The sequence below is a fragment of the Python bivittatus genome, unplaced genomic scaffold (assembly GCF_059951505.1).
Source record: "Python bivittatus isolate LINGU-HERP-01145 unplaced genomic scaffold, Pbiv_v1 ctg000590_np1212, whole genome shotgun sequence".
NCBI lineage: Eukaryota > Metazoa > Chordata > Lepidosauria > Squamata > Pythonidae > Python > Python bivittatus.
The window spans coordinates 1640994-1710407 of record NW_028277086.1 but is presented as its reverse complement, the minus strand read 5'-3'; the positions used below and the strand labels follow the sequence as shown (position 1 = coordinate 1710407).

Sequence of the window (69414 nt, the reverse complement as noted above, 5' to 3'; positions counted from 1 at the left end):
CGGCCAAAGTCCTCGGTATCTAGGGCCATTTACCCGATCAATGGGACCCTCTTAGACACCCCATTCTCCAAAAAGAACATTTGCCCAAATGAAACATTTATATATGCATTTGATCTCGAAAATGTAATTACCAGGGCCCCAGCCATTGATCGTGTCAGGGATTTATTGACAGGTGTCTGTGATTGATAGGCTAGTGCACCAAGAGTCCTTATCTGACTTCCTCAGCAGCAGCTCACGGCGGACAGGGACGGCGGAGAGAGGAGGCCCGGCTCTTTCCAGCCTGTTCCGGTAATATGCCCTCCAGCGCCATCAGGCTGGAGGCAGCGTTCCGTGGAACCCCTTCTGATGAGAAACGCATTTTCAGGTGTGTTTGTGGGTGTGGTGTGTGGGGGTAAAATTGCCCTTTTGGGGGAAAAAATGTAATCCACCCATATTAAAAGTCTCCAAGACGTCCAACGTCTATCTTCCAATTTAAGAGCTCACCTCAGAGGAAATTCAACCATAGGGGCTTGAAGGTGGCATGGGGAGATGGGCCTCCACGGTAGGGGGGCTGGACAGAAGTTGAGCCAGGCTTCCCGTCTTTCTATTAACCCTCCAGTATTTCCAGGGACTATTTGTTAAGGGCTAAATTGCCAGGAAAGGGGCAATTTATGCCTTTCCTGAAAGGGAAAGAAAACGTTGTAGAAAAGATGATCTGAAAAGTTCAAACATATTCTCTCTGAGAAGACGTAGAAGAATTGGGGGCTTTTTGGTCTAGAGTGGGGAAAAGAAAGCAACCAGCAGTCACATGAGGCAGTGGCCAGCAACATCATGCTCGCTGTGGAGAAAGAAAGCACGGATGCTAGAAGTTAGGCTCAGCTGGTGGAAATGGATGGTGGTGGCCCTGGGAAAGAAGCATGTTCTAATGCTGCCTTCCCCAACTGGGTGCTTACCTATGGTGTTGGACTACATTCCCTATCCTTCCCAGCCAGTATCACTTTCCGGGAAGACACTCCAGCCCCCCATTGCTGGAATGCAAAAGGCCCCTTGCAGTTGGAATGCTATTTTCCTGGCAGAGATCCTGGGGTAGGTCAGATCAACTCATGAAAGACAGGTGTATCAAAGGCCATCAGTCTTGAAGATTCGGTACTACCTCCAAATAGCCCTTTCCCCTATTGTCCTCCTGCAATTTGTGCATCTCCATCTTCTGACTTTAAGCACCCCAGAGACATCTGGTTGGCCTCTGTGAGAAATAATATGTTGGACTATGACTATCGAGAGATGAAGATGGTCTTTGCCCTGATCCAGCAGGACTGATCTTATCTAATTATGTTCTTGTGTTCTTCTGCTCTTCTGCATGAAGCAAAAAATCCTACTGGATCATGCTTCTTGTATCAGGCCTAACTTCCCTTGAGGGCACCTTCAGACCTGCCATCTAACTGGAAAATGGGCCTCAGGTGAGAGAAATCAGTTGGGGTGGCCTGCTCCTGATGCTATTTTGACTCCAGAAAAGCTTGAGTGGCCTTTAGAGGGCCCTTATTTTTGAAAAAGAAGATGAATTAGCAATAATTGGACCTTTCCCTGTAATATTTCTGGAGGAAACCTGCTCAGCCCAGATACCGTTAAGCTGTCCAAAAGGCAGAAGTAACGGCCACCTGGTGTATTCTAACGGTCATCGGGCCTCCAATAACAGCCCACTAAATGTCTCCCTCGGGTGGAGTGAAAATACCGCTATAATATCACAAGCACATCCAAATGGAGAAAGGATGAGCTTGGAAAGGAAGGGCAGGGCTGCTGAATAAACACTCCAGAAGTTCAGAGAGAGAGAACAAGGAAGGAAATGCAGATCTATCTCCCCCCGGTGTTACGGCCAGAGGAGCTAAAGATCCATCTGTTCAACCCTGGTCTTGTGGAGAGGAACAAAGCGGAAGAGAGTCTGGATGGCCTATGGCATGAGAAGTGCTGCATCTCCTCAGTCCAAAGGTCAAGGAGATGTCTGGATGCCTCTGCCCAGAAAACATCTGCTTGCTCTCTCACTCTTCCCCTGCTCCGGAATCAAGAGGGGCTACTGGCCCAGTTCAGGCTGACTAGTGACCATGCGATGGGATCTTTCTGTAGCCTCATCCACATCTTGAGGCACTTGCTCCAGGAGCACATTTCCACGTCTCCTCTCTTTTCTGATATGGTGGTCACCATTGACAGGGTGAGGGAGAAGGACACTTTAAGCCGGCAGCCAAAATTTGGACAGCTGGGGTGGTCGGGCAGGGAGTGACAGGCAGGCTTTCAGGAGGCACACTGAGAGTTCTCTATTTCCCTCCTTCTGATTTCAAACAATCCTGGCTTATTCCTGCCCCTCAGCATACAGACCCCCCAGCACAAGCTTTATTCACACTCTGCCCTAATGTAGTTTCTGAGTATAATAGGAAGTTAACCATTATGGCTCGTAAGCCCTGGCTGATGATCTTGCAGGCTGTGCAAACCCAACTAATTGTGTCTTATTCAACAAACCATGTTTAAAGGAACCACGTTATCTGATTGATCTCCTGTCTTTCCCTTCCAGTGACCCACAAACTTTTAAAGACAAACCAGAGAAATGTAAGCGCTTCAACTCATTGAAGAAGGAAGAGCTTGGTGAACACGGGGCCTCCAGACAGATCTTGGAAAGGCTGAGAGAGTAGAAGCTGGACTCGGCTCCTGAAGAAGGTGGTTCTCCTGCTCAGAAATGAAGGAAGTCCATTTTGTTTGCCCGGGGGACAATGGACAAGAGAGGCACCTCCAGAAGATCTCTCTAGCACAGTGTTTCTCCACCTTGGGAACTTTAAGATGTGTGGACTTCAACTCCCAGAATTCCCCAGCCAGCCATGCTGGCTGGGGAATTCTGGGAGTTGAAGTCCACACATCTTAAAGTTCCCAAGGTGGAGAAACACTGCTCCAGCAGGTCCTGAGGGCTGGACACGGATGGAAAGGGAGAGGTGACCCGCAGATAGACAGACCGGCCCTCGGAGCAAAACCTCTTTGGGGAGTCTTGGGGTCACAGGGCCTCAAGGAGTTTCAAACAGCTTTGCAACTGCAGGCATCTGAAAACTGACTTCCTTGTAGGAAGGTGGGGGCTAAAATTCTGGTTGAAGGGAGACCCTGCCAACTACTTCCTGTCCTGCACAGGGGAAAGAGCCTGGGTGTTCGACAGCCCCACCTGCCCACCCGCTCCTGGAACAGCCGGCTTGCTTGCACTCCATTTCTATTTCAACTTTGTATTTACACTGTCCAATATCAAAGAGCAATTCCCCCAGGAGCCGGTACATCACACGCCACGGCCAAAGTGCCGAGTCAGCAAAAAGGGCCCTTGCTTTGCTCTTGAAGGGGCACGCACGTTGCATCCATCAGCAGCATCTCCACACACACACACACACACACACAGTGCAGACCTCAGAGGAGCCCCAGATGCAACTCAGCCACACTGGTTGGTTGCACACCGATGCCCGCAGGTGCCTGCAAGCATTGCCTGCAGTGGCAAGCCACGTGGCTGATAACAGGGAGGCACCATGCCAGTTTGTCCACTGAAGCCCAGGGCGTGGCAGCCAGCTCCCCACTGCCCACTCCCCAGCCACCTGCCCCCTTTTAGCTGCCATCTTTATGGCCCCTTAAATTCCCCATCAACTCTCCTCGCCATCCCATGAAGAGACCCATCTCTTCCGCAGCTCTGAACTTAGAACTAAGAGTCATGGAGGCGGAGTCTGCCGGGCTAGGGGTGGGGCCTGATCAGGACAAGGCGGAGCTTAGCGGTAGCGGGCTCAGATTAATAACATCGTAATTAAGGAACATCTCTTTCTCCCTAATGCCATTTTAGCCTGGTTTACTGGGTTGGACCAAACCAGCTTTTGGGGCGCCAAAGACCTCTTACTGGAGTCTTTCAAAACTAAAGCAAAACGTCTGTGTGGAACTGTATCGTCCTTCTCCAGCCTGGTGCTCTGCAGATACATTGGGATAAGCAGGTTTCCCAGTCACAATAATAATATCCAAAGGAATCTGGTGGCACCTTTTCCGACAAACAAATTTTATTAAAAGGCAGAAGCTTTTAAGGTGCCAGCAGCCTCCTGACGTTTTGCCACCAGAGACTAACAAGCTCTCCTCTTCCAGACAGTAGCAACAGCAGCATCCTGGCATGACCGCCGGCTGAAAGAGGAAGAGCTCCTGGCTTCCAGGCAGGACAGCCACAGCCACAGCCACAGCCACAGCCACAGCCACAGCCACAGCACCATCTGTTTGCCACCAGAGAAATGCCCTTTCAATGCTGTTCAGGACACTCCAGCAGGCTTTAATGAGCCCCAGTGCATTTTCAAAGCAGAGCGTGAAGGACGGTGACCAGCCCACAGCCCAGTCCTGCTAGCTGGGGACATTTTTCTTTTCTGTAAAAACAACAGCAAGAAAGAAAGGATTGAAAGAAATGGAACAGAAAGAAAAGAAATAAGGAAATCGCTAGCCTGAGTGAGCAATCAGATGTATTATTATTATGGTTGGTCACACCGTCAGCCAGATGTTTAGACTGGATTTGGCATTTTTGTCCACCTGTCGAGTCCTTCCCAACAACCTGGGACGGGCACATGTTGTTGTGTGATGGGGTTAAAGGTATTGCCGCAGGATGTGAGCTGTTCCAAGCAAAGCTGCCTTTTGCAATGGACCGGTGGTGATTTGGTCAATGCCGAGGGTCTTCCAGTGGTGCTCCAGATGTTTTGGGATTGCACCAAGGCGTCTATTACTGTTGGGACTATCTTTGCTTTCTTTTGCCACAGTCGTGCTACTTCTATTTGCAGGTCTTTGTATCTTGTGATTTTCTCCAGTTCTTCCTCTTCTCTTCTGCTGTCTCCAGGTATTGCAGTGTCCACTATCCAGATTTTTTTTTCTTTCTTATCAACAATTGTTAAGTCTGGGGTGTTGTGTGGCAGGTGCTGGTCTGTTTGAATTCTGAAGTCCCAGAGCACTTTCGCTTCTTCATTTTCTATTAGTTTGTCTGTTTTGTGGTCCCACCAGTTCCTGCTTGCAGGCAGATGGTATTTCTTGCAGATATTCCAAGGCACCATTGTTGTTGTTGTTGTTGTTATATGGGTCATCTACAATTAGATTCACAGTCAAAGACTGGTCAGAACTTAATAATTCAAGTCCTAACCAAGGACCTAAGAATTATTAAGGTAGTGTCTGAGGATATAGGCCGTTCCAAGCAGGGTATTTTTTTGTAAAATTAGAGTGTCCAGGTCCAATAAATTCAAAATTTCCAAATATTGAGGGAGTCCTTTAGGCATTGCTCCAAGAGCTCCAAGCACGATTGGCATAACAGCAGATTTCTTTTTCCGTAAGTGTTCAACTTTGATCTGAAAGTCCCGGTATTCTGTAATTTTTTCAGAATGCTTTTCCTCAATCCTAGCATCACCCGGTATAGCAACATCAATGAACCAGATTTTCTTCTTTTCAATGAGTGTTATATCAGACATGTTATGAAGAAGGTGCCTGTCTGTTTGGATGTTAAAGTCCCATCAGATCTTAATCCGCTCGTTTTCCAAAACCTTCTCCACCTGATGGCCCCAGAGGTTCTTGCTACATTCAGATCCAAACCTCTGGCAAAGATCCCAATGAATGTGGCTGGCTGGGGAATGCTGAGAGTTGAAGTTCACCCATCTTAAAGTTCCCAGGGTTGAGAAACACTGCTGAAATGCACAGGGCGCTCTTTACAAGCCAAGCATGAAGCTCCAGTCTTGGAGGCATCTCTATATGGAGTCCTTGGGGTTCTCTGAGCTTGGTTCTTCTCTTGCAAACGTTTCATTACCCGGCATTAGCCGGGTAATGAAACGTTTGCAAGAGAAGAACCAAGCTCAGAGAACCCCAAGGACTCCACAGTTCAACCCTGAGCTACACATATTCGCCTCTCTTGGCATCTCTATATGACGTCCACACAGTCTGAGGATACTCCTCCGCCACCTCTGTGGCCTTGTGTTGAGTCCAGCTAGTAAATCGCAGCCCCAGGGCCCACATGCGGGCAAGCAAATTCTCTCCCTGCACTGAATTATTGTGGATTGATCCCACATGGAAGACCTGGACCTCCTTCATGGCAGAAATGCAGTAACCTTCCTGATGAAGGTAATCAAACGACTCGATCTGATAAAAACAGAGCAATTTACTCACTAAATCAGAGGCACTAAAAATGTATACATCTAATAAAGCAAGTATCTGAGCAGGAAGATTCCCCCCCCCCCCAATCTGGCCTAAACCCAGTAAACAAAATATACCCACACTTTGGTGTAACTGAGGGACAATACCTGATCCGTGCAAACAATAGACCCAGGAGCAAAGCCGCTGACCTTTGAAACTCCCTGTCAAAAACCTCTGGGAAGAACCCCAAGGAATCCTTCAGTCCTGTCCCCAGTCCCATAACCATATTGCGGTCTCTGGCCTGCAATAAATTTCAGGCTGATTTCTCAAACACAGCAGACCACCTCCACTAGACAGATCCTGCTGTGACACACACACATTGATTGATTGATTGATTGATTGATTGATTGATTGATTACCTGCCATCAAGTCAGCATCGACTCCTAGCAACCACATAGATTTTCTCCATCCCTAACCTGCTCCTTCTGGTCTTCCAGTGGTGCCCCAGCACCACTGTAGTCAAGTCCACCATCTCCCCACTGGTCATCCTCATCTTCTCTTTCCTTACACACACACACACACTTTTGGGTGCAATATAATCCCCAATCTGTAGCTGTCTTTCTCCTGCTTCACTTCATTAAGTGTTGCTGCCCCTGAATTGCTGAACCTGGTAGGAGATCTGGAGATTTCAGCAAAGGCTTGTCACAGGCTGTGGCTGCTGCCTTTTCAAGCCTGCAAGGAAAAATTAATCAGTCTGCAGGGCCCCTCGCTGCCGGCCACAATATGCCTTTGATTCCTTCCAAAAGGCACGCTGGCTTCTCAGAATTTTATTTACTCCCTCATCCATCCAGTTATGTTATTTTTTATCTTATACCCAGAGTTTCTTCCGAGGTGGCAGAAAGCACACCAAGATCCACGTCATCTTCACAACAGCCCTACAGGTGGTCCAGACAAGGAGGCTGCAGGGACCCAGATTCACGGCCGGGTGGGGACGGGGGTCTGCATCTCCTCTGGCTGTTACACCACGCTGCCTCTGGGTGAGGCGACTGATCCAAGTTAAGGAGCAGCTACCAGCAACCTCTTTCCATGAACATGGAGGGCGAGACCAGCATACTTCTGAGAGTACTATGGGATATAAAGAAGGAAGAGAAGCTTGAGGCTGAATTTCTACTGGTCTCTCTTGCTTCTGCGATGATTCGTGTGTTTCTAACGGTCCTGGGTCCAAAGGATTCTAGCCCACCTGTAGGATGCACCAGAAACAAGACTTCAGGGGTGTCCAAGGGGGCGAGGGGGCCAGGATAGCCCCTAAAAGAGGCAGGACCCCAATCATGCCATCACAGCCACCATCTTGACTTTTTTGACCTCCCCCATGGATACCCCTGATAATTCTTGGATCCTTTTAAGTTCAGTCTTTTGGCTGATTTTTGTGAATCTCTCTCTCTCTCCCCCCCACCCCTCTCACACACACACAAGAATAAGGAAATTAATAGCTTAAGGTCCCCATGGTAACATTAACCCCAGCCACCTTAGATGTGTCTTGCATTCTTAATTACTGTTGATGCAATTAAATGTGTCCTGTAATTTGGGAGGGGACAGCAGGGAGAGGCCTGCATTTTTATTCTGCAACAGCCTGGAGACGGGGACCAAATATTATGAACGCCCCCGCTCTCCATCCATCACACCAAGAGGGCCTCTCTTGTCGTTTTCTACTTTAAAGCCCTAAATCTCTCGGCTGAATTTCTAGCATCAGAGATATTGGAAAGGAGACATTTAACTGAGTCAGGTAAAGGCCAGACAGCTTCATTCATGGCCCACTGAGTTGGCTTAATGTACTGGGCAATAAACCGGATCAGTCAGTAACCAAGTTAAGCATGTCATCCAAATGTACAGACTGGATTCACACAACACACTTCACGGGGTCAGTCAAGAGTGAGCAGTCACATCTGCGCAACATACGATACTTGTTTAGTTTTAACCTAGGTTGTTTAAATGTGGCTTAGTTTATGATTCACAATATTGTGTGAACTCAGAAAGAGAATTAACTCCGTGACCGAGTGAAGTGAACTATTTGCACTCCATCTGGATGGACACCTGTAGAACCTCTCTGCAGACCCTGAAAATTCTCATGCCTCACCCCCTCCCATGCACTTTTAAGGGTCCTGGCACTAGGGCAACAGAGGTGCAACAGGAAGAGATGACACGCGGGATAAACCAGTGGAAGATTAACACGGGAGTCAGCCCAGCACTGAAGCCAAGGACACGGTGGTTTTGCTTCCAATTTGTTGAGACAAAGAGCTTCATTAATCTGCAGGTTTGGTGCAAAACAGAGATGGGGTGTAAAATAATAGGAGGAAACTGATTCCAATATCTTTTTCAAAGGAGGTGCTCCAAAGAGAGGCAAGTCCCAGAAGCATCATACAAATGAACCAGTTAAAGATGTGAGCTTGATATCAACAGGATTAGCTGACGTTTTTGTGACTTGGGACTTGGGTGGCATGGAAGGGAACTATCAGCTAGTTGGAGAAGGAGGAAAAGGAAAGGCTGTAATGAATCAAAACTCCTGTCTCTTCCATCAAAGGAAGATGGTGGTCATCCTCTACCAGGAGAATCAGTTGATCGTTGGATAGTCCTTGACCAAAGGTCCTCAACCTGGCACCATCTAGGTGTCTTGGGGTAACAGTTCCCTTGGGTTGCCAGTTGGCAAAAAAATGGCTAAGATGGTTCCCCTGAAACCATTTTCACCAGTACTACCACATTTTTGCTGGCTTCTGATTTATTTTCAGGAATAATTCAAGATTTTGGTGCCCATTTATGAAACTGTATAGGTCTTAGCTCCCAGACCCTGAAGAAGTACCTTCTCTTGAGGGATTTGTACTGAAGCAAACCAGCTGGATATGGCTCAAACAACAGGCCAAGCCATCTGCTGCAGGTTAATAATGCATAACCTGGTTATTGAATTAACTTTTCTTCTGAGTTCATGCAATACATTGACCAATGAAATACCTTAACCAAAAGGAGCTGGTCCTCACAGCTTGCTAAGTGATCAAAATTCTTAACCCAAACTAAGAGACATCAGGCTTAGCATGGGTAAAAGTGCATCTGTTGGGACCAATTAAATGTGTTGTGCAAACCGTATCATAACGTAATTAAGCAAGCATTGGGTAAATTGTGATTAAGGAGGAATAGCTTACACTATAGTCCAGTGTTTCCCAACCTTGGCAACTTTAAGAGATGTGGACTTCAACTCCCAGCATGGCTGGCTGGGGAATTCTGGGAGTTGAAGTCCACATCTCTTAAAGTTGCCAAGGTTGAGGAACACTGCTATGGTCTTTCCAACTTGTGAACATAGAGACAGGAGGAAAGAGTGGCTGAAAAACAGGGCTGCTCTGGCCAGAGTCTCCACTGTTCCCATTTAGTTTCATGACTTGCCAGAAAGATTGACCAGCCAGCCACCAAAGGGGATGACCACCGAACCTTAACCAGACCACAGTTTCCTTGCCAGGTCACCTGGTGAGCCACAAGTAGCTTCCACTTCCTTAGCAACAATCTATTCTTTTGTCCACAAACCACTGGAACAAACCAGGGTTTAGGACAGTGTATGCACCAAGCCACTGCCTGCGGGGGTCCTTCAAACAACACCCCTCTTCCCTTCCTTTTCATTCCTGTTATTTGGGCCCCTGATAGGAAAGACCATGCTCCCGTCCCAAGGCTTTTCCTGAAGGACAGCCTTTAAAACTGGCTTTGTGTTGGATGCCTAAGGCTCCCCCCACCCCCCCACCCCCATGCTGTGACTTCAGGGCTTCTTCCCCTGTTGGCGCTCTGCTTTGTAGGTGCCTTGGAGAATGGGCTGCTGAGCCCCTTAGTGGGGAATCTCCCACCAGAAAAGGAGGGATGTCGTCATTGAAGGCCCCTTCCCTCCATTTACTAGAAAATACCCCCCCACTCAGCATCAGCTGACTTCCTTCTTTAAACTAGAAAGCAGCCCCCATTTAACATCTGGCTTTACGAATATCAGACACTGCTGAGTTTTTCTTTATTTTGGGTCTAATCAGGAAGCTGAATGGAGCAAGAGATCCAGTTTTGAGGCTGAATCCTCATGCAGAGCTGCGGATATGGGACTGGGTTTGGTGAAATGTTCCCCCCAGTTTTCTTTCTTGTACCAATGACCCCTGGGCCAAGCCGATTGGACAACATTCGGTGCTTTTGAAAATGTCCACATTCTTTTGTGATACAGGCCATCCTCATTTAGTGACACAATTGGCCGTTGTGTGACGTGGCCCCGGGGAGACCCCGCCAGCCCCCTCCACCTGCCCAGAGCAGCTCAGCTTGCATGGGAGGCTTCTTGTCCTGCTGCTTATCAAAGTCATCGAAAGAAGAGAACGTTTCCTTGAAGGAAGCAGATAAAGGCTGAGATGGTCTGGCTGAGGTCCACCAGGGAGAAGATGAAGAGAGGAGTGGAAGCTGCTTTGCCCAACGGGGAAGGCAAAGGCCAAAGTCTTCTCCTTTGTCCAGAGACTCACACAGAAGAATGGCCACCATTTTGGAGGTGGGACCCATTTCAGCATCCGGGTTGCTCAGGGGCAAAGACAGTGGGCGTTTGCCCCAATACTCACCATGTGGGGGCATGGCCTTGGTTTCCTTCTCTAGGTACTGTAGTAAATTAAACCATATCTGGTCTACTCCAGGGACACCAGGCCATCACAGACAAACCATGGTTCTTTGACTGCTGGTGGTGTTGGACTGGCAACCACAATGACTTTGCTATGAAGCAAGCTGGCCCAGACTGCGTCCAACACTGATTCTGTCCAAAAACCAGAAATCTCTGAGCCTTGCTTCCACCAAGTGCAACTCCTCATGACAAACTCCTAATGAAGGACTGCCTTCTTTGCTCCCAGCCATGGCCACCAAAGCTTCAACCACAGCTGGCCAGAGGTGATAGAGAGTCGGGAAAGTGCCGAAGACATCCACCGTCCAGGGAAAGAGAAGGGGGTGGGAGATGCAATCATGCTCAGAAGACTTCCCTTCTTTGGGACCCCCATGGCTGGATTACAAGGCCAAGGGCTCCCAGCCAGCATGGCCATTGGCTGGGCGTTTTGGTTGTATGGTCCAACCCACCAAGCTGGGGAAGGACTTAATGGCTGGGCCTGATTCCTTGGGTACTGCATGAATCCATTTTTTCTAAACTCAAACAGTCCAATGAAACATAAAGTAACCATGGGGTTGCACAAGATGCTATGCCATAAACATTAACCAAGCTTACAGGTAACCAGGTTTAGCATGTTGTGTTGATGCAGCTGCTTGATCTTTAACTGACCTGGTTAAGTTTGTCATTTCTAAGCTGAGATAGACTCCAGCATGCAAATCTTTTCGTTGGGAACTGTCCAGGGTCCTGATGAAGTTGCTTCTGACCACCCACCTCGTTTCAGATCCAGGTGAGCTTTTGAGTTGCTATCTAGACTTTGCCTCTGCAGGTACTTCCTGTCCCGGTTTAATGTGAGACAGACAGGATTCCTCCTGGCTCCACAGTGGGAAAGGTAGTCTAGTGTTTAGTGACTGCCTCACTTAGCAACCGTTCGCAGTTACAGCAATGATGAAAAAGTGACTTTGCAACCAATCCTCACTTTTATGACCTTTGCAGGTCTGTAAAGCAAAGGAAAGCTGAAGTCAGATCGTAAGCACAGTTGCGACTTCACTTAGCAACTGCTTTGCTTAACGACTGAGTTGTGTCCCAATTTGGTCGCTAAACAAGGACTACCTGTCAAAAACTGGGTTGGGCTCTGACTTATAAGCCACCGAAATAGTGGCTACTTAGAAAAATAACATCATTCTTCAGAAAGGACTTCTAAGTCCACCACCAACACCACCACTCTGCCCTCTACTAACGCTGATCCTACAACATGCTATGTGTAGGGAAAGTATATCTGCATATGCTAAGGATCTGGGATGTTGGCCACCATACATCTACCTGAGGGATGTGTGTGTAAGAGAGAGAAAGAAATCATCTGGATACATTTTAGAAGACCAGGATTTACCTGTCAACAATTCCTAGGGAACCACTTGGTCCCTCTCAATTCCTGGAAGATATTTCTGTTCTGCTTCAGAGGCCTTCTGGCTGAAAAGGATAGAACAGAACTGAGAGCTCTTGAGAATCCAGTCCACTTCACCGGAGTTTAACAAATCCAATGGCAGCAATTCCTAGACAGAGATTAGGTTCTGATGCCCCCAAGGCTCAAAGCGATCCTTCATGCCTTATTCGTTCTTCTCCTTAAGATCGAGCTTGTAGTCCCTATCCTAGCAAAAGGAGCCCACGTAGGTTCCACCTTTTCAGCAGTCAGCCAAGAGAGTGGGGGAGAGGAACTTCAGCGAGCCTTTGTAAAAAGGAGCCCCAGGAGCCCCAGGATCCAGGACTGGATCTTGGATTAATCAAGTGAGCCAACCCATGTGGGAGGAGATGGGGAGATCACTTTCTCAGGCAACTCTGCCTGCAACATAGACACGATCCAGGGGAGGAACTAGAGGTACAACGACACGGATAAATCCTCAGTGCCATCAGCCTGCGAGACAGCAGCACGTGTGGCTCAGGAGGGGGCCCTGAGGCAGGACTGGGATTTAGCTGGAACACTGTGGTCCTCCCCTTCCTGCACATCTGGCTCCCTGCCTGAGTTGATGGGGGATCCTAAAGTGATCTCGGTGTTGGCATATGCAAAAGACAGATCACAAGTTTGATTTGCTGAGATTATGGTTTTCTGTTGTCTCCATTGCACTTTTAAATGGTTGTTTGGGAGATGATTTTTTGCTTTTTAATTGCATGCTGTCTTGAGGGTCTGAGTGGGCAGGAATCACCATCTGTATGCTTTGAATAAATAAATGCATTTTTGCTCAGATTAGCTTTCCACACATTGTTGAGCACATACCTCCCCTCAGAGGGAAACGAACCTTTTCCTTGGCACATTTCTCAGGGGCTGTATTAGTGCAAATCATGTGCATTCCTACATGTGGTATAACACACACTCACACACACACACACACACAACTTCTTCAGCACTGTGCAATAGTCTGATTCCTTTCCTTCTTCATGGCAGGTATTCATGGCAAGAAGTGGCCCTTTCTGAACAGACAAGTAACTCTGATCCTCTCCTGGCAGTGGATGCTGCCACACTAAATCCTTTTTCTCTGGCATTGACCCAGGGCTGCTGCACATGTGTGCATCTCCTGCTGCTAGAAGTGCGACAACAAGGCAGAAACATCTCCAGATGTGATCTGGGCCCAGAAGAGTGAGAGGCACAGGTGTCTTGGCACACCCTCTGAAATACTGCAAGGACCCGTGTGCCACTTCCTTGCCTCTGCCCCAGGTATTGTGTGAGATGCTTATGACGCTGGACCCCTTCGCAGCTGCCCTGAACTTTTGTCCTGCTCCGTCTCTTTCCCACTTTTGGGTGGAGGCTGTTTCGCTCGCGAGCCCAGGACTGCACCACATGAAGCTGCAGAAGGAAGGACTGAGTGCCTGGCAGTTTAGAGACGCACCAGGGAGGCCTTGTTAAACTGTGGCTTGCTCGATACTGAACCAACCAGGAGATGCTCTACATTACGAGGAAATCATTGTTCTGGGTCGCACAAAGAGACACAATTAGTTTTACAACCTCATGTTGCAGCACTGCACTGAGAGGGCTGAGCCGGACTCTGCATGTAAGGAGAGAGGGTCCCTTGCAGGCAAAAGGAATGCTCTTGTTTCCCTCTGCTCCGCCCGATGCCTTTGCTCTGCACCTAAAGGAGGTCTGCGCACTGAGCATGCCCAGCGTGCGCCCCAGCGAGAAACGAAGACAAAAGTCAGGGGACTTGGAGACTCAAGGTGTGGCATCTGAGATGACGTGGCCTCTCGTTGGGGGTTCCTCTGGAGAGGGGAAATCATCCAGCTTCCTGGCACAGTCATGTTCAAAAGGTCTCAGCGGGGCCCAGTTATTTTCTCTGATTTTTAATTAATGCAATTGAAGGCCAAGAGTGTTGGGAACGGAGAAAGGCGGGGATGGGAAATTGCCCCTCAGAGGGACACACTCTGACAACCTTGTCATCGCCGATTAGCGGGTAATGACCTCCGTGACATACGCTGTTATTAATCAAATTAATAAAACCGGTGGTGTGATCCCTGCAGATTGGCTGACTCAGAGAAAATTGTGGCCCTGGGGAGGGACGGGCGCAGGGCGGGAGCCGAAGAAGGGCACCAGATTTCCATTCCCCTCCCCCCTCCCTCTTTTTGGGTTGCTAATTAAAACAAATGTTTACAAACAGCTGCAATCGCTGCAGGGAAACACAACCCTGCATTTCTGCAGGGGGGGAGGCATCAGAAATTATCCCGGGGGGAATTAAACTATTTGCATGGGATCATGGAAGGCACAAGCTGGAATGCAGGGATCCCCAAACCACCCCTGGCAGGCGACTGTCCATCTCCCCACCTCACCCCACCCCAACCCCTTGCAAGGAGGAGCCCCCTCCTCCCCAAGGCGGGCCCTCCCACTGCTAAACTGCTCCTGCTGTTAGAAAGCTCCTCCTAAAATTCAGACAGAATCTCTTCTTTTTGTGTCCGTCTATTCAATGGATGAAGGCATTTGTCTATTTATTTCTAAGTAATATTTAAAATGCGGGGGGGGGGCTATTTCCAGAAAATGGAATTATTTTAGCAGGAAGGGAAGTCTCTGTGGAGAAAGAATCCAAGCACTGTTGCAGGTGAGCATGCAGAGAAGAGGGTAGAAAGGGCGGATCAGAGGAAGATGGGGGGTCCCCGTGTGCCCCTTTCTCTCCAGTGGTAAATCACAGCAGATGACTCCTCCCTGAGAACGGGAGCTGGTGTGGGGTTCTCGTCGGGCAAACAAATATTTGCACGCCAACCTTTAAAGGCTTCTGGAAAGGCCTTGATTGCAGGCGAATAGATCAATAATTCAGCCCATTAAAATATGTCTTACTGCATCTTAAGGCTAATAATATTTCATTGACAGAACAGGTTCTCTCAGGCATCACCTTGTCTTAAATACATGCCCTGAATCAAAAAGGAGAAGAGAAGAGAAGAGAAGAGAAGAGAAGAGAAGAGAAGAGAAGAGAAGAGAAGAGAAGAGAAGAGAAGAGAAATTAACCCATTTTCTGGGTTTGTGCAATATATCGAAATGGATACTAACCCAACGGGCCAAGTTTGTACAAAACACTGTGCTGAAAGGGATTAACCAAGATTGAGACTAACCAAGTTTAGCATCTTATGCAAGCCACAGAGATTAAAGCTGTATCCAATTTGTTCAATTTTGTGTGATCACAACCACGTTCCAGACTGCAGACGCTTGTTCTAACCAAAATGAATTGGAGCACCGCGGGGCTTGGTACCTGCTCATTTCCCCATGGATTTCAATAGGATAAGGGCCTCAAAGTGATCCAGTGCAAACAGGCTGGAAATTATCCTTGCCCATCTGGGGCTCTCTACTAGGACTACAAGTCTCAGAATTCCCAGCCAGCATTCTGGGAACTGTAGCTCCGGCGCAACTGGAAAGCACCAGGTTGGGGAAAATGTTGTAAAATGACCTAGAAAAATGGGTCACAATGCATTTCTTTCTTTCTTTGTTTATTTATTGGATCCTTCAAGGACCACAATCTTACGACTCTCAGCGGCTTACAGAAATAGAACAGCCTCGGTATAGCAATATAACTAATACAGCAGAAGCCGAGAAAAACATTATCATTAATTCCAAATTAAAACAATATCCAAAGAACAATTTGCCTTTCCGATGGCGCTGCGTTAATTAATTTATTTTAAAATTCCTGTGGAACTGCTCCGCTTTGACCCGTGGCCAGAAAGCCAGCAGGGTCAGGGCACGCCACCCCTCCTGTGCCAGGCGTGCAAAATGCCCCCGGGTGAACGCTGGCGTCACCTGGGGCCGCCAAGAGCAACCCAGGATCCAGCGTTTCCTGTGCGCGTGATTCGGCCTTGTAGGGAGAGCCGTGGTGCAGAGACAAGCATGCGTGTGTGTGCGTGTGCATGAGCGTGTCCTTTCCCAGCACCCCTCGCTGGCCCACCGCTGGCTTCGGTGCCCCTTCCCCTTTTTGCCAGAGAGAGGCAGGCAGAGAGGCGAAAGTCGGCCTGGCCTCCCATGGGGGGTGACCTCTCCACTTCTCCATCTCTCCCCACAGATGGAGCCTCAATTAAATTCGGAAATACATTTTTTAATACGACTTTCACCTCAGCTCCCTCTTGGGCTATTAAACCCATTATGGCAGAGTTAAGTAAAGAACATGCGTGGGGGGGAGGGGAGGCCGGGGAGGGAGAGACGGGCACGCAGTTGTCAGCCGGTGTTTATGGCCCTGCCGACGTTGTCTTTATTAAAGATTCAGGAGCCATTTCCGACCGGCCGGCTCAGAGCTTTCCATTAGAGACCGGGCACCGGCGAGGGCAGCCTGCCTCGGGACGGCGGGTGGCGGGCGGTGGGGATGGAGGGGAGCTGGGGAGGGGCTCGCAAGGAGCTGCCTGACTTTGCACGGGGGCAGCCTGGCAGGGCCCACCGCCCGGGGCCAGGACGCTCTGGGAAGGGAGAGGGTGGGTGGGTCGGTGGGAGGGACGGAGGGACCTGGAGGGACCCTCTGAAGCCCAGCAGGCAAGGGGGAAGGGGCCTCCCCTGGATGTTGTGGTGTGGGGCCCCTGCCTGGGTTGGGGTGACTCGTGACCACCCTGGCCCTCCCCACCCTAGGCCACCACTTGAGGGCTTCCTCCAGATGCCAGAACGTCCCAGGCCAGGCCTGGATGCTGGAGCAGAAGCCAGCCTGAGAATGAGGCTCACGATTTCCTACAAGGAGGAGCCATGCTTAACCTGAGCACTGTGATTTGAGCCGATCCAAAGCAGGGCTCTTACAGGAGCATTTGACTGCCAAAAGCTCTCCACCCTGGCCTGTATTTTACCCAGGGGCTATTTATTGCAATCCCACCTGGCTGCTGTGGTTCCCCAGAGCAATGGCACTGCAGCCAGCAGACAGCACCTCCAGCAGAAATCCAGCTGCTGCATAAAGTGGATCCCGGAAAAGCAGACTCGTTGGAGCCACTCCACCCGTCGCCAGAGAGCAAGGCCTCTGTGTCTTCACCCACCTGCCTTTCCATATGCTCAGAAACATCTCTGCCTCTGTGCCTTCACCCACTTGCTATTAGCAGTTCCAAAACACCTGACCTGGTGTGTGTGGAAGTGGCCAGACAGCCCATCATGGATGTAGCAGAAGATCTCTTTTGTCTTCGTCTTCTTCCTCTTAAATCCACCCATCTCCCTTCTGTCTCCATTTCTAAAGTAGGACACCCCTGCAGAAGAAGGTTTTGGTCAGCCACAAAACTCTTCTTCTCACACATGTTCGGCCACAGGTCTGCCCCCCCCTCCCCGTCTCAGGAGCTGTCACAATTAATTTGTGGCAAGGAGGGAAGGAAGGGAAAAAGGGAGAAGGGAGAAGGGAAGAATATAACAGGGAGAAAAGGTTGAGCATGGGCTTGTGGAAGACTGGAGAGGAAGAGAAGGAAGGGCAAAGTTCCTCTGGGCCCAGTCTCAGAAGAAGGCCACCTGAGTCCTTGCAGAGCCCCGCCACAATTCCTGGGCTTGATGGTTGTTGCTTCCTTCCACATGGATATGGAGACGTTTGACTGGGTTTGCACCATGAGAGAGGAGGTGAAGAGAGACTTGGATCATCTGTGGTCCAGTGTGTTACAGCACTCAGCCTTGGGCTGGAATTTCCCAGCATGCTTTACTTGAATCCCACATGCTGAGCCATAGATGGGTCCCACAGGCTGGCTTCGTACAACATGCCAATGCACAGAAAATTAAGATTAAAACTAACCAAGTTTCACATGTTGTGCAAATGTGGCCACTAGGGCTTTAATGGACCAGGAGGGATCTTCGCATGTTCTGCAACCCAACCCAACCCATCATCTGATTTCTTCCTTGGGCCATTACTTGTTCCCTGAGATAGCAATATATCGTTTCTCAACCCAGATTTGAGGGTTAGCTTGGATCATCACTAGCCTGAAACGGAGGGAGGGAAGAGGCCTGGAGAAGGCCCGATGATGGCAGGAGATGGCGAGAGGAGGACCAGAGGCCAGCCAAGGGCCCCTGGAGCCCTCCAGCAAACCACGGCGCAGTGGGTCACTCTTGGCAGCCGTTGTAATATTGTGGAATGCAGCCCCGATGTCGCTGCACGTTTTTGTCTTGACCTGAAACTTCCAATATTTAACCTCCAGGCCTGAACCCACAGCGCGCGTGCTATACCATAATATGCCTCCTCTGTCATATCTCCCATCTTGCTCTTTTCCCCCTCAACCAAAGAAACCCAAGTGGAGAAACCCTTGATCTTTCTACTTCTGGTGAGTCTTTTAAAGTAAATTCAGTAGTCATGGGGCATCTTAAAGCTAACATGGATTATTGCATGATGTTAATTACACTTATTTTCCAGCACCCAGAAGCCTTGGCCAATTCCAGAAGAGTGAAGCAAGGGTGGACCAGGTTAGTATTTGGATGGGATACCACCAGGAGATTCCAGGCTGTAAAGCAAACTGGGAAGTCAGAAAAAAACCCGGCAAGAAGGTAGTGGCAGACCATGCCCGTATGATCACCAAAAAAGCTGCAGGGATGTGTCCATGTGGCAGGGGTATCGGCAGAGTGTGGTCAAGAAGTGGCAACTGAAGCTCTGCCTGTTTTTCGTATGGGTTAGCATCTGTGTGCAGTCACTGGGTGAGGTCATCCCTCAGCATGGGGTCAAGTACGCAGATGACCCTCAGCTACACATCTCTCCCTTAGGCCAAGCGATGCTCTCGAGGTCTTGCCCAGGGCCTGGAGGCCATGAGGGTCTGCACCGTTTTGACGACCTGGGTTGAGACATATCACTGGGTGTCCTCAGAGGGCACTGAACCCCATGTTGGCAGATGGTCTACCCAGGGGCTTCAGGTAGATGCTGGACAAGAGAGGGGAGAGCCTCAAGTCCAGAAGAACCCAACAAGCCAGGGGTCTCACGCTTGATCTCTCCTGCCTGTCAACACAAGCTGGAACGGGCCATGGAGAAAGCAGGAGAACCTCCACAAGGGTGTCCCTTGTATCTTCCGAAACTCTTCCCAGGCAACCGAGGAACGAGGCGGTTTGGAGCAGAGACGCTGGTCAGTCTTCCCCACCCCACATAGATCACTGGTCTGAAATTTCTTTCTTTCAGTGAACGACATCTACAAAAATCGTGGGTGTTGAACTTCTGGGTGCTGGATTTATTTTCGTCTCAACCAGTGGGCAGAAACCCACGTTTTCAAGGACCTTCTGCCTTCACTAAATGTAGCTGCATTTGGGGCTGCAGAAATCCAGGCGGTCACTAGATGGCAGCAAACAGTTTTCCGTAGGTCTTCGCTGGCATGAACTAGCTAGTTTCCGACATGCAGAGATACTCATCCTAAACCAGTGTTTCTCAACTGGCTGGGGAATTCTGGGAGTTGAAGTCCACACATCTTAAAATGGCCAAGGCTGAGAAACCTAAACTGAACAAACTTCTGTTATTTTGTCACATACAAGTGAAGCCTGCCAGCCCCACAGAATACTCAGCCCCTTTTATCCCTTCCAAGAAACCGGTCCATTCGCAAAGAATGAAGGAAAAAGATGACAGGCGGGCAAAACGGAAGCCGAAACAAAGAAATGAATTGCAGCTTTAACATGCAATCGCGTTGCGTGGCGGTTTTCTCTCCTTGCTAAGATTCCAGGGAAATAAAACACAAATCAATACTGCTTAGAGCTGAAACAGGAGATAAAGGAATTCCCCGCTGCCTCAAAATTTGATTCCAGCTTCTGGGGTTTGAAATATTTGTCCACTTCTGCGCCTGGTTGATTCTAAAAGTCTCCAATGTTATTTTCTCTGCTCGGGTTAGGCGCTGTGGGAGGCTGGATTGCTAGATTCACGCTTCGGGGAGAAAAGATCTGGATGCCCCCCCCCGCCCCCCGCGGTCGTTTGGAAGACCCGGCTCTTCACCCGGGCTTTCGGCTAGGGAGAGGAAGACCCCGGCGCTTGCCATCCTTTATCTTTATCTTTTATTGATTTTACTGTAATTTCTTTGTTTAATTGTTATGAGCCGCCCAGACAGGCGGCATATTAAAAGGGATGTCCTTATGAGAAGGCAAGAGTCTGCCTTCACGCCAGCACGCTAAGCTTGCTTAGTCTGGATCTTGGTTAGTTCCAGAGCACCCTGGCTCACCGCACAAGCACGCTTCCAGAGCTGCAGGGGCTCCACGGGGCCCTGAACGTCTGCAGGCGCACCCGCAGTTTACTCCAACCCTGGCCCGCTCTCCAAACCGGAGGGGCACTCCAGCAGAGAGCTGACCCACTTCAATCCCGCAAGCTGAAATTTTGAGGTTTATGCAGCTTAATTCAGAGCCTGGCAGCCTCCAGGACGGCCAGCTTCCAGGCCACACAGGGCTCCAAAGCCCGTGGTGCAGGAGGGCGGCCCTCTCTTTGAGGCCGCCTGAGCCGAGGCGTGTCCTGCCACAGAAAAGCCCAAGGGCCTTGGCCCTCTCTCCCACCCAGCAACCGCGACATGCCAAACCCCAGCGCTGGGTAAGGGCTTGCATGCCGTTCGTGCAGCTGCACGCCAAGAGAAGCCCCATCGCTTGTTCCCCAGGAGCGGTTCAGAAACTGATGAGGAAGCAGCTGGTGGCGGAAGCCGGCCAGGGGTTTCCTCCCCATAAAGGGACCCTCCCAAAGCAGGACCCTGCTGCCCCCCAGGGGCCGCTGCTGACTGCCTGGCTTGACAGCTTGCTGGCCTGGGCTGATCTCCAACAGCAAAGCAGAGGCGAGTCGGTGCCTCCCTGGGAGGGGAGACCACTAGGGAATCCCAGGTTGGTGGGGGGGCTAGATCAGAAAGTCGAAAAAGCGTCTCGAAGCAGGCAGCGCGCACTTCTATGCGGTTGCCAGGAAGGCTACACGGAAGTCGCCCGGAGTTCAGCTTTGCTTCGGATTAGACAGGCAGATGCGTGCACAGAAAAACAGAAAATAGCTTCTGCCCTCCCTGCCACCCAAGCCCACCCCCCACATTGGAGCTGAAAGCCTCCCTCCCAGATGTGGCCAGAAAGGTCCCTCTGTGGCCATGTCCGAGCGCTGCTGAGGCTGGAAGGGACACGGCGGGAGCCCTGGTGGGCGTCTGGCCCTTCTCTGACCACGGGAGCATTGACGTCCGATGCAGGGGAGGAAGGACCCACCTGGTGGTCTCCGCTCTGGAGGGAAGGGCCCAAAGGGGGCAGTTGCCATCCGCAATATTCAGAAAACAGGCGGAACCAAAGCCATGAGGGTGTTCCCCGAGGGCCAGGCTCTATTTCCCTCTCTCGGGGCATTACTTGTTTCATTTATTTATTTAACCATATTTATCTCCTGACCCAGGGCATACATGAGCAAACCGCAACAGAGGGGCCGACCCAAAGGAACGGCCTCGCCACAGAAGAGACCCTTAGTTTATGAGTCTGTTTCCGGGGGATGTGGCCCTGTGCTGAAGAAGCACAGAAGCTGCTGCCTGAGGCCACCTGCGCGTGAAATGTCTTGGGAGAATTGAAACAAGAGGTGACTTCTGAGCTCTGGAAGTTTGCGTGTCCAATTCTCCGGACATCGTGTTGCTTGGGCTCGGTTAGTGACTGGAGGTCTAGAAATGGTCACATCAAAGGTCCTTCTCCATCCCGCCCCCCTCCCCAAGGTGGTCCAGAAGCAGCAGCCTCATGGCAGCTCCTTTCCTTTGGTCTGATCAACCATCCTCTCTTCCGCAACAAAAAATGGGAGGTGCTGGCGTGGGGGGAGAGCAGGGAAGACGCACCCAGAGCCGATAGTTGGGGGGCAAAACATGGGTAGAACCCGAAAGCAGAAATCAAAATGACCGCCATTCCAGATTCTGGGGCGAATGGCCTCAGGCGCTGCCGCCCCTCCTCCCGGGAGACTTCAGGATGAACGGAGGCTCAATTCGATGGCCCTTCGGGGGATCCTGCGCAGGAAGAGCAGCCTTCTGCCCGGCCACAGCGCAAACAGTGCGAACATCCTGGGTGATGGGAGGCAGCGTGAGCCTTCCCTGAACCCGTGCCTCTACTTCTGGCCTTTCACTGGCACTTAACCTCATTGCACTGACCTCAACTGCATTTATGAGGGTAACCCTTCCCGCGTCCCCAAAATGCAGGAACACCTGTTATAATCAGCCTGTCAGTCTTCCAGCTGCAGCCCCTCCGGCCGTCCTTCACCTCCTGCTGCCCCCTTGTGGCCCCTTGCAAAACCCGCCATCCCGCCCAGGACGAGCAGAGCCAGCTCCTGTCCCGCAAAGGCCAAAGGAGCTCACGCTCCATCTGGCTGGGCTCCGCAGCAGCAGCGTTGGTCCAGGCCCCCAGCAAACAAGGCAGTCAGTTGCAGGGGGTCACGAAAGGGGAGCGTTCTGCTATTTGCCATTGTAAACTTGCATATGGATTCAGGGGGCAGCCTGGGCTGACCTCGAAAAAGCTAAGCTGGGTTGGGCTTGGAAAATATTTGGAGGGGAGCCCAAGCCGTAGGCTAGACTGAGAAGTCAGAAAACAGTAGCATTATTCCCATGTTGCTGCCAAGAAACTGCACACATGTGCCCACTGGAGACACCGGAAGCTGCGTTTGACTTGAGTTTTTATCTTCAAGCCTAGCAGTGGCATCTGGTGGTGGTGGTGGCATCTGACTGCGGCAGATCTGAGAAATCTAAGCAGGGTCAGGCTGTGTTAGTCCTGGGATGGAAGCACCACCAGGAAATCACAGGCCTGCAAGCTTAAGGATCTCAGAAGACTACAGTGGCAAGCCACGTTCATATTTTGGCCAAGACAAGCTGCATGACTGCATCCATGAAGTCACCTGGAGCCCAGGTCCACCGAAGGACATCCTCCCTCTTTCCTTCTCAGCAAGTGGATATCAAATGACAACCCTCCTTGGACTCTTCCTGCCCGCGGGAACAGGGACAGAGTTCTATCTCTGACAAACAGGTTTGGGTCGGGTGGGGGGGTGGTCAAGAGGGAAGATGCCAACAAAGTTGACGTCCACAAAGTTGCCAAGTTTGAGAAACGCTGGTTCAGCTGAAGAAAAGACTCAAGGCAGCCCCTCTAGAGGCTACCTCTACTCCTTCGCCATTCCAGCACCGCACTGCTAAGGCTCCACGGGGGGACGGTGCCAACGCAATCCCCACCACAGTCTGTTTTCACAAGGTGGGCCATCGCACCTTCCAGCCGCCTCCGATCCGGGTGCTGCTCCAGATGTGTGAACCAATTCCCAGAATCCCCCCACCAGCATGGCCATGGCTGAGAATTCAGGGAGGTGAACTCTGGAGCACAGCAAGGTTGGGGAAAGCTGGCACCCAGGCAAGAGGCAGGCTGCCAGGTGGGGAGGAGGGAGAACCGGAAGGGAGCAGGTAGTCACTCCCATGCAGAGTGGTCCCTCCCCAACACTTTCCCATTGTTTTTTATTCTAGAGTTGCCAGGTACAGTCAGGTCCAGAAATATTGGGACATCGACACAATTCTAACATCTTTGGCTCTATACACCACCACAATGGATTTGGAATGAAACAAACACAATGTGCCTTAACTGCAGACTGTCAGCTTTAATTTGAGGGTATGTACATCCAACTCAGGTGAACGGTGTAGGAATTACAACCGTTTGCATATGTGCCTCCCACTTGTTAAGGGACCAAAAGTAATGGGACAATTGGCTTCTCAGCTGTTCCATGGCCAGGTGTGTGCTATCCCCTCAGTACCCCAATTACAATGTGCAGATAAAAGGCCCAGAGTTCATTTCAAGTGTGCTATTTGCATGTGGAATCTGTTGCTGTCAACTCTCAAGATGAGATCCAAAGAGCTGTCACTATCAGTGAAGCTGTCACTATCATTAGGCTGAAGAAACAGAACAAACCCATCAGAGAGATAGCAAGAACATTAGGCGTGGCCAAAACAACTGTTTGGAACATTCTCAAAAAGAAGGAACGCACCGGTGAGCTCAGCAACACCCAAAGACCCGGGAGACAACGGAAAACAACTGTGGTGGGTGACCGAAGAATCCTTTCCCTGGTGAAGAAAACACCCTTCACAACAGTTGGCCAGATCAAGAACACTCTCCAGGAGGTAGGTGTATGTGTGTCAAAGTCAACAATCAAAAGAAGACTTCACCAGAGTGAATACAGAGGGTTCACCACAAGATGTAAACCATTGGTGAGCCTCAAAAACAGGAAGGCCAGATTAGAGTTTGCCAAACGGCATCTAAAAAAGCCTTCACAGTTCTGGAACAACATCCTATGGACAGATGAGACCAAGATCAACTTGTACCAGAGTGATGGGAAGAGAAGAGTATGGAGAAGGAAAGGAACTGCTCATGATCCTAAGCATACCACCTCATCAGTGAAGCACGGTGGTGGTAGTGTCATGGCGTGGGCATGTATGGCTGCCAATGGAACTGGTTCCCTTGTATTTATTGATGATGTGACTGCTGACAGAAGCAGCAGGATGAATTCTGCAGTGTTTCGGGCAATATTATCTGCTCACATTCAGCCAAATGCTGCAGAACTCATTGGACGGCGCTTCACAGTACAGATGGACAATGACCCAAAGCATACTGCAGAAGCAACCAAAGAGTTTTTGAAGGGACAGAAGTGGAATGTTATGCAATGGCCAAGTCAATCACCTGACCTGAATCCCATTGAGCATGCATTTCACTTGCTGAAGACAAAACTGAAGGGAAAATGCCCCAAGAACAAGCAGGAACTGAAGACAGCTGCAGTAGAGGCCTGGCAGGGCATCACCAGGGATGCAACCCAGCGTCTAGTGATGTCTATGCGTTCCAGACTTCAGGCTGTGATTGACTGCAATGGATTTGCAACCAAGTATTAAAAAGGGAAAGTTTGATGTATGATTATTATTCTGTCCCATTACTTTTGGTCCCTTACCAAGTGGGAGGCACATATGCAAACTGTTGTAATTCCTACACCGTTCACCTGAGTTGGATGTACATACCCTCAAATTAAAGCTGACAGTCTGCAGTTAAGGCACATTGTGTTTGTTCAATTCCAAATCCATTGTGGTGGTATATAGAGCCAAAGATGTTAGAATTGTGTCGATGTCCCAATATTTCTGGACCTGACTGTATGGCCAAACGTGCCTGCCTCTCGGTCTCTTCCATCCCAGGTCCGGGGGCCAGTGCTGTACCCTTCCCGCTTCCCTCTCCCGAGGCTCCAACAATGCTGATTAACAGTCAGCAAATCCAAAGGAAATGATGTTCCTTGCATGGCCTAACTGCAAAATAAGCAAAAAACCTGTTTCTTTTTTCTTCCATTTGAAACTTTTTATTTATTTGGTGGTATGTAGACACCCAGCATTCATAAAAATGAACCAGTAAAAGTGTTTTGCCCGACTTAAAAGATTGCGTACAACACAGAAACATTTCCCAGAGACGTTTTGAAATACTTCAGAGAGATTATTTTTATAGCTCAGCACTGACCCGAGGTGGAACTCAAAATGCTGATGAGATGCTGTAGTATTTGTACTTTGTACAAAGAGGAAATGGGAATAATTCTAGAGTTGTCTTATAAATGTTGCTCTTTCGAACAACAACAACAAAAAAACCATTTGTTTAATTCATACACACCCCCTTCCAAACTGATTATTTGAATGTTTAATGGAATAACAGACTTTGGTTGGCATGGAACAGAATAATCTTTGACTGGTTAACTCTCTTCTAATATTCTAGGGCAGTGTTTCCCAACCTCAGCAACTTTCAGATGTGTGGACTTCAACTCCCAGAATTCTCCAGCAGCTCGGCAACTTTCAGATGGGTGGACTTCAACTCCCAGAATTCCCCAGCCAGCATGGCTGGCTGGGGAATTCTGGGAGTTGAAGCCCACTCATCTGAAAGTTGCCAAGGCTGAGAAACACTGATCTAGACACCTGTTGTGAATCTGATAACCCACACTACAGGCAGAGAACTGTGACACCTTCACCAGAACAGCCTGTTGTGACTTTCCTGAATGTGACACTTTAAAAAGAGAGGTAGAAGCCAACCTTCCAGTCCAGAAAATTAAGATTTACAAATTAATCCCCAAAACAAGATCTCTCAGCACCTCTTCGCCTGAACTAAGCAGGTATGTCTCCAAAGGAGCCCAAATGTCCCACTTCAAACCGATTCGGCCACAGAGAAGCGAGAAGTAGTAAAACCAACAAACGTAAAACAGTTTTTGTGCACTTGAGCAGAACGAAGTGTTTGGGGACAGAGGCGGCACCCAGACCTGAAACGCTACCTTGGCATCTCTTCCATTTTGCCAGGAAAAAGGCATTTTGTGAACACTGTAACAGTCCCTGAAGGAGGAAGAAAACCAAATCAAGACGTTCCTTTGGCGCACACCCTCTCAGCTTGTGTTAACCGCAGGCCAGCCGTGCCACAGCGGGCCCCTCTTGGCTTCCTCTGGCTCAGGTCAAAAAAGCCTTTCAGGGTGAACTTCGTCCTTTTCACATTCTGAACAAGAGAACTCCCAACACGAATCCAGGCCCGAGCAGGGCAGCCACTTCGCCAGCCGAGACGGCTAAGAGTCAAGGCCGGGCCCGTCCTCAGCTGCCTCCTCCGTCCCTCGGCCTGGGCAGATCTGGGCAGCTGGAGGAAGAGAGGCCCTCGATCATCTTTTGCTTCTTCCTCTGGATGAGCCTTCCACCTGTGAAGCCCAGCACGCCGCCACCCAGGGCGGCTGCCAGTCCAGCCACCTTAAAGCCAGCCAGCAGCCCGATAGGCCCCCCGACGATTCCCCCAAGGAGGGCGCCAGCAACCGGAAGAGCTGCCAGTTTGTAGGTTGCAGCCTGGAAAAGAGAGTGGCACGGAGAGGGTCACTTTAAGGGCAGAGTGCCTCCTCGGCATCATCAAACAGCCAACCAGCAATTCTGCACGAATAGGTAGCAGGAAATCAGGGGTTGATCCCTCCCGAAAATGGCAATAAACTGAACACGGAACAAAGATGTCTCTAACTGTGAATCCATTCCAGCCAGGTCCAGTGGCACACTGGACTCAGAACAGCCCCGGCGAATTAAAACAGGCTACAGCCATAAAGAGGCAAGAAAGCTGGGGACTTCCTAGCCAAAACAAAGAAACTTCTCTGAAGCCGCTGGACTAAAACGTCACTGCGAGGCTGTGCGCTGGGGAAGGTGAAAAGACGTTTGGATAGCGTGAGCGCCCCGAGCGGGAGTCGCTATCCTGCATGCACCTCCTAGTCGGCAGGAGTTGGGCAACGGTGCGTTGGCTGGCAAAGGAGCCTCTGGGTTAGTGATGTGAATCGATGAGCAGGCTTGGGGTACCAGGGGGCTTGGGCTGCTCTCGTGGCACCAAAAGGTGCCAAGACTGACTAGTCCTGGGTTTCCTGTTAGCAGGGAAAGCCGAAGGAGGCACAGGGGTGATTCAGTCCTCCTCACTTGAAAGCGGAGAAAAAGACCCACCTTGGATAAGCTTTTGGTCCCCTCCTCCACATTTGCAACTGCAGCAGAGACATTATCTTCGATCCGGTCGACCTTCTCCTGCTGACTCTGGAAGCAAAGCCATCCCCCATGAAGTTTCCAGGGGGGAGAAGTCTTGGGCCAAGAAGGCACAGCCCTTCTAACTCAGAACATCACTGCAAGCAACAACTAGCACCCTCAGCCCAGGGGTGGGGGGCAATGTGATGCCTTTGCATAGCTGGGGAGGATGGAAGCCAGCCCTCCACATCCGGAAGGCACCGGGTGAGAGAAGGGGGACCCAACGCCACGCCTCTAGAGCTACTCCTCTCTAACAGATGCACGAGGCATACAAAAATGTATGTTCTGCCCTTCTGGCGCTAATGCAAACACTGGTATTTGGAGAAAAAATGTTCTGCAAGGAAGTGAATGTCAACTTTTAGATTAAAAAAGGGGGTGTTCTTTGCGAAACTAAATAATAGCTAGATGTTATCATGATTATTATTAAACTTATTTTTGTTTGTACAGATAGATAAGGGCCTAGGAAGGGGGATCGAAGTGAGATGTTTATTACATACAGGTAAAGCCTCATTAAAATGGCTTGGACCTCTCAGTGGGTTTTATCTGAGGTCGTAAGACTGCACGAGCACCGTGCAGATAGAACGATTTTCTACCTTGGGTCTGTGTTGCATCATCAAAAGTATTTCCAAAATTTATTCTCACAGCTGCACTTCCATTCTGCGCTGCGGATCAAGGGGCCCTGCTCATTTTAAGAGCCATCCGTTTGGAAATTAAGAGTCAAGGATGTTTGCTGTACCCAAAGTTCCTTTTTTTTTCTTTTTCAATTCAGAGTCATTTTCAGTCAGAAATGGAAGCCTTAAAATATACTCTAGGGAGCAAAAAATGCTATAGAATGACTGTATACAAAATGCAAATATTACTCAGATGTCTACATTTTTCCCCTGAATCATCATTTTACCTGGCAGAGAATACAAATGCCTTTGGGGATCTTGGTAGAAAACCAGTTAGATCCTGGTTCTCTTTCTTTAGAATCCAGATAAATGGAAACCTTGCTCTACTTACATTGACAAGCAGGGAGAACTCCGTCACAAGATTGCTAAGTTCAATCAAATCCTAAAAAAACACCAAAACGTTACTTGTTCTGACAGGCTTTTTTACGCGATCATCGTACTAAAAAGTAAATAATAATGGGGAGTGCAAAATACCTCTTCTAGTATTTCCCATGATTCAGCAGCATTTTGATCCTGGGGGATTTCAGGTAATGGAGAAAAAACCTGGATGGGGGAGTTTCCTCCATCTTCAGCATCACAAAAAGTTTCTGAAGAAAAACAGTGCATCGTCACCACGGGCCGTATCAACAATGCAAAACAGAAAATAAACCCTTACACAGGCACGTCTCCATCCAGAACCATGACACAATCACAGCCATGGCAAACCTTTTATAAAGAATCCTGCCACAAGGAATAAAATAAAAATTAAAACAGCAGATACAAGCACGAGGACAACTGGATCAGACAGAGCACGACACAGCTATTCCTTAGACTGTTTCTCAACCCTGGTGATTTTAAGATGTGTGGACTTCAACTCCCAGAATTCCCCACCCAGCATGGCATGGCTGGCTGGGGAATTCTGGGAGTTGAAGTCCACACATCCTAAAGTTGCCAGGGGTGAGAAACATTGCCTTACACTTAGTTACAGTGAGGTTGTCCCAACCAGCAGTAGAATGGAAGCTTAGAAGGGTCAGATATTTGACTGATGTTTGGATGGGAGGCCACTAGGAAACCTACCTCTGAAAGCTAGACTGGTAAATTGGGGGAAAAAAAAAAACATCTTTGAAGAAGGCAGTAGCAAGCCACCTCCATATATTTGCAAGAAAACTGTACGGAGGTCTCCATGAAGTCACCAGGAATCAATCCTGATTACTGGGGATTGACGGTCGTTGCATTTTCTGAGTAACCTCCCAGCTGAGAAAATACAAAGTCCATCGATCCACAGTAATCAATTACTATGGATTGATTGACTGTTTTGATTCACCCCTCCTCTTTTGAACTGCAAACCCTTTGGTTGAAAGGGTGGACTAGTTTTTAAGCTTTCTGCTTCTTGTCCAACTCTTGCTTTGCGACTGCATTTCTACTGAGCGTTTTAAGAAAAGAAGAAAGGCACACTGAAAAGAAGAGGAAGACAGGAAAGACCAGAGCACCAAGGGGATGAATAGGAAATTTCATTTTCAAATTTCCTAGCTGCAAAAATGAGATGGAATCATCAGATCACCTTATGGTAAAATGAACCCTCCGTCTGGAAACGCCAAGATAATTCTTCTATCCGCCTCTCCAGAAACACCGGGGCCCTTTTGCCCAGGAGATCCAAAGGCCGCGCACGCTGCCGGTCTGGAAGTTTGCAGACCCAGCATATCTGGGTGGTACCAAATGGGTGGCTCCTTTATTATCCCAAGAATGCGCTTCTTCAAGCGACACCTATAACTATGAAGCAACGGTACCTGCTCCTACAGTGGCAGAGCGGGCTAGAGGAGTCTGCGATGATGATGCCTCTTGCTCCCTGAACTGTCTTTTCAGCACTTCGGCAGATTCCGAATGCAGCTGTAAAAATTCTTTAATGGCCAACGAAGCCTCATCTTTCACAGGATCAATCATTCTCTGCAAAGTCAGAATGTCTTCCTTTCGGACTCGGGTGCAAAGGTTCTCCATCTCTCGGATATTTGCTCGCAGTTGCTGTAGTATTTCAAAAAGACTCATCTGTTTTACCTCTGTTATGCATAAATTACAAATCATACTAGATGCCAAAGAGATAGAGTCCTGTTTATTATATATATGTGGGCAGGGGGGTGTATGTATCACACACACATACTGATTTCAACGTTTTTCTTGTCCGAGTCAAAATGGTGTTAGCATCCTACGGGTCAGCCACCTAATTTATTCTGGACTGCAAGAATCGGATTGTGAGCTAAGTGTGTGTCAAAATCAATCTTAATCCCCTGTCACCTACCCTGGAAGGCAAACTGACCGAGGAAGACCTTCAGGGAACATAAAGAGTGGCTAAATACACTGCAGTTCCTAAAACACCTATACTACCTTACCCATGTCCACACAGGTAGACTTCAACTCCCAGAACTCCACAGGGAACCTAGCTATTGCTTGAGAATTCTGGGAGTTCGCCCACACACACGACAGTGGCCACAACTGGAAAACATCAGCCTAAACAGAAAAGAACTTGCACTCTCTTAATTTACTCATGCTGAAATGTTATTTCTCATATATACTGCAGTGAAAGAATTCAAGGTGGAAAACAGATCCAGATCAACATAACTCTTTTGAAACACAAATCAATAAGCGACATGATTACATCAACGGCAGGTAACTTTAAGAGCGCAAGAGCAACCAGGGCCCCTCAAGTTTTTACCATCTTGGTTTCTTACATCAACCAAACCATCAAAACAGCATCCGGATTTAGAAGAATCTCGGCTGGCGAAGATGCCACAGAACAGCTCTAGAGCCACGGTTCCTAGTTTGTGGCCCACCACGTCCTTGAAAATAGTCCAGGCACTAATCACAGTACAAATAAATTTGCTGTTACTGACTAAACCAGTGTTTCTCAACCTTAGCCCCTTGAAGATGTGTGGACTTCAACTCCCAGAATTCCCCAGCCAGTCCACACATCTTAAATTAGGGGAAACGCTGTGCCTAGAGACTCAGGAGCGAGGCAGTTTATTACAAACAAATCCACATAAAAAATAAAATGGGGCAACATCCACCACAGCTCTGCTTTCCCCAGAAATGTTCCGTCAAGGGTTCATTTTTACTGATTTATTTATTTTACAAATTTATTTATTTATTAAATTTGTATGCCGCCCACCTCCCCCAATGACTCTGGCCGGCTCACGATTAAAACCAAAAACCCATGAACGATTAAAAAATACCACATAGATAATTAATTAATCCATTAAAAAGTGAAACCGTAAAACATTTTCCAAGCAAAGGCTACTCTGTCTTCTCCAGCGGATCTCTACAGCTACCGTTTCCTTACCTGAACCGTACGGCCTGCATTGATATGCTCTTCGTGCAATTTGTCCCACAGCCTGCACCTCTGATACTGAAGACAACAGAGAGACAGAAGAACATCGTGCGTAAAAAATGCTGCATCTGGCAACAGAAAAAAGGACACCTCCCTCCCTTCCCCCCCCCCATTTCTGACCCTTCACACGCAAGGTTTAATTTAATTCAATTCCAGAATGACTTGGGAAGGTTTACGCTAAAAAATAGTAAACAATAAAAAAGAAAATTCCAATAATGATGGGAGCGTAAATCTCAGCGTGGCCATATTTGTGGGGATGATAGAGGTTGGGGAAGCATCTTCTATAGTCCTTTGTGCAGCACAGAGCAGAAATCTTCAGAAATAAGTTGCTGTGGCTGGTCATCTTTTTTCTCTCTGAAGAGCAACCTCCCTTTGGCCCAGCATTGGGACTCCCCTCAAGATCAAGGCGCACCACAAGGACGCTGGATGGAGGGCAAAGCCATCCTTGGCATCTGCTCCTTTGGAAATTCAAGGGCATTCTGAAAAGACTTTGCCACGTAGCGGCCTAGCATTGCTGGACTGAAGCAGTTAATAAGTGAAATAAAAATAAAATAAAAAGTAAAATAGAAATAAAATACAGGGCTACTGGTCAAAGCAACACGACTCCCTGCCTTCCACAAAAAGCCCGTCGACCGCTTGAGCCACTGATGCTGGCCAGAGCACACTGAATCGAGCAAAGGGGGGTCAGCCCAGGCTGCTAGTAATGGAAGAGAAAGCCGGGGCACACTTCTATGCCACAGCCAAATGCAACACGCCCTGAGCTGAGGAGAACAACCCTGAAGACACACAGAACTCAGCTGCGGATATGCAAGAGAATGCGACTCACACAAGGAGGAGCCTACTGTCGCTACACCAGGCACCCTTAATATCCTGGGGAAACATTCTACTCTCACCTGGGCTCAGGCAGCCACGAAGGGCTATTTAGAACCAGAAACTCTCTTTGCAGGCCAGCCTTCCTGTTAGCGCACATCTGAAAACCATCAGAAATCAAATATCTAGTCCACTAAGTCCAGCTCTGAATCCCCTAAATTCTAGGAGAAAAGTCAGTCGCTTGTCTTGGGCTCTGCTTAACCTGATTTGCTTCTTTTCAGCTTATCAAGAGACGGGATCTCACCCACCTAAGCCATTATGGCTTGTTTAACAGTCTACAGTTTGAAAAGTCCTAGATGTGAAAGCAGGAAATCCAAGCCCGAAATGTTGGGGACCTTTTTGTACATGCCACAATGAGCACTGAATCAAACCACGCAAGTATTTGAATCCTTCACTGTGAAAAATGGGGATGTTCTAAACAAAAAGATGTTCAAATTACATCACAGATGTTTCTCCATGGAAGGAGTATGATGGGTTTCCTTTTTTTTAACCAAACTCTTTCAGCTTTGCTTAGATCAGGCTGGTATCAACAGGACATGTTTCAGCGTAGGTGTACAATTATTTATTTGTTTAATCACATTTTTATAGCTGCCCATCTCACACGGTGGCTCTGGGCAGCATACACAGTAATAACCAAGAATAGCTAAAAACCATTAAAACAACCAATTTAAATTAAAATAAAAACAAGATAAAAGCAAATAAAAAACAAAATGGCAGGAAAACACACAGAGAGTGCATTCCATTAACTGTCATACAACCCTTTAACAGGCTCCACTCTATCCTGGGATCCCCAGGCCAGTTGACACAACTGCGTGTTAAGGATCTTTGGAAGGCCAACAAGGCTGGAGCCAGCCTCACCTTGGGGGGGGGGCTGCTTCACAGGGTGGGGGCCACAGCAGAAAAGACTTTCTTCCTAGGTCCCACCCAATGGCATTCCCTAATCGATGGGGGAACTTGCCTCTCCTGCCGGACCTTCTTAAGATTAAATTTTTTTAAAAAAAGAAGAATTAACCTTCTCAATATTTATCTGATGTTTTCTTAACCTTTCCAGGTCTGTTGGAATGGCAACTTTAATAAACTTCTGGATCGCAGGCTCAAGGCGACGCAAATTAACCTTTTCCTCATCTTTAGGCATCTTTAGTTGTTTAATCCAGTGCAGAGTAGCTCTTTGGTTACCTAAACACAATTTGAAAGATTATTTAAACATTAATACAGTAGGAAATCATAGAATCACAGAATTGGAAGGTACCCCAGAGATCACCTAGTCCAACCCCGTTTGCTGCAGGACCTGCTAATAAAGCATTTTAGACAGATGGCTACCCGGCTTCACTTGGAGTCCTCCAGTGAAGGGAAACATGCAGCTTTATGAGGTGATCTATTCCACTGGTTCTTACCTTCTGGAAGTTCCTCCTAACCCTCAACCTGAATCTACTGCCCCATAACTTCAGCCCCTTGTTTCTGGTCCTGCCCTCCAAGGTGAGCACAGAACAAGTCCACTCCCTCGTCTCTATGACAGCCCTTCAGAAATCTGAAGACTGCCAACATATCTCTCCCACTTCTCTTCTGCTGCCTAACATACCCAGGTCCTTTCACTGATCCTCACAGGACTTGGTTTCCAGGCCCTTCACGCTCTTGGCGGCCCTCCTCCGAACTCACTCCAATTTGTCAACCTCCTTTCTGAACTGCAGTGTCCAGAACCAGACACAATATTCCAAGTGGGACCTGACCAAGACAGAGCAGGATGGGACAATTATTCCCATGCTCTGGACCCTATGTTCCTCTTAATACATCCCTAAATAGCTTTTAGCAGCTCCATCGCATTGCTGGCTCGCTAGGCCTGGCTCAAACTCATCTCCAGATTTCACAGATGTGTCCTTTTCTTGACAACAAGAGAGAAGCAGCTCGTCTTGGCTTTCACCTGGGATATTTCTACGATTCCCAGGCTGGCCTCCAGCTCTGGGACCTTCCCTCTCAGCTCTGCTTCAGATTCAGCTGCAAACAGGCTCAGGTTTGGGCACGAAGCACCTGTTTGCAACTCCTTCCTCCAAATCACCTTTTGGGGATCAGATTCAAAACACTGCACATCCAGAAGGAAAGGCAGCACCTACCCTGTGGAATGTACTTCCTGCTGTGACATTCTGGTGTGTTTATTTTACAAGCTCCTCTAATCGTTCTCCCTCTAATTTGGGCTTTTAAATTTTTGTAAGGTTTTTTGTCCCATTTTTACCCTGCTTTTTATTCTTTTTTCTTGTACAGTTTTCACTTTAAGCACTCTGGGACTTTCAAAACAAAAGGTGGCATACAAATACTTTAAATAAAGAGAGCAGAATAAAAGCAGATTATTGACCATTTTTTCTAATAAGAGAGGTACAGCCAGGCCTGTAAGCTTTACACAACAAAACGCAGCAGGTACCTTGAAGCTGCATCTCCTCGTAACAGAGAAGCGGTAAATGGCTAACTTCACAGGCAGCAGAAGCCCCACCGTCCTCCCTTCTGAGTCCCACAGAGGCCCCCTGGGTGCACCTGGGAAGCTCGGAAGCCTGGCTGCAGGACCCTGTCCCTTCCCAGCAACTGTCCCTTCCCTGTCCCTTCCCCAGTATTAAAGGCCCACTGCCTGGGATTCTGCAGATAGGAAACAGCTGCTGATACAACTGGAACTGCCCCAACACCGGCGGCATCTACAATTATTATTATTATTATTGGTCGCACAGTCAGCCAGATGTTTAGACTGGATTTGGCATTTATATCCACCTATTGAGTCCTTCCCAAGGACCTGAGATAGGCAGATGTTGTTGTTTGATGGTAATAAAGGTATCGTTGCATTTATTATTGTGGTAGTTGTTTTATTATATTTAGCTGCTATTAATAGCCAGGTCCTCTGCTTCATTCATTGCATTTATTATTATTATTATTATTATTATTATTATTATTATTATTATTATTATTTTATTTAGCTGCTATTAATAGCTGGGTCCTCTGCTTCTCTTGAAACATGTCCAGTTCCCAACAACAGCTGGCAGAACGTTCACAGTTTAGCTACACGCTGTGTTTAAAAAAATTTCTTCTTTCAGTCCTAAACTTCCCTGCATTTTGTTTCATGGATGACCTCTAGTTCTAACATTGTGAGTAAGGGAGGAAAAACTTCTCCCTCCATGTTCTCTGCACCTGGTGGCATTTATTCTGACTCCCGCCTGGCAGAAGGAACAGACGGTAGCCATACGTCAAGGGCACAGAGCCCTGCCAAGGAAAGAGTTACCAGCCCTAACGGCCTGTAATGCAGAATAACTCCAGGATTGCAATTCTTGAATAGTAAAAGGAAATATATTTAAGTGGCTTTGTAAGCACAGGCGTGGTTTACATTATGTAGAGATATACGCACTGAAGAAAAGTGGGTTTTGTTGATCCCCATCGTGGCCTGCAGGAGAAAGTGGGATGATTGCATCCAAAGGCTGTTAGGAGACCAGAGAAGTCTGTCAGCATGCAGCCAGAAGAGCCTCCCAGTGCAGAAGCAGCATACCTTTCAGACAGGAGACAAACAACTCAGCAGCTGCTTTCACAGGATTCCTCTGACGAGCCACTGCTAAGAGCAGACTCTGAGCAAATCATCCCCCATGTTTCAGCTTCTTTTCGCAGACCACCTGGAAGGCCATGTCCATCCAATCTCCTGTCTTCAGGCCCAGGTCCTTTTCTTATTTATTTACTTATTTATTAAATGGGTGCACTGCCTGACTCCCGGTGACTCTGGGCAGTTCACAAGTAAAAGCAAGGGGGAAAAACCCAATATAACAATAATGGCAGGAGCCGTGGCTATTTGAGGGATCACCTCTCCCCAGTCACTGTTTCTGTTGTTGTTTTAATTGTTGTGAGCTGCCCAGAGTCACCCTTGCGAGATGGGCAGCTATACAAATTTAATAAATAAATAAAATAAGGACCCCCCCCCGAGCAAAAAAGAGCAAAAACGGGACAACAAAAACATGCACCAAGAGAGAGCTGCAACGCCCCTCGCCAAGCGCATGACATAAGACAGAAGTGGCTAGCCTTTGCCTGGGCTATTTCTGCCTTCCAGGCTCCAACGTGGGATCTCCTGGTGGTCTCCCCTCCCAGCCGTGCTTGACTTCCAGTCCAGACAAGACCAGGCAGGTGGCTCTCTGTTCTGCACACACCTGCTGCCTTTCTGTATGATGGACTAAAAATCCTCCCCATCCCTCTCCCTGGCTGAGGGTGATGGGAGTTGTAGTCCCACACCTCGGGGAGCTAAATCACCTTCCCTTCCCTCGCCACTCACCTCTCCTCCTCCGCCTCGTCCTTCTCTCGCAGCTCGTTTCTTCCGACGGACCTACCTCCCGCGGCCCCTCTTCGCCCCCCGGTTGCCTCGAACCCGGAAGAAAGAGGCAAAGAAAACAGGAAATGGCGGTGCGCCTGACCATAGACGTCTCCAGAGCGTCGCTTCCACGACCGGGAGGCGGGATTTCCGGTGCCACCTGCTGCTCTGCGGGAATCGATGGGGGGACGTGGATCCCCAAGTGGGCGCAGGGTCACGTGCTTCCCCTTTTATTTTTGTGTGTGTGATATAATTATGCTATATAAAACATAATTGATAATTTTCATATATATATTATATATATATATATATATATATATATATATATTATATATATTAAATATATTATATATATATATAATCACTTTCTATATATATAATTTATATATATATAATTTGTGATATAAATATGATAAAGCATTATATAATAATTGATAATTATGTGTGTATTTTTGTTATTGTTGTTGAGTCGTTAGGTCATGTCCAACCCCGTGAACCACATCGCACCAGGCCTTCCTGTCCTTCACTGCCTCCCTGAGTTTGCTCAGTTTCATGCTCATTGCTTCAGTGATGCTATCTAACCATCTCATCCTCTGCCGTCCTCTTCTCCTTTTGCCTTCAATCTTTCCCAGCATCAGGGTCTTCTCCAAAGAGTCCTCTCTTCGCATTAGGTGACCAAAGTATCTGAGCTTGAGCTTCATTATCAATCTTTCCAATGAGCAATCAGGGTTGATTTCCTTTAAGATTTACTGGTTTGACCTCTTAGCAGTTCAGGGGACTCTTAAGAGTCTTCTCCAGCACCATAGTTCAAAGGCATCAATTCTTCGGCGCTCAGCCTTCTTTATGGTCCAGCTCTCACAGCCATACATTACTACTGGAAAAACCATAGCTTTGACTATGCGGATCTTTGTCGGCAAGGTGACGTCTCTGCTTTTTAATATGCTATCTAGGTTTGCCATAGCTTTCCTCCCAAGGAGCAAGCGTCTTTTAATTTCATGGCTGCAGTCTCCGTCTGCGGTGATCTTGGAGCCCAAATAAATGAAGTCTGTTACTGCTTCCATTTCTACCCCTTCTATTTGCCAGGAATATATTTTTTTTTATATTATATTAAAAAAGCAAAGTGCATGGTTATATATACAGAGAGAGTCATGCATTTTGCTTCTCTATATCTATCTATCTCACTAGAGTTTTTAATCCTAATACGTAAAGCGCCTGGAGTTATTTCATTATTTATTAAACGTATATGCCCCAATGAGTCTGGGGGGTTACAAATAAAAACGTAAAAGCGAGGGGAAAAAATACAGTAATAGATGAAAATGAAGAGTGAAGAGGGCAAGGGTGACCCAAAAACGTTGGATGGGAACAAAATGACACAACCCCCCCCCCAAATCCAAAGGGGGCTTCTAAGTGGGGAAACTGAATACATAAATATATGCTATTGCGCCACAGGTGACTCCTGTGGGTGGGACTGATCCGCAACTTGCCAGATTTTGATTGTTGGAGGTTTTTTATACTTAAAACCACCATTACATAGCATCAAATGTGAGACTGCACAGCCTGAAACAGTTCAAACGAAAAGGGCTAATGTGGAAAGTGGACGCGTAGCTGGCTTAAAAATGATACTCCAGGGCGACAAGGAAATATTCCCTGTCAAATTAGAGGGAGGTATTGAGAGGGGGGCATCAGCGCTGGATCCTCTGCCGTTTGGTGTTTGCATGCTTGGCTTGGATGAGGTGGTGGAGGAGGCTGGTCAGATCTGTGTGTGACACAAAATTGAGTGGGAGAGTCAGAAGTCCAGTGTTTCTCAGCCTCAACAAGTTTGCAGGGGGTGGGCTTCGACTCCCAAAATTCCCCAGCCAGCTTGCTGAGGGGTTCAGGGAGTTGACATCCACCCCCCCCCCAAACTTGCTGAGGTTGAGAAACACTGATTTACACAAACTGGAACAGGTTCAAAGCCAGGGGAGCAAAGCAGCTGGACATGTTTAGCCTTGAGAAGATGCGGAAGAATAAGATCACAGCTGAAAGGATGTTACACAATGAATGCTTGGAGCCACTGTTCCAGGAAACCAGCCACGAGCGTCCCTTACTGCTCTTGGTGTATAAACGGTTTGACGCCCACTTAGACAGGAGAAAAGGACTGTTCTCCCATATCCACTAATACCACCTTACAATGCCTCTCCAGGGTCTCGGTACAAATCCTGCTGGAGATTCACTGGCAGTATTTTCCCCGTACCCTCCCCGCGTTAAAAGTTTGGGAGACTCACTAACTGGGTGCTTTTGAATGTGTAATACAGCTTCTGTTCTTCCACTGGAGTATAATTCAACAGCGCTGCCAAGAAAATGCATGCTCTCTATGAAGTTTCCTTGAAGTGGCTCTGCCTTAATCAGTATTCAGGCTTTGTCCTTCTCCTAAAGGAAAAATACAAGTGTCGAAGGCCAATTAGCACCGTTAAGCAAATCTACAAGTCGCACGGAGTGACAGGGCTTGGTCTGAGCGGGCAGGACTGGCCCAAAGGCCGCAAGGAGAATTTCGGTGGCTGAGGGGGGACTAAAACCTGGGTCTCCCCTCCCAGTCCAGCAGCTCCCCCACTGAACCACCTTGCCTCTGGGGCTGAGAGGGAGGGAGTGCCCACCATCTCCCAGGAAGTTTCCTTGGCTGGGGAGGGAGGGGATCCGACCCTGGGTCTCCCCACTCCTGGTCCGGCCTTCTCCTCTGGCTCGGTTGAGGAAAAGCGGGACATGGTAGCAACCACGAAGGCCAGCGCTGCTCCTTCCCCTATTTAAGCTCCCCAAACCACACGGGAGGGGCCGAGGACCATCAAAGGGCCACAGGAAGAAAAGTAACTGGGGACAGTAGGGCGGCCTGGGCAGGGTGAAGAGAAGATGCAGATTAGCCCAGGGATGCTGCAGGGGCAAATTGTGCAGCAGCAGTCCTTAAAACGGGATTACAGAGGAAAATGAATGCCTCAAACCCCATTCTTTGAGCTGCACAGATGATATAATTATGCTTTCTCTCCCACATGCAGGAATGTTTAAAAAAATGAGGTGCAACCACACTCTTAAGCTAAGCGAGTCTCTGTTTAAAGCGAGCCACACATCTGCAGAGTTCTCTAATGGCGAGCTGCAATGGCCGTAATCTGCTAATGAGCCAGTTACTTCTTTTTTTACAACAGTCGCTGCACAAAAGCCCCCAGTTGGCTAGCTCAGGATAAAACCACAAGTAATGGGCATTCATAATCCTAAAATTCAGACAGCACTTTCTTAGTTAGTGGTATTGCTTTGCAAAGCCGTGTCCCTTAGAGGCAGAGATCTCTCAGCTTTCTAATAAACACCAATTAATTAATGGAGCTCTGCCAGGGTTAATGTCACTGGATGCTTTCAAGCTGCATTCAAACGTGTTCTGGATTACTTTTTTTTTACTTCCACATTAGGCAGCCAAGAGTAGATAATGTGGTGCATTTATTGCCTTCAAACCCCTCCCTTCCATCCAAGCCAGAATGGCCACTGACAAGGAAATATAGGGATTTATAATCCCCAAAACATGGGCGATGCCAGGTTGCTAGGCTCTGATTTGAAGGAGCCTCTGAGTTTGCAGAGGGAAAGGGAAGATTATGCAGGTCGTGTGTGGTGCGGTGTGCATGCGTGCGTGTGTATTCCCAATCCCTTCTTCCCCCTTATTTTATTGTATCATACTGCCTTTTTATTTTTACAGTTCAAATTGCTCAAATCTAAAACTGAGTATTTTTTCCAAAGACTATACTTAGACTTGCTTATTTAATTTTATTAAATTAATGTAAAATTCAGTGAAAATGTAAAATTTTATCAGTCCTCCATTATTAGAAATACAGCCTTAGGATTTATTAATATTTTTAAAATTGAATCATGACAAATAATGAATTCGTAAGATTGCTTCTGCTTTCAGGGCATTACAAGATTTAGAGACGTAGCCTAAAAGTGAAAACCTTTCTTGGTATTTGCATACACTCTCTCTCTTTTTCTTCAAAGGCTCTCAGTTGCATTAAAGATATCCTAATTGTTCCCACTTATCTACAGGTTTTATTCTCAGTACATTTTATAGCAACCACAGCATCCACTTATTCAATATCTTCTGGTCTGACAGGATGTGGTAATGGTATAATTGATTTCTTCTCTTTATCCCTTGATAGAGCTTTCCTCATGTCTGTAAAAAACACGGAACAAAATACAGATTCATAACACAACATACAATTCAAAGTCCAGTGGAACTGCAACTGTCTATCAACCCTCTGGAATGACGTCCCCAAAGATCCGCATGGCTTCCACCCTGAGGACCTGACTATTCTCCCAAGCTCTCTTCCAGTAAGTGAACACTGAGCCCCTGCTGAATGGAGTTTTTGGTTGGTTATATGTGGTTTTGGGGGCTGTTTATGATTCATCTTTTCTAATTTTTTACTTTTTAATGGTAAGCCGTCCAGAGTCATTGGGAATCAGGTGCCCTATACAATGTCCAGGTATTTATTTTATTTATTTATATGTCAAATTTGTTAGGGGGGACGCGGTGGCGCAGCGGCTTAATGACACTGAAAGTTGCCGGCCAGAAATGGTCGACACTTCAGCGGTTCGAGCCCAGCTTTCGCGCAGCAGAGTGAGCTCCTGCTTCCTCCCCCAGCTCCTGTCAACCCAACAGTTCGAAAACTTACGTGAGTAGATAAATGGGCACTCTCACTCTGGTGAGAGGAAAAATGCTGGCAGCGCCTTGCAAAAAAGGAGCCGGGAGCAGTTGCCAGTAGCGCGGAAGCCGCACACGCCTGAAAAAGGCACGAAGCAACAGAAACCCCACCTCCTGCACTCACCAGCTGGGCTCTGCTCTAGGAAGGAGGCCCTGGCAAACCACTTCCGAAACACTTGCCTTGAAAACTGCAAGGACTCGTCCAGGCAGTCACCGCAGAGTCGGTAACGACTGAGTGCGGATTAAAAAAAAAAAAAAATGTCAAATTTGTCACTGCCCATCTTGTTGAAATGACTCTGGGTGGTTTACAAAACAGTTAAAATCAATTAGATTAATAGATAGTCCTCACTTAGCAACCATTCGTTCAATGACAGTGCTGAACAAGGAGACTTACAGCCAGTCCTTGAAGTTGCAGCCATCGCAGCGTCCCCACAGTCACGTGATCACCATTCCCTACCAGATTCCTACAGTCAATGGGGAAGCCAGCAGGTTGCAAATGGCGATCACATGACCACACGGGGTTCGCCTAACGATGGCAACTGGAACTGCCAGAACTGCCATAATTTGGTGTGGTCATGTGATGTTGCACTTTACAATGGTGTCACTTAGCAACGGAGTTGCCACCCCAATTACCGCTGTTAACTGAGGACTACTTGTATGTGTGTGTGTGTATAAATAATAAATAAATGTCACCATTCCTATATGTCTTTAGAAAGCTACTGGTGAATTCTACCAAGAGTTACAGGAGTAGAGCTGAAAATATAACATCCGGAATAAAATTGGATATTGCATGCTGTTATTATCCATTTTCCACCAATTATGCAGTGCTCTGACAAGCTCATTTTTTTTTTCTGTATCTGTTCTACCCCTGTGAGTCCCATTTGGTTGTCTTTCTGGAAATTTGGATTACAGATAAAAGTGCATACACAGATCTCCCCTGTACTAACTTAACTGTTTATAATTTAACAATATTGTAATACAGTGCACAAAATATATATGTAAGGCTATTTATCAAAATATAAAGATGTAGGATTTGGGGGGGATTTTTTCTGGTTTTTTGCATGTAACGATTTTAAAAAACAGAGACAAAGACATTATAAAAAATGGGAATTTATGTCATTGTCATGTTGAGCCCAAATGTCCTTTACTTCTAAAAATCCAAACACTTACCATAAGCATCTTCATCCGGTTCCCCACTGCTGGCTGAGTAGTATTCTAACACTGTTCTGTACACGCTGTAGCCTAGTTGCTTGTACATGTTCACTGCAACCTGATTTGACACTCTTACAAAGAGATCCACAAAAAATCCACCCTTTCTTCATCAAGAAAGAAAATGGAATGGTAAGAAAACAGCTAGGGCAAGATGAAGTTATACAGTACCGTTATGAAAAATGACATCAAAGCTTCAGTGTGGTGCATAAGAGAGGCAAATACTGTTTCCACTTAGGCAAAACAAGATACCGTCGTTAAAGAAGCTTAGCATGACACCCAAATCCTGGTTTGCAAATTAGAAACCTGGGTTTGATACAATCTCTCTGAACCCTTTAAGGTCCCTCAAATTTGGAAATGCATCTGAATCACCAGGTCACAGCTACAGACACTCCTCTGTACCCAGCGGTCTCTGCACCTACTAGCTCACTCCATGACTCATGCTGGCAAGGGATGATGGGACTTGGAGTCCAACTCCTGCAGGACCACACATGGCACATCTCTGGCCTAGAGGACAAAATGCTGAGCAGGCAAAAAATAATTTGCCTAATCACCAATACTCTGGGGGTTTGTGTTGATTTGACTTGTTGAAACATTGATCTACAAATACTAGTTTTGCAGTCGGAATTAGCACTAAACTGGAGCTAACTTCAAACACAAATGCACATTAGTCTTGAGGCAACCAAGGAGGTGGCTGTGCCTATCTCTAGGATTGCCCTGTAAGAATTAGCCAATGGTTTCATCACCCCAGTGTCTGTTATATTACTGTGAGATTGTGTTGCATTTTGACAAAAGCCCTAAAGCAGTGTTTCTGTGATGGAATGGACTTATGAAGGCCATGCTCAGGGAGATAAACGTGTCCTTAGCCCCCAACAGGAGCTGCCAGCCTCATCTTCTTGAACTTCCCACGCTCCTGTTGGGGGCTAAGAACACGCTTATCTCCCTGAGCATGGCCTTCATAAGCCCATTCCATCACAGTTTCTTGACCTTGGCAACTTTAAGACATGTGGACTTCAACTCCCAGAATTCCCCAGCCAACTCCCAGAATTCTGAGAGTTGACGTCCACATGTCTTAAAGTTGCCAAGGTCGAGAACACTGCCCTAAAGTCACCTGATGCAACTAGGGCCCAGCTTAACATATAAAAATCATAGGGATATCTAAAGCTGTTACATAATATTTAAAGAATACCCACAAAAACACAGAGAGCAGAAGAAAATCCAGTAACTCCTTCATCCACCACTATAACCTGGCATATTGCTATGCTCAGCAGAAGCCATGGAAAAATACCATGAGCCAATCATGTGCATATTTCCATGGAAAAAGATCTCACTGTAATTAGCAGGCAGAATTCCAGTGTTTCCTACAAAGCCTGTCTGGGAGTTTGCTACTCTTTTTGCACCAAAAGTGCTAAGTAAGTGGGAAGATGTATCTGCTTATGCGCATCAAGCAATTCTCAAATAAGAGTTGAGGTGTTAGGTTATTCCATGACTAGAACAGGTCAAATTAATTTTCTCATCTATTTTGGCTCAATTATATTACCACACTGAAAAGAGATACAAGGAAAAACTAAGAACACTCAAATTACAATGAGAGGTAATCTATGTCTATACATTTCACATTAACATGTTTCTTTCTATTTCAGTTAGCGCTATCATGAATGGTCAGTTTTCTTACTGCTATACATATAAAATCCACCCATAAATGCAAAGATTTACTAGCTGTTTTATATTTAAAAGCATTTGGCCTACTGCATTATTTAAAACTGCTTTCTGCAACCATGGAATTTTTAAAATAAATTGAAAACTACACCTAATCTATAAATCTTATGCCATCATATATTTTTAAGGATGCCATAACACTCCTAACTTGCAGCATAAAAACAAAATATGGCTATCCTTTAGATTTTGTCATCTCTCTGATGCCTAACAAACCAGATCAGGCTAGAGGTATGTTCTTTCCCTAAAACAAATACTGGCAATTAGGATTTTCACCTAATCAATACCTCCTTGAGATCGCAGCCAATACATTTGCTTACAACCTCCAAAATCTGCCCCACCTTTCAGATATTTCCTCCAGCAGCTCCATCAGTTTAGCAGCCAGACCCAGCCGGCGAAACTCAGGCGCGACCGAGAGCGCGGTGACGTGGCCGTGCCATTCTTCCCTGGCCACCGAACCTTCTGCTTTCCCCATGACTGCAAGGAAAAGCAGCCATGATCATCCTACAGAAATGCTGCAACTGATCTTTTGTTCAGGTATTTGTTTAGCAGTTTATTTCAGCAGAAAAAAAAAACATTTCACTACAGAAGCACCCTAATTAAACAAATCTCAAGTTCAAAGCGAAAAGGCAGATGATATAGCATTTGGAGGAACCTCAGTTTCACTGGGGAAAAAAAGAGTAATTCTGATTCTGGTGATTGAAAATTCTGGTTATTTCCCAGAGTATCAAGAATAATAGGGCCAGGCTCCAATTTTTGCTAGCCACCTGATCAGGAGACCGTCTTGCATTTCCCACTCACATCAGAGAGATTATGAGGAGGACTCTGTCTGTGACTCCCCAGAGCAGGATGAAGAGAGCCACTCAGAGCAAAGAGAGAAACGTACTTCTTCCTAACTCCTCCTTAGGGCCTGCTTAGCTCCATGGTTTCCTTCTGACATTAGCAACCACCGCCCAGGACTGGAACTGCTGGGACTACCAGCCCAAATCATTATTTCATCACTGCGTGAAACTGAGCTACAAGGATGTAAAGGGAGGAGCATGTAGGTTCAGTTCCCTAATCTAACAACCCTATGCCCTTCACAGTTAAAGTGGGTGGCGTAAATCTGCTATTGAAAATATAGTGCCACTTAAATCAAGGTGGGGGTGGCCCAATTAATTTCCGGCAAGCAACATGCTTGGTTAAGGCCAATTGTCTATGAAGCAAGTCAGCATAAAATCTGATTTCTGACAACAAGTAAAATGCTTTGTTGTAAAGTCAGAAAATCTCTTTAAAGTTATATGGACTTTGAAAGAAACATTGGTTCTTGCCCTCTGTAGTTTTTGGACATATAGTATTAGACCAAAACATTAGGGACGTTTCAGTCCAGGACTTCTCTGGCATCTTTACAACTGATCAAAAGCTTTCTAAAACTGATTCAGTTATCACAAGCCTATTTTCAGTTAATTAAAAGTCAAGATAGAAAAAAGGAAGAAGTTCTACTTACTGTAGCCCATCAACTCTCCTCCAGGGGCTTCTGCAACAATAAAATACTCTGGCCAGTGAGCCAAGTACTGCAAGTAAAATGGAATTCCATACTATGAAGTATTTTATGTTAAGAAAAATTCACCTCAACATGAGTGTATTCAATCACCCAAATAAATAAATAAATAACTAAAACAAAAACCAAAACAAAACACATATATGAGAATCACTCCATAACTCCACTTTTTCGCATGTTAACAACATGGCTGTGATCAACCTATCAAGTAGCTATCGCTTCATAAGAGCATGCTTTTCTAAGAGCAAAAACTGGAAAATGTTTCATTCAAATTTCACCTGGCAGGCAGCATCTAGGAAAGGGAGAAGTTGTTTCACCAACGGCCCTCTTTTCTCATGCTACCCAGGAGGTTCCAATCCCTGGTGAAATTATTTTGTGGAAACAGAGGCGCCAACAAGGCACAAGGAAGGCTGAAGATTGCCTCCCTGCCCCCTTCTTCCTCCAGTACAAGCAGAAGTCCATAAATTTTCTGAATTTATGCACTAGCCTCTGTACTTCCCACTTGCAAATGTCAGGCAAATAACACTGATCTATCCTACAGGCTACAGTAAAGATTACTAAGATAAATATAAATTGTTCTGATCTGAATGATGCTGTGGAGGTTCTGTCTCAGTGCCGTGAGACTGTGGGGGCCTGGATGGGGCGCAACAGGCTTCAACTCAACCCAAGCAAGACCAAGTGGCTCCGGGTTTTTGGACCTCATGGTTCCAGGGACCTTCCATCTTTGGTTCTGGATGGGGTGGCACTGCCCCAGACAGACTCAGTGCGCAATCTGGGGATCCTCCTGGACTCATGGCTCCTGCTCAAAGAGCAGGTGGCAGCCGTGGCCATAAGGGCCTTTGCACAGCTTAGGGTTGCGCCCGTTCCTGGACCAAGGAGCCCTGCTCATGGTCATTCATACCCTTGTGACCTCCAGATTGGACTACTGCAATGCACTTTACATGGGGATGCTCTTGAAGAGTATTCAGAAGCTTCAACTGGTGCAAAATGCGGCAGCATGGGCAGTTATTGGTACCAGTTACTCAGCACATGTGACACAACTGCCCCACAAGCTGCACTGGCTTCTGGTGTGCTTCCAGGTGCAATTCAAGGTGCTGTTTGTCACCTTTGAAATCCTTCATGGCTTGGGACCAGGTTACTTACAAGACCGTCTCTCCCCAGTTGTTTCTACCCGTCCTATCCAATCTGGCAGGAAGGGCATGCTCTGGGTACCATCAGCTATGGAGTGTCGGTAAGCGGAGCCCAGAAGGAGACCCTTTTCTGTCCTTCCCCCTGAGATTAGATTAGCCCTGTCCCTGTTGGCCTTTTGTAGGGCCTTGAAACCTTGGCTTTGTGCCCGAGCTTGGGGCCCTGGGCGTGGGTTAGAGCCCATCTCCTGGTTGTATGGATGACAGGTTAGATGCCCAGCTGCTATGTGTTTTTATTTTTGTTTTATATTATATATTTTGTGGGTTTGTTATTTGTTTTATTGTAAGCTACCTGGAGTCACATAAACATGAGATGGGCAGCTATATAAATTGAGTAAATAAGTAAAATAAATATACATCAATTCAAAATAACTACTTATTCTTGTACAGCCATATTGAAGTCACTAGTTCAAATTTCATCTCCTCCAAGGATAATGCTCAAATAGTTACTGTATAGGTTATAAAGACCTAGTGTGAAATATTTTGGAGATACAAAAGTGTTAAAGAATGCTAAATATACTCTTCTGGGTAGGAAGCTACAGGGTAAGACGCTATTGTTCTGATTATAGGTGTGTCTCTTCAGGTGGTTTCCATATTATCTTTCTATGAAGCGCCCACAAAAAAATACATGTCTGCATAGTAGAGAAACTCTACTAGGGTGTTGGGATTCACTGTAACTCCCTAACAAATACCTTTCAGTGGCAAGTACATAATGTACGCAAAGATCCCCAGCTACTGCCATTAACGTCTCCAGCCTGAAGTCTTAAAAGATACAGTCTCTGTCAGAGGATCCAAGTTGCTGTGGGAAACAAGAATAATGCTTTAAATACTGCGAAAGGGACAAGGAGACACTAACATCGAACATTTCTAGCTAGAGGTAACCTTTCCAGCTTCTTCCAACCCACAGAAGAGTTCCTAAACTATTACTGTCATTTTCGCCAGCGTCATAGCAGTGGGAAGCAAATTCCAGCTCTCCTGTTGAGAGGCAGAGCTTCTGAGCAGCAGGCTCGCTAACTAGTTAGTGTTTCAGGGCTGGAGGGAGAAACATAAAGAGGCAGTGGTTATCTCCAACCAGCTTAATCAACCTTTCCATCAAGCGAACATTGAAAGACTTTTTCCTGCTTAGCAATACAGCAATACTTCATAGCATAACCTCTGCAAGATACAACAGGAAGAGCATTGATTAAGAAAAAGTATAGGCTGACTCTTTTTTCTGTGGTTGCTCCTATGCCTGGCTTTTGTTTAAATAGGAGGAAAAACTTCTAGATGATAAAATCCTCTCAGGACTTTTAAGGAGAAGCTGGTCTTGTGGATGGTTTAAGTGGTCTTCCTGCAGAGTCCCTTCCAACTCCGCCATTCTAGGATTCTGTTCTATCCAGCTGCAGTGAGAGTGTTTGGAAAAGCAGGAGTCCGTTGTTAAAGCCCACCCAGAAGGGTCTCCTTCTCCCTTCCATCCATTAACACCCTCCTCGAAGGCTGACACGACTGTGTGAGACTACAGCTAATTAAATGACAGACGGGGCTGTAACATCCAAACGCCACTCCAGGAAATCCGACAAGCAAGTCGATGTAGAACAGAAACTCTAATTCCCAACTCAAGAAGCCAGACACACGAGCGTTCAAGGACATATCACATGCCTGTAAGAAGCAGGCACTTCTTGCCTCAGCTCTAGAAGGGTCCTTGCAGATGTCTCTCTGACATCTGAGCTTGAGAAGGCTAAGCCTAATTGGACCCGGTTAGGGCCTGGACGGGAGACCACCAAGAGATCCAGGCGCTTCTTTCAGAAACGTCCTGCAAGGAGGACGCAGTGAGCCCCGGCGGCTTTGGCACCAGCAGCCGAGCCCGCGCAGCCGGGGACCGGCTCTGCCTCTGGAGGGAAGCGGGGCCGCGTCCGCTGCGCCCGGAGAGAAGGCCACCGGGTACCTCCAGCGCCAGACCGGGATGGACGAACCAGCCACGGGCTGGGAAGCTTGGGGCGTCCCAGAAGCAGCCGGGGAGACCCACACCACGCGGCCTTCGCTGGGGGGGGGCAGCCGGGCTCAGCGGGAAGGGCCTCTTGAGGCCATCGAGCCCACCGCCGCTTAGCGCGGGCCCGATTCTAACCCCCCCGCAAGGGCCGCCGGCCCCGGGAGCCACCGCCCCCAGTCCACGGGCTCCTCAGAAGTCCCTTCCGGCGCTCAGCCCAAGCGGGAGGGCCGCGGGCCCCCTCCCCTCTCCCGCCGCCCTCTCCCAGAGCCGCGGCAGGGGAGCCCCCGAGCCATCCCCGCTGGGCGCGGGGCCCGGGAGCCTCACATGTTGTTGAAGCGGAAGAGGTCGTTGCAAGTGAACGCCCGGAGCGAAGTCATGCCTGTCGCCGGGACAGCCGACCCGGAAGCCGACCCGCGACCCCAAGCGCTTCCGCCCGGCCTCCCGTCGCCCGGCAACGGAGCCGGCGGGCGTGGTCGCCGAGACCCCGCCCACCTGAGCGCAGAGAGAGGGAAAGTTAGAGACGCGCCGGTCCCTCGCTGCCGCCAGTGCCGGGTCCGCGTCTTCTGAACGGGCCTCGGCGGCGCCGCTGCGCGAAGGCCCAACTAGCGGGTGCCGGGAGTGCCGCCGACGCCCAGCCAGGCCTCGGGCATCTCCCCGGGGACGCCCTCCTTTGCAATCTCCTTCGTGAGCCCACTGTGGCCACCGTACTGCCTCGCAGGGCTGTTGTGGGGAAGAGAGGGGGGCAAGGCCGGCTATGAACCTTGAGAAGCCACGCAATCACCTCCTCTCTGATCATTGGGGTCCACTGAGAACCACTACAGCAGTGTTTCTCCACCTTGGCGGCTTTAAGATAGGTGGACTTCAACTCCCGGAATTCCCCAGCCAGCAAGGCTAGCTGGGGAATTCCGGGAGTTGAAGTCCACCTATCTTAAAGCTGCCAAGGTGGAGAAGCACTGCACCGCCAGTGACTGAAGCCAACTCTATTTTGCATCATGCACCCAATGATGTTGTGTCGCATGTGATGTCACACACACACACACACACACAAATGCCAGCTCCTTTACTTAGAGCACATTTTAAAAGGTTGTAACAAACAACGCATAAGGGCCCACAGAGGCAGACAAGCCAAGGAGCGTGAAGTGCCACAACGAGGGGGAAAAAATCATTTCCGCAAACCGTAAAAAATATGCACCCATCTGGATATGTTTAAAATAGAAACCTTAATCTTAAACGAGGGTTCTCATGTAAGACTTTTTCTTATACCCCTACCTGGTACATTTAGAAAGGGCAGATGTTGTTATAAGCTACCTATAAAACCCCAAAGCCTTAAGAACTTTCTATTCCGTGAATCCAATTTTTAATCAGATTTGTCGGAAAGTCTCCTGATTTTTTGCCACCGCAGACTAACGCAGCTGCCCTCCAACAGATTCTATTCAACCATTAACTCTTTTCAGAGCAATTTTATTTATTTCATTCATTTTTTCGACTCGATGCCACCCAACTCCAGATGACTCCGTGGCCTGAAAGAGTTCCCTGTTGGAGCAAGCTAACTTACAGCGGCTTCATTTTTCTGGGGATGTGCTCGGGATAGTAGTGAGAAATCATCTGAACGAGGATCGTGCAGTTGATCGAGAGGAAGGCCAAGCCTGCGAGCCACAGGAGCAGAAACGTGTTCTGCCCTTTAAACTCAAGGAAATAAGCAGGGAGCAGCCACAGGCCCTGCCCAAGGAGCCACAGCAGCAGAAGCATTGCCCCCCGCAGCCAGGACATTTCCAGGAAAGGCGTGACGAGGGGGAGGAGGCAAAGGTACCACAGGAAATACTGGGAGGTGCACACTTTGTTAAAGCTCACGAAAACCGCCGTGTGCAGGAAGCAGCAGAAGGCGAGGTCTCGGCAGTAGGCAAAGGAGATCGCGAGAAGTAGCAGGAGCTGGGGCAGGAAGGCGGCAAGCCCCAGAGCCAAGCTCCAGTCGCTCTCAGCCGTCAAGTACAGCATGTAGAAATAGGGGGAGAAGTTGTGGCGGGTATCTCTCCGGAGCAAATGGTAGAGGTAGGTGTGCTCCAGAAATTCCCAGCCATAGCAGAGGTAGAACGCAAGGGCCAGGGTGGCAAAAATGCCCCCGGACACCGTGGCAAAAAGCAGGACTTCGCGAGTGAACAACCTCGAGGAAAGCCCACAGCGGTGGCCTGCTGAAGCCACCTTCCCCTTCTCCGAAAGAAAAGCCTTTGCTTTTCCCAGCTCCGCCCCTGTGTTGCTTTGCAAGTAGAGAACGAAGGGCAACGCGTAAGTCACGGGGTAGATTTTCATATGCACGGCGAGGCCATAAAGAACAGCCGCCTTCACCACGTGCCTCTTGGCCATGTAATAAAGGGTGCCAAGGACCAGGCTGGCAACCAGCGACTCAGCATTTCCTCGGCTGGACACGGTCATGGGCAGCGGGTTGAGCAGCCAGAAGGTGCAGCAGCCACAGGCCCTCCAGCTTTCCAGCCCTCGGAGAAGCAAGATCTGGTACATCAGGAAGGCAGCCACCAGATCCCCAGCCACAAAAAGGATCTTGCCGTACAAGTCACTAACATGAATGTTTGGGGTCAACATCCAAGCAAGGAGCGGAGTATAGCGGTACGTGGCCCGCTGGTAAGGAGATTTCCCTTCCGTGACACATCTGGCAGCATCGGTGAAGACCTGATAATCAATGTCAGTATATTTCACCAGCATCGTCCTGTCCTGATAAATCCCATAAAAGATAAGGCCCAGCCGGATTAGGAAAGCGCTGCTGAATAAAACATCTTTCCGGAGGAACCTGTCAAGAATCCGCTGCCCTGCTCTCGGAGAGGGGGGCGCACATGGGTCTCTTGGAGAGGAATCACGATGAGAAGCAGATCCAGGAACCGGTCCAGATTGAAGACCTCCTCTGAGCATGGCTGCCAGATGAACTTGGTTGGATTGGTCAGGCTTGGAGGTTCCACTCCACACTCTTCTGAACTTCGATGAAGAATTCGGAGAATGGTGCTCAAGAAGCAGGCATTCCTGTTAAAAAGAATCACAGCAACCGTAAAAAAGCAGAGATTGAATTTTAAAACTGGATGGGCAGGCCCCTTGAGGTCAAGGAAACCACTACCTTGCTTGCTCAGTGTGCTAACTCATATTAACATATTTATGCATTAATACAGTATGACTGGCTGGGGAATTCTGGGAGTTGAAGTCCACATATCTTAAAGTTCCCAAGCTTGAGAAACACTGACAGATTGCTCCAAGACTTGGGATTAAAAAATTGTTAAATGCGTAAATTGCAGGCTTCCTTTTTTCTTTTTCTTCACGACTTTTGCTAGCAGGCTGGCATTGCTAGCAGGCATTGAGAATTTTATGTACTTTCTATCTTAAACTCCATACAAGGAAAGAAGAAGCCTACCAAATCCCATTAAACAGCTCTTTGCCATGCAACATTCATTGGAATAATTGTCTACTGTAATTAAAAAAGCAACAATTAACTCTGGAAAGGAATTTAAAGGGACTGAAACCCAAATATCTCTTCTGCTACAGGCCAAGGGTTCCTATTTCAATTGTAGCTTTGAAATAAAATGTAAAGCCATTTAAGAGCACTTTTACTACACGAAACCTCTAAAGCTAAAATAAACTATTAAGCCAGATAGAAATGATAGCACTGTAAGTCTTGCATGAAACAATTTCTCCTTCTGCTGATGCCAACATAGTTTGCAAAAGAACTAAATCCAGATAGGAGGAGCAACAGGAAAAAGCAGTAAGCTTTATGAACTCGGGGAAAGATAAATTAGAGAACTGTTCTCACTTTTCATTATGGAGTAATATGGCCAAAACTTATTTTCAAATTTCATCCCAATTCTTCTGAAAAGTACATTTTGAAGGTAGCAAATTCAAGTGGATTTCACCTAGAGCGTTTCTCTCCCGCCTCCTAACCAACCAACCAACCAACCAACCTTGTTTAGATTCTTCAAACTAGAATGGCTTGCAAAACCTGTATTGTTGCAGTTGATGGCTTTTTGATGTTTATTATTGCTACCTGATTTGATTTTATTCTTATAGTGATATGTTTTCTAACACATAGGTTGGATTTTAATGATCAACCCATGGATTTTTAAATATTTGGGTTCATGATATGCTCCAGTGAGTGAATGATAAGATCAATTAGCCATGGCTTACTTGCTGAAAAAATGTCCTGGGTTTGCACATCATACTGAGCCACATACTGACCTCCAGGCCCGGGTTCACACAACCAACCCGCCGGCTCAATTGCCGTGGGTAATCTGTGATCCCCTACGTTCGCAAGAATAGTCTTGGGGAAAATGGCAGGCAGGTGGAAACTGCAGGAGACACGCGGACTCTTCTCGGGGCACAGAAGCCTAGAAAGAGATGCTTGGGAAGCGGCTTCACAAGGGGAGAACGCTCGCCACAGCTGCCAAGCAGGCAGGCAGGCAGCGGAGCGGAGCGGAGCCTCTGAACGCGGAAGAGCGGCGGCTTCTGCCTGGTGACTTCATCAGGCCGCAAAGGGAGGCGACCTCCCAAAGGTTTTCCTGGGGGCTACAGGGTCATAAGGGGGCCGCAAGAAGAAGGAAGGGCCGTTCGTGCGTTCGGGGCTCGGAGGGGGGGAGAAGAGAGGAGGAGGAGGAGAGGTGGTGGGAGTGGAAGAGGAAGAGGAAGAAAAGGTGCCTTCTCCGTGCATGGATGGAGGAGGAGGAGGAGGAGGAACAGCAGCCCCCCTGCCGCGGGGCCCGCGCGCTGCAGCCCCCCTCCGCGTCCCGCGCCCCGGGCGGGCTCTGCCGTTTCTGCCCGGTTCGCTCAACGCCCTCCGGGGGGCAGAGGCATCCAGGCGCCCGGGGGGCGGGCAGGCGGGCGGCTACTCACCGGCGCTCGTCGGGCACAGGCGGCGGCCCTGCGGCGGAGCAGCGCGGCCCGGCTCGGCTCTCGGGGCGGCCGGCGCCCAGGCGTCCCGCTCCCGCCCCGGCCCAGCAGGGGGCCCCCGCGGGGCGGCACGGCGGGCGGAACCTTTCCGCTCGGCCCCAGCGCCGGGGGAGCGGGTCCGTCGCCGTGCGCTCCCCCGCAGCCTTTTCGGTCGGACGGCGCCGGCCTCCCAGCGGGGTTCCCTCAGGGATGCGGCTGCTGCGAGGCGGGCTTGGCCTCCTGCTGCGCCCGGGGATCCGTCGCGGGCCCGGGCAGCCCCTGTACCAGCAAGGCCAGAGCCCCTCGCCGCGCACCCGCGAGTACTTCTACTACGTCGACCACCAGGGACAGGTATGGGCGGGGGAGGCCCTCCGGGGGGCGGTGGGGGGAGGCGTGGGGGCCCCCCAGCCCCAGGATCCGCCCTGCAGCTGGGCCGGTCAACCGGCCAGCGCGTTTTCTGGCTGGGGGACGAAGGAGAGAGGCCGGCCATGGACCCCAAGCGAGCAGGGGAGGGGGAAACTTGCCGAGTGCAGCAAAACGGGCAGGAGAATCCCACAAAGCTGGGAGTTCATGGAAAGTGGGCCTTCAGACAGATCAGCCCTCGATGGGCACACAGAGATAAAGCCCGTTGACTGCCTAAAAAACGTAAGTCGGGAAAGGAAACAAACAGCCCAGGGCTGCTCCTGCCTAACAACCAGCCCCAGAGAAGCAGGAAACAGCACCTGATCAGGGAAGAAGCAGCACCCTCGTGGAGGAACCAGCAAGGAGGAAGCCACGCCCCCACCCAGGCTGTCAGGCAAGGGACCCCATACAAACAGCCAGCAAGCCCCGCTCCCCCCAGCACTGACGACGCTACCCGGTCTGATCGCGAAACGTCTGCAGGAGAACAACCAAGCTCAGAGTACCCCAAGGACTCCACAGTTCAACCCTGAACTAAGCCTATTCTCTTCTCTTGGGGAAAGAAAATAGCCCGGGACGTTTACAGAAATGTAAAGTGACACTGCACCCCCCCAACACACTCACCCAATCCCAAATTCACATCTATAGGGATGGAGGGGGAAGGATTAGGAAAGGATCTTGGAGTTGGGGAAGGAAGTTCGAGGAAAATACTGATCAGGAGCGCAGCAGTTCTGAAAAAGGCAAGGAGTCACTTAAATGGATGAAATTTAACAGAAGGAAGTGCAAAGGTCTTCACTTAGGGAGAAAAAAATCAATTGCATGGGATGGGGGATACCTGGCTTGATAAAAATGATCTTGCAGTTGGAATGGATTGTAACCTGAATATGAGCCAAAAGGGTGATAAGGCTGCAAAGAAAGCCAATGCAGTTCCATGCTGCATCAAGAGAAAGATAATTTCCAAATCATGGGAAGTAATCATTGCACTCTATTCTGCTTTGGGTAGCTGTGTCCAGTTCTGGGCACCATCCTTTAAGAATCCTCTACACAATTTCAGAGAAATTAGAACAGGCTCTGAGATTTTATCTTCAACTTACTAATAATTAAAACTTGCAATCTGTACGAATGGGTGACTCTCCACTGAGCAAATTGCTTAGTGCTTTCCTCTTCACAGAAATAAAGACTTAGTATTGAAGAAAGAGGAAAGAAAATGGTTTTTTCTTTTTCTGTATTTATCCCAGACATTCAATACCTTACTTATTATTGCATGATCTCTTATTGTTTATATCAACCCACAGATATTTATGCAAATGGTCTCAAAATCCTGCCACTTCCACAGAGGAAGCCAAGCTGTAAGGAGAAAGAATCCATACCCTGAAATCCATGTCAAGCAATTAGCATAGTAGCAGAGTTTAAAGTTTGGAGCCACCAGTCCACCTCGCTCTTTCAAATCTGGCAAAATCTTGAATTTAATTCTTGTTTTTTTATTGGGCCATATGTCGTTCAATACTAATTTGGGTTCCACAGTATTTTGATGGGGTTTCATCAGAGACTAAGGACAAAAATTAAAATTCACTTGAACGCAGCCAATTTTCTATCGCTAGAGCTTTGCCTGTTGATCAGCAGTTCCAGGAACTGTCTTTTTAACTAACAGGTACCACAGCCTGAAAAAGTTTGAAAACCCCAGTTCTGGTAGATCGAAACAAATTTCTGATCCTACTCTAATACATTCTGTTCTTTAATGTTGTGTCTCTACGGTTTAGAGATTCTACTAAAAACAAAATAAATCCCACAGCATGTATTGTATCTCCTTCCCTCCTCTAAATACTACACAAAACCTTTGAGAAGATAATTCTGTATTGTATCCCATACTGAAGGGAGCAGGTCTTTCCTTTTTTATTCGGTGCTTTCTTTTGCCTTATCATTCCATTCTCCAGCATTGCTGCCACCAGCTTTATTCAGACAGCAGCCACTTTCTTGAGATTATGCGAGCTTGCCCTTGCCTTCTCCTGTCTAGGGCTGAGAGAGAGGGACTGGGCTGAGGCCCCCCAGGTGGCTTCTGTGCCTAGAGCAGGACTAGAACTCAGGTTTCTCTGCTCCTAGTCTAGCACCTTAACCACTAGACCAAACTGGCTTTCAATTTTAACGTTGGGGCCAAGTAAAATATAACTCAGGCTCTGTATTTCCGCAGAGTAGCTTTTCACATTGGATGTTAAGTGGGAAGAGTTGGGTAAGGTATTGAAGCCTGAAAAAAAATGGCTCCCCCAAAAAATGCTCCTCCTCAGGGTGCAGAGAAGTTGAGGAGTCTTCTGGGTCTACAAGTAATTCTGGCAATTGCAGGCTGTGTGGAGTGAAGCCCTGCATCTTCTGTGATTACCCCCAACAGCAGAGCCATACAGTGGGACAAAAAAGTATTTAGTCAGCCACCAATTGTCCAAGTTCTCCCACTTAAAAAGATGAGAGAGGCCTGTAATTTTCATCATAGGTATACCTCAACTATGAGAGACAAAATGGGGGGGGGGGGGAAATCCAGAAAATCACATTGTCTGATTTTTAAAGAATTTATTTGCAAATCATGGTGGAAAAGAAGTATTTGGTCACCTACAAACAAGCAAGATGTCTGGCTCTCATAGACCTGTAACTACTTCCTTAAGAGGCTCCTCTGTCCTCCACTTGTTACCTGTAGTAATGGCACCTGTTTGACCTTGTTATCAGTATAAAAGACACCTGTCCACAACCTCAAACAGTCACCCTCCAAACTCCACTATGGCCAAGACCAAAGAGCTGTCGAAGGACACCAGAAACAAAATTGTAGACCTGCACCAGGCTGGGAAGACTGAATCTGCAGTAGGCAGGCAGCTTGGTGTGAAGATATCAACTGTGGGAGCAATAATTAGAAAATGGAAGACATACAAGACCACTGATAATCTCCCTCGATCTGGGGCTCCATGCAAGATCTCACCCTGTGGGGTCAAAATGATCACAAGAACGGTGAGCAAAAATCCCAGAACCACATGGGGGGACCTAGTGAATCACCTGCAGAGAGCTGGGACCAAAGTAACAAAGGCTACCATCAGTAACACACTATGCCGCCAGGGACTCAAATCCTACAGTGCCAGGCGTGTCCCCCTGCTTAAGCCAGTACATGTCCGGGCCCGTCTGAAGTTTGCTAGAGAGCATCTGGATGATCCAGAAGAGGATTGGGAGAATGTCATATGGTCAGATGAAACCAAAGTAGAACGTTTTGGTCTAAACTCAACTCGTCATGTTTGGAGGAGAGAGAATGCTGAGTTGCATCCAAAGAACACCATACCTACTGTGAAGCATGGGGGTGGAAACATCATGCTTTGGGGCTGTTTTTCTGCAAAGGGACCAGGACGACTGATCTGTGTAAAGGAAAGAATGAATGGGGCCATGTATCGTGAGATTTTGAGTGAACACCTCCTTCCATCAGCAAGGGCACTGAAGATGAAACGTGGCTGGGTCTTTCAGCATGACAATGATCCCAAACACACCGCCCGGGCAACGAAGGAGTGGCTTCGTAAGAAGCATTTCAAGGTCCTGGAGTGGCCTAGCCAGTCTCCAGATCTCAACCCCATGGAAAAAGCTTTGGAGGGAGTTGAAAGTCCGTGTTGCCCAGCGACAGCCCCAAAACATCACTGCTCTAGAGGGGATCTGCATGGAGGAGTGGGCCAAAATACCAGCAACAGTGTGTGACAACCTTGTGAAGACTTACAGAAAACGTTTGACCTCTGTCATTGCCAACAAAGGATATATAACAAAGTATTGAGATGAACTTTTGATATTGACCAAATACTTATTTTCCACCATGATTTGCAAATAAATTCTTTAAAAATCAGACAATGTGATTTTCTGGATTTTTTCCCCCATTTTGTCTCTCATAGTTGAGGTATACCTATGATGAAAATTACAGGCCTCTCTCATCTTTTTAAGTGGGAGAACTTGCACAATTGGTGGCTGACTAAATACTTTTTTGCCCCACTGTATAAGTTAGAGGAAATCTTGGCCACCTTTGAATTTGACCATCTTAAGCTAGGTTATTTCCCTTCGCCAGTTTCCCTATCTGAAGCAGGAGAGGAGCATTAGCTGCATCCACTTTAGTCACCCTGTGGATGTCCAGAATATTCTCACTTTTTCTAAAAGTATCGCAATTCGGTTCTAGACCCTGTTACCCTCAGCTTGCACAAAAACATCCGTACATTATTTGCAAACCAGCACCTTGTTACAATATAAAAAAGCATACAGTATTGTCCCTGGGTTCCCCCTTTAGGGAAACGTGACCAATTCACTGAAGGCCAACAGAGAATACTGCAGCATCTGCTCCAGTGCTGGGAAAGGCGTAACCAAATATTTTTGGTTGGAGGGGAGGCTTATGCCTTTAAAGACCTCCTGCCTCCATCATCTTCCCCACATGATCCCCAAGGAGTGTCTTTGCAGAGGACCTTTGGTCTTTTATTTCTTTCCAGCTAATGGGTGGTTGGAAAGGGCTTGCGCTGTCTGCCCATCTGCAGGACAACACTCCCAAAAGTGAATAGAATGGGACCAAATGTGTGGAGGAAGAAGCCAGCAAAAGAAAGACTGAGTTTGAACATGGGCTGAACCTGGCTGGGGACTGTGGAGAAAAAACGTTCCCCGATGCAACCCGTGGGAGAGGTATCTTGGGATGTTGGTAACTGCTCCTTTTTAAGCCCCCTCCGGTTTCCTTCCTGATTGTGTGCCCTAGAGTGGGGCTGCCATTAAGGGGTTAAAAGAGTTGGTGAAACCATGCGCTGCAGGCTTTCCCCTCCTTCCTCAGTACAAGCCAGCTTTACAAGCTGTTTGTTTGTTTATGAGATCTGTATGGCTGCTCACCTTCAGAATTGCACCTCTGGGATTCGAGCATAGGATTAAAAACACAGAACAAAATAACCAAGAAACATCAAAAGCACAAAATGCGGTAAACCAAGGCCAAATTGCCATCCTATTCACGCTCATCCAATGTCCAGGGAAAAAACAGGTTGTTTAAGGAGCTGAATCCTCACCCAGCCACTTTTCCATCAAGCATGGAACCTGGTCAGCTGTAATATTGACTGATTGATTATATGCCCTGTAGTTAGTATTACCAATTACATAGGTAGATTTTCTCCCTGACAATCTATCCCTAACCTGGCCTTTCAGGTCTTCCAACAGTGCCCACATCGCCATTGCAACTGAGTCCCTCCCCCTTGCTGCTGGTCCTCCCTTCTCTTTCCTTCCCCCTTTCCCAGCATCAGAGACTTCTCCAGAGAGCTGGGTCTTCGTATAGTATGTCTGAAGTAGGATCATTTGAGCCGGTTCATTTGTGCCTTGAGTGAAAACTCTGGGATGATTTGTTCAATGATCCATCAGTTTGTTTCTTTGGCTATCCACAATATTCTCAGGAGTCTCCTCCAACATCAAAGTTCAGAGGTGTCAATACTTTTCCTCTCCTGCTTGTAGTACTACTGAAGGGAAGAGCTTTGCAAGTGCTACTTATTCAGAGCCCTCCTATATTTCAACAAGGAGTGAACAGCAGAGATCATTTGTGTGTCCCAGCCCAGCTGCCGTTTTAATGGCTTCAACTTCCAGACTGTGTTTTCCTCTGCAGAAGCTAAAATATGTTTCTTCTCCAGGAATCCAAATCAAGTAATGAGGACCCTTGGCAATGTCAGCTTTAGAGCTAAATGTTAATGGGGACCTCCAGGGTAAAACAAAAATCAGCCAACTGGCAGATTCAGGGTCGGAAAGAGATGTTGGCTTTGTGCCAACCCTCAGGCAGTTTGGACCTCTTCTTAATCCATTAGCATCAGCTGCTGACTCACATTATTGTCTCTGCTATATTAATGGTGTATCTAATTAGCACTGAATTAATCATTACAGGGGAGATGAGGAGTTGGGGTCGGTATTAAAAGAAAAATGTACCACTGGCCTGATTCTCCAACCAACGTGGAAGTTAGCCTTCTAAGGAATACTGGAGTCCCCTGTCGCAGGGATTTCTTGGTACCCGATACCTCACCCGCTTGAACTGGGTGAAGTATGGGTCTCCTCCTCTGAGCCTCTTCGCTTAACTCTTGCAACCATCTTCCTCCCAGCTCAAGGGAAGTTGAGGCCAAAGGGTGGACAAAGGAAGATGGGATGGGACTAAGTTTATCTGGATGGTTGGGAAGCCTGTATCTCTTGAGGCACACCGTGCGAACCCTTTTGCATATGTCTGCAAAAGGTGTTCCCTGATCGAGTCATTGCACACGCACACCCCTGCTCTGTATTGTCGTTTTCTTCCATTCCCATGCCTTGTGAAACTATTCCACTCCTTCTGCAGGTTAATCACTAGCACTCACACCCTGGTAGTCTCATCTGGTGCCAAGGAAGGAGTAGCTCCCACAGAGGGCTCTTCAAGAAGCAAGGGTCTGTGGTGGGGGGGGGGGGGGCAAAAAGTCCAGATGGTGGCCACCACCATGCAGTTGAAGTCCTGCCCTTTTTTCATACCTCTGGCCGTGGCCACCATCTGGACTTTTTGGACGTGCACGCACAGTCCACAGACGTTCTGCTCGCTCCCAAAAGCAAGACAAAGGAAATACTACTGTATTATTTGGCTAGCTCCCAATAACAATCCTGACCTGAAAAGTCCTGCAGGAAACACTCAGGCAGCCTTGTCCAAAGAGCAGCCCCCAGCATCATGATGTGAATTTTAGGAGGCAGTCGTTGCACCAACTGCCCTTGGAGGGTACAGGCTGTGGTTCCAGGGCCCTGAAAAAGCACTGGGCACGTTCTTGCTGTCTATTACTTCTTGTGGGTCTATGGAGAGTTTCTGTGCTGACCCCTGTGGGTTAAAAGACAAAACGGTTTTTCACTCTTGAGATTATCCCAGATGTTTTCAGTCTTTTGAAACTGGATTGAAACTTCAGTCGATTGTAGGCCAGGACACCTTAGCAGAGAACGGAGGGAGATGGCAGTTGACAAAAGAGCTGGATTTGCTTCCAAAAAGAGTTGATGTGTTGCCCTTTTTCGCAGACTGAGCCCAAAATGTTTTAAGTTAAATGTGTTAAGCTTAGGGAGGGCTTACTTCTTAGTAAATACCCCAAGGGGTGTAGCCTCCAGGGCCAGCAACCAAGCAAGTGAGGGGTGTGTGCAGATCTTGGCCATCCTGCACACTTCATCAGGCACCCTAATTTGCCTTTTCTCCCACACCCAGCCTGATCGGTCTGGCTTAGGAGGCCAGGATCTGATGGTGAAACTGTCTCATGTGCCATTGAAGCAATGTGGGAAGCTGCACCACTGACTGATACACAGCAGGGAGGCTTGTGTGAACCACGGGGATGGCCTTTCTCCTCCAGGGTGGTGGTGCTGTTGCTTCTCTGTTTCTGAGGGAGTGGGTCTTTTCTTCCACTCCCTCCCTTTCCGTATATTCTGTATTTTGCAGAAAGAACGGCAGACAACTTACTCAATTTTTCTGTTTTTCTTCCTCCACCATCCCCACCCCCCCGATCTGATCCTGACAACGTTTCACAGCTTTTCCTGGATGATGCCAAAGTCAAGAACTTCATCACCTGTTTCAAAGGTAATGTCTACTCATTGCATCTCAGATCATACACGCTTTGAGGACAGGTAGGGTCACTGGAGAGGGAGGCTATCATGGGAGCACTTCTTCAAGTCAGCCCTAAACTGCTCCTGGACAGAGATGACCAACTGGTAGAACCAGCTGGGACCTTTTCTGTCCAGCCCTCTGCCATCTTCTCAGCCTCTGGGCAACTCTCCAGCAGTGAAATGGGAAGAGCTGCTCACTCAGAAACAGCTTTAGCTTACAGAGCTGTAGTGATATGATTGGGGTTTGCACCCCAGGTCAAGGGGAAGAGGGAATGTGGCTGGCTTTTCAGCTCTTGTGGCCAGAAGGTCAGCTTCTGTTTCAGTCCTTGCCAACAGATCAGACCTTCCGTGAATTAAGAAGTTTAACTGGGGACTTTTGGTCTTGCAAAATAACTCTTCTTCACAGGTTATGTGAAGGTTATGGCTGTTCAGACCTTAGATTCAGTTTCCCAAAGGGGTTTCACAGCACCAATACATGTCAGTCTGCAACTCCTTAAAGCAGCCCTGTCTTTTCTTGGGATTGCATGCAATTCCAGAAAAAGACATAGCTACTTTAAGGAACTGAGGCAGGTGGCACATTCTCACACCCACTCTCCAGGTCACCTTTTTAAAACTGAATCCAAAACTTGTAATTCTACAAGTTGTATAAGCCACAGCCATCCATCTTGGGCAGAAGGGGTTTCTGAAGGCCCACCGCTGTGTTGGTGAGATCTCTTGGGGAGAATCCAAGGGAGTGATCCATTAAGCTAGCACATGATCCCCCAGATCCCACCTTTATCTTGTTATCAAAGCAGCACTCATCCCCTCCAGCATTAAGAATCACTGGAATAATCTTTCAGAAGGGTATTAAATCTAGGCCAGGTCCCTGGCAAATGCAGGAAGCCCCCATCATGGATGTCAAACCATGGCCCTCCCCAAAAGGAAAGCAGAGTTTGCCACGCTGAATGAAGAATTGGGAGGGAGATCACAGCCGTAGGGGGGGGGGGCAGGATGTTCCAATACTAGCCCCATTCTTTTCCCATCTGTTGGGTCATTATTGAGTACCAGATTTACTACTTGTTCTCTGTTCCTCTGATGTGTGTCTCCTGCCCCCTCTACCCCCCCTCAGTCTCTCTCCAGTGGAGGCTCTTGCAGATCCACACCCCCCCCCCACATAAGCCTTCACAAGGCCCCGAGAAAATCACCCACTGTGAGGTCTGATGGAACTTAAGTCCAGAAATTCTTTTGCATTAGCTGGGAAAACGAAACTCATAACCTCTTTTTTCCCTGGATATTCTTCAGCCTAGAACAAATCTCCCCCCCCCCCCCCGATTAATCCGTCTGTGCATTAGCGTGTCTGCTGGGGTATGGTTCAGTCTCAGTGGCGTTTATTGCATCTCAGGTTACCTTGCTGAAAAAGTGGTGTGACTGCCTGGGAATTTTAAAAATCAAGACTGCTATTTTGAATTGCAACTTTCGTACTTCACAAGAAATGGCACAAACCCCAGCAAAAATACAGAAACAAGGAAGGAGGAACAGCAGCAGCCATTTGGGATGGTAAAATAGCAAGCGGCTTTGTTCAGCCTGGTGCCCTTCGGAGGCTGCCCTGCTGGCTGGAGTTGATGGGAGCTCGCCCTTCAAGAGAACTTCAGCTTGGGGAAGGCACAGTCTGTGGGTGTCTTTTTCTTGGGGTCATCTTCAAGGATCGCAAGAGAAGTCGCTTGTAATGATCATCTTAGAGCAGTGTTTCTCAACCTTGGCAACTTTAAGATGTGTGGACTCCAATTCCCAGGATTCCCCAGCCAGCAAGGCTGGCTGGGGAATCCTGGGAATTGGAGTCCACACATCTTAATGTTGCCAAGGTTGAGAAACACTGTCTTAGAGTGTTTTTTCTTTTCCCAAGAAGAAGCAAATGTTCTTGCCTCAAGAAACAAACATGTCTGGTTAACATAATCTGCTCCCAGAACAAAACTTTCTGGGTCATTTCAGTTACAGATTTCTGCCCGTGCTCCCAATGAAATTCATATCCGTAGTTCGGAAGAATCAGTGAGAAGGCGGGAGAGGCACAGGTCTGGCATTCCATTTTAGTGAGTACCTTCCGGGTGTACGAAAGTACTTCTTTGAGTGTAGGGATGTGCGACCCACTCAGCACCACTGTTATCCCGAGCGGTCTAGCGGGAGGGGTTGCGGGGAATGCCTGCGGGCCAGCTCTGCAGCTGGTCCGGCTACAAATATTTCAAGAGCATCCCGCTCAGATGTAGTTTTTATGAATGCCACTGCTGAGCCCTCTTTCCTTTTTCCCTTTCGGAAGGTCTCCGTTGCCTCTCTTGTTACTGAAATTAAATAGAGGGGACTCAGGGCCCTGCGGCATCTAAATAGCATCTAATTACACACACACACACACACACACACAGGTTTCTCCTCTTCCATCTTCTCCATCATGGGCACAAATCTTGTTTCCTATTTGCGCATATGGATCTGGCCTCGTTACATAATGCTCTCAGTTGGGAACTGGCCTTTCGCCAGCAGCCTCCAGTCCCTCTTGTCGACATCTCCTGCTCCCGGCAAAAGCAAACACGGTCCTTTCTGCATCTTAATTTCAGCTCCCCAATTACGCGGCTGCAGCTGCACTGCTAATAACTCAAATTTACGAGTCACATACCTGCCGGTGCTTGTGAATGCCGGGGGCGGGGGGGCTGTGGGCCATGCTTGCTGAGCTGGCTGCCAAAGCCGAGGAGGACAGCCAGGCCGTATTCCAAGGAAACGGAAAACATACAGGGGGACAGCCTTCCTTGGTGCTCGGAGTCAGCGATGCCGATCAGCGAGAATTCGGGTTTACATACTTGCTCCTTTTGTTCCCCCACTTTCACATCTCAGTCAGGATCCATTTTAGATGCAAAGTTTTGTGAATCCTCTGGGAAGATTTGCCTAAAGAACAGGAGGTATGCACGATCTGCACCCACACCTTGTACGTTGCGTTTTCTTCCCCTCCGGCTGACATGGAGGGGAGAGGGAAGCAACATGAAAAGCACCACTTGGGCAAGATCTTTATTAAACTCAAGACCCCCCCGCCAATGTATCCAGAAAGTCCTTAAGCTTTTGAATGGAAAGGTAGCAGCGTTGAGACCTGTCTCCACTTGAACTCTTTGTGGTAGCTGATAGACTGGGCACCAGCGAGGATCCCTGGGGATAGATTGTGGCGATGGGGCAGCCCCATTCCGCTTTGAGTTCCCTTTGACCGAATTGTTCGGCATTCCCTTTGGGCCTGCGTCTGTTCTGCACCCTGCTTGCAGGCCTTGGTCTTCTCTTGACGTGGGTCATTCAGGGGTGTCTGCCAGGTCTGGCCAAACGAGTTGAGTTGTCCACAAAACCCAAGTGGAGTTGCACCATGGCAGCCATTGTCTTGAGTTTTTTGACCCTACCCTGCAGACCCCCCTGTGTCATTGCTAGACTGTGACCTGGATTTGGGGGCTCAAGGGATCTGCTCTGGTCCCCTTGGGCTGCTAGTTGTGGCCATTCTGCTTGGATTCTCGCCCCAAGGCCAAGCTGCGGAGCAGCCTCTGGGGAGCCAGGAAAATCACTCTTGTGTTTGCCATTCTTTCTTAGTGTATCCCAATCTCCTTTTTACATCCACCACTTTTCTTATTAAAAATGGAAACAAAAGAAGCAAATGAGCCCGCCGGCTTAGACCAGACATGGGGCCCACTTGTGAATCCCACTCTTTCTCCACCCCCATTGAAAATTAAGGCTTTCATTGTTCTGGACCACAACTCCCAGCACCCTCAATCTACTCCCACAATATTTGACACTCCTTGAACCCCTCTGCTTTCATTGGATCTCTTTGGAGAAGGAGGTCCCAGGGAAGGGCCACGGAATGGAAAGGCCCATTCTTTAATAAGGAAGGGAAGCATAGGGCAAGGGGTGGGGGGAGATTCTAGCAAGATGGAAGGAATTGACTTTTGCAAAAGAATCCAGCTGACTTTTTGAGAAGCAAAGGAGAAGTTGCTGCATCTTCCTCGCCAAGCCATTCGGGTGTCACAGCGAAAAGGAACTTGAAAGCTTTGTCTTTGGAAGAAGCAGAGAGTGAGAAGGTCCTCTGTGAAATCCAGCCTTTCCTGCAGGAGAGGACAGCAGTCATTATCCTGGACCCTCTTGGGAGGGGTGGGTCAGAAAACCCATTAAGTGGTTATTGTGACCTTTTCCCTTGCCACCAGCAATGCTGGCTTGTCAAAGATGGTCCAAAGCATCTTGAGAGTCCTTAGACTATACCAGTATTTCTCAACCTCAGCATCTTTAAGATGTGTGGACTTCAACTCCCAGCTGGCTAGGGAATTCTGGGAGTTGAAGTCCACACATCTTAAAGATGCTGAGATTGAGAAACACTGGACTATACCCTTACAAAGTCTTGTACGGTAATCAGAAGAGCCTAAACAAATTACACAAACCCACGTTATAATACAACTTTAGTGGCACTGAAGGGGAAGGTCATCAAGCCTCCACCAAACCCACTGACTCAAAGCGTCCTGGGGGGCTAATCTGGACGGTGGGGAAGTCTTCTGATGGCTAGCGTTTTGGCTGATGGGAAATTCCTTCCTCCTAAGTTTGCCTTGAGTCTTTCTTTGGAGGGAGCCGTTGTTTTGCAGACCCCCCTCTTGCTTCTCACCCAGCCAAAGCGGGTGAAAGTCCTGCCTGCCACTCTGGAAGCACCCTGGTGACGCGCCTCTGCTTTCTCCCCCTCCTGCAGACAAGCAGTTCCTGGTCTTCTTTTTCCAGCGGCTGAAGCTGAACCAGAGCGGGCGCTACGAGGACTCCTTCCCTTACCTGTCGCCCTGCGGCCGGGAGCACAACTACGTCCGCTGCGATGACCGGCCCGTGGTCTTCACCCACCTCTTGGAAGGGCCGTCGGACCAGCAGCTGCTGTCCTTCTGCGGGGGCGCGGACCAGTTGGCCGTGCCCTTCCAGCCTGAGAAGCTGATCATGCTGCCGGAGAACGGGCGCGTCTATCACCCGGGGCCAGAAAGGGCTGGGGGGGTGGGGCTGGTGAAGTCAGCCTTGGCCTTTGAGCTGAGCCCTTGCTTCGAGTACCAAGAGGGGCCCAGCCAGCCGCCCACCCATTTCCACTGGCAGGAGAAGAGGTTCGCGCTCACAAACGAGCTCCTGCAGTTGATCTGAGGCCGGCCCGGGAAGCAACACAGCCAACGCCTGGAGGTCTTCAGGGATTGCCCACTTGGGAATCCTTGCCTTGGCGGCGGCAAGAACAACAGAGGGGCACCTCCTGCCCTGCCAGGTGCCTTGTCTATCCAAGCAGACATTCCCAAGAAGATGCCAGAAAGCTTCTGTCCAAAGCCCCATTACGGGAAGGACCTTGGACGGTCTCTGGAAATAAAGCCGTTTCACGGTTTGTGCTCAGGACTGGTCAGTATTCAGGCCGTGGCGTGACTGAGTGCAGGGCCTTTCCCTTTCTTCAGCTTGCTCCATGGACGACCAAAGCCAGACTTTGCTTAGCAGCAGGAAACGTCAGGGGCCCCAGGCTGACGAGCAGATTCCTCAAATGCAGGCTTTGGTTGTGTGGAGCGGCCCTGGGATCAGTCCTTTAGCTTGGACTCTCCTGAACTAACTCACTGTAAAAGCAGTAAGGGCTGTTTAACAAAGAAAGGGAGACTCCTTTCCTAGAACTATTTAAGCAGAGTCAGAGATCTGTAAGGGCAGATTCCTGCATTGGGCAGGGGTTGGAGTAGGTGATCTCCAAGCGCCAACCTTTATGTCCTATGAATCCATGTCTCTATGAAGAGAAATACTGGAGAAGCAGACGACGTTTCAGGGCACTTTCCAAATAAATCCACCTCATATGAAAATTCCCTCCTCCTCCATTTTTATATACCTGTTTTATTGGGTGGGTGGGTGGGATCCTTCTCAACAGCTTCTGATCCAAGCCCTGACCTTGTAGTGAAGGAAATCTCCAGGGAGAGAAAATGAACATTTCTAGAGTAGACAATTAAGCATGCTAGTTCTGGGTTACAGGAGTGGTGTGATGGACTGCCCAGGCCTGCAATATCCTGGTTTGGGATCTCTGCTTTTCAAACACAGACACGGGTTCACATGTTGCAGTAAACTATAGGTGGTTTGCCTGGTTTTCACTTAGCATGTGTGAAGCCAGCCATCCTGTTTTATGAAACATGGCTTAGTGCAAATCCAACAAATAGTGGTTTGTTCAATGAGCTAAGTTAAGCAAATCATATCCCGCATTTTCACTGGTTTGCAACAATCCAAAACCGTGGCTTAACGTGATGTGTAAAGCACAGTTAGCCTGTGGTTTAGCCACAGATTGCTCTAAGCCAGTATGTTTGGTTTAGCAGAAGGGGTAAACCTGCTGATTTTGGCTTATGTAACAAGCAAGCAAATCTTGGCTTAGTGTGATGTATGATCCCAGTATCCTAAAAGCAGTGCATAAGAGGTCACCAACAGCAAAGTGCCTAGTTGAGACCTTCGTTCACCTCTGGAGCGACGCCGGTTTTAGAACTAGGGCCCCTTGATCTCTCCGCCTGCCCTGTTTCTCCCACTTGGTCTTTCTGCGACTTCGCCCTGTAAGCCAACTCCCCCACTCCAGTGTTTTGTCCAGGAAGGAAAGAAAGAAGGACAGTAAGAAAAAATGCAATTATTCCTTTCTACTGGTTGCGTGCAAGTGAAGAATTTAGGGGTTTTGTAAACCTGCATACATCAGTGGCTGGATTCAGACTACATACTAGACTAGTTTAAATGGTGTCAGGTTCAAGATGTTGTGGGTTATCGTCTGAACTGAACAATTCGTTTCAACCAGTGTTTTTCAAACCCGGCAACTTTAAGGCGTGCGGACCTCAGCTTCCAACCATCCCCAGGCAGGATTCCCCAGCCCATAGGGTATATTTGCTTGGGGTAACATGTTTGGTGAACTCAACAGTTTAATTAACACAGCAGTTAACCTGGATTGAGCGAACCCTAACCTAGGCTGCATGGATAGCAAATATGGCGTTGGAGAGTCGTCCAGTGAACCTGCCTAGGGCTGTAAGTCCGGAAGCTGCGCACATCCGTATCCCAGGCCTGCGCGTCTGAATGAACGAACGTCCATTTCTAGCCTTGACCCAAGATCTCCAGAAAAGAGAAAGCGGTGCCAGGCAGCCTTGCCCTCCCTGAGCTGTTCCCTGGCACGCCTCCAAAACAAGCCAAGGTCAGATGTTTGACCCAGAATGAAGGGGTGTGTTGGATGTGTGCGAAGAGAAGCACCTTTGTGCGCAAGGCTTGGACTCCCTCAGGTGGGCAACGGTTCC

At 48.2% G+C, this 69414-nt stretch overlaps 4 protein-coding genes across 8 annotated transcripts; 1 reads left to right on the top strand and 3 right to left on the bottom strand.

The window, feature by feature from the left end:
- Positions 1-25424: 25424 nt before the first annotated feature.
- Positions 25425-36992, bottom strand: STX17 (syntaxin 17). Of its 3 annotated transcripts, XM_015889479.3 has the most exons (9): positions 36855-36992; positions 35949-36086; positions 33582-33745; positions 31652-31717; positions 30108-30339; positions 28816-28928; positions 28673-28723; positions 27596-27682; positions 25425-26965 (listed from the first exon to the last, which is right to left on the bottom strand). In XM_015889479.3, the coding sequence occupies exons 3-9, from the start codon at positions 33702-33704 to the stop codon at positions 26723-26725; spliced, it is 915 nt and encodes a 304-aa protein (XP_015744965.1). In that variant the 5' UTR covers positions 33705-33745; positions 35949-36086; positions 36855-36992; the 3' UTR covers positions 25425-26722. The 3 variants fall into 3 exon arrangements, with proteins under 3 accessions (XP_015744965.1, XP_025027724.1, XP_025027725.1); XM_025171956.2 differs by lacking the exon at positions 35949-36086; XM_025171957.2 differs by lacking the exons at positions 35949-36086; positions 36855-36992 and adding an exon at positions 31044-31170 and having other exon boundaries at positions 33582-33721.
- Positions 36993-40656: 3664 nt separating this feature from the next.
- Positions 40657-50789, bottom strand: NAA20 (N-alpha-acetyltransferase 20, NatB catalytic subunit). Of its 2 annotated transcripts, none has more exons than XM_025171953.2 (6): positions 50775-50789; positions 48025-48049; positions 46010-46100; positions 44865-45000; positions 42769-42914; positions 40657-41070 (listed from the first exon to the last, which is right to left on the bottom strand). In XM_025171953.2, exons 1-6 carry the CDS (start codon positions 50783-50785, stop codon positions 40985-40987), a joined length of 495 nt encoding a protein of 164 aa, XP_025027721.2. In that variant the 5' UTR covers positions 50786-50789; the 3' UTR covers positions 40657-40984. The 2 variants fall into 2 exon arrangements, with proteins under 2 accessions (XP_025027721.2, XP_007436430.1); XM_007436368.3 differs by lacking the exon at positions 50775-50789 and adding an exon at positions 49544-49686.
- On the bottom strand, positions 50771-54217 carry PIGM (phosphatidylinositol glycan anchor biosynthesis class M). Of its 2 annotated transcripts, none has more exons than XM_088148857.1 (2): positions 54098-54217; positions 50771-52246 (listed from the first exon to the last, which is right to left on the bottom strand). In XM_088148857.1, exon 2 carries the CDS (start codon positions 52136-52138, stop codon positions 50771-50773), a length of 1368 nt encoding a protein of 455 aa, XP_088004983.1. In that variant the 5' UTR covers positions 52139-52246; positions 54098-54217. The 2 variants fall into 2 exon arrangements, with proteins under 2 accessions (XP_088004983.1, XP_088004982.1); XM_088148856.1 differs by lacking the exon at positions 54098-54217 and adding an exon at positions 53396-53941.
- On the top strand, positions 54208-67511 carry CUNH8orf82 (chromosome unknown C8orf82 homolog). The gene is made up of 3 exons (XM_088148864.1): positions 54208-54484; positions 62057-62105; positions 66855-67511. The coding sequence occupies exons 1-3, from the start codon at positions 54344-54346 to the stop codon at positions 67280-67282; spliced, it is 618 nt and encodes a 205-aa protein (XP_088004990.1). The 5' UTR covers positions 54208-54343; the 3' UTR covers positions 67283-67511.
- Positions 67512-69414: the final 1903 nt, after the last annotated feature.

Bases quoted from the DNA above. Each gene is read 5' to 3' on its own strand.
- STX17 (XM_015889479.3), bottom strand. From the start codon at position 33,704: ATGCCTAAAGATGAGGAAAAGGTTAATTTGCGTCGCCTTGAGCCTGCG. The intron at 31,718-33,581 runs GTTAATTCTTCT...TGTTGTCTTCAG, and splicing joins ATCAGATAAATATTGAGAAG to TATCAGAGGTGCAGGCTGTG. The intron at 28,724-28,815 runs GTATTTTGCACT...GTGTTTTTTTAG, and splicing joins CATGGGAAATACTAGAAGAG to GATTTGATTGAACTTAGCAA.
- NAA20 (XM_007436368.3), bottom strand. From the start codon at position 49,596: ATGACTTCGCTCCGGGCGTTCACTTGCAACGACCTCTTCCGCTTCAAC. The intron at 42,915-44,864 runs GTGGGGCAGATT...TTCTTGATGAAG, and splicing joins CTGGAGGAAATATCTGAAAG to AAAGGGTGGATTTTTTGTGG. The intron at 41,071-42,768 runs GTAAGTGTTTGG...TGTTTTTTACAG, and splicing joins ACCGGATGAAGATGCTTATG to ACATGAGGAAAGCTCTATCA.
- PIGM (XM_088148856.1), bottom strand. From the start codon at position 53,440: ATGTGGCTCAGTATGATGTGCAAACCCAGGACATTTTTTCAGCAA. The intron at 52,247-53,395 runs GTAAGCCATGGC...TCTTTTTAACAG, and splicing joins CCAGGACATTTTTTCAGCAA to GAATGCCTGCTTCTTGAGCA.
- CUNH8orf82 (XM_088148864.1), top strand. From the start codon at position 54,344: ATGCGGCTGCTGCGAGGCGGGCTTGGCCTCCTGCTGCGCCCGGGGATC. The intron at 54,485-62,056 runs GTATGGGCGGGG...AACGTTTCACAG, and splicing joins ACGTCGACCACCAGGGACAG to CTTTTCCTGGATGATGCCAA. The intron at 62,106-66,854 runs GTAATGTCTACT...CCCCTCCTGCAG, and splicing joins CTTCATCACCTGTTTCAAAG to ACAAGCAGTTCCTGGTCTTC.